Source organism: Rutidosis leptorrhynchoides, chromosome 7, assembly GCF_046630445.1.
Source record: "Rutidosis leptorrhynchoides isolate AG116_Rl617_1_P2 chromosome 7, CSIRO_AGI_Rlap_v1, whole genome shotgun sequence".
In the NCBI taxonomy this organism is placed as follows: Eukaryota; Viridiplantae; Streptophyta; class Magnoliopsida; order Asterales; family Asteraceae; genus Rutidosis; species Rutidosis leptorrhynchoides.
In genome coordinates this window covers 235,926,933-235,999,021 of record NC_092339.1, presented here as the reverse complement: position 1 = coordinate 235,999,021, position 72,089 = coordinate 235,926,933, and positions in this window count along the sequence as shown.

Sequence of the window (72,089 nt, the reverse complement as noted above, 5' to 3'; positions counted from 1 at the left end):
AATACTCCTCTCGAAACTCTAGAACAAGCTCTTCAACGAATGATAACCATCGCCGTGGGTACGGCCGTGGCCGATCACTTTTCTAACAACAACAATCATGGAGCCAGTAATTCAATCGAAGGTTGCTCCTACAAGAACTTCATGAAGTACAATCCTCCCACTTTCGATGGAACCGGGGGACCGGTTACTCTCACCCGATGGTTTGAACAAATGGAGACCGTTTTTAACACAAGCGGTTGTCGAGACCAAGATAAGGTCAAGTTTTCCACCCTCACTTTCACCGGTATTGCTCTCTCATGGTGGAACACATATGTACAATTAGTGGGAAGCGATGAAGCCCACGCACTCTCTTGGACCGAATTAAGAGAAAGAATGATCACCGAATACTTCCCGCGCGACGAGACTCGAAGGCTCGAACAGGGTCTAAGGAATTTAAAAACGGTCGGAAATGACCTCGAAGCTTATAATCAACGGTTTACCGAACTAGTCTCAATGTGTCCAAATCTCATGACTCCCGAATCCCTAAGAGTCGAACTTTACATGGATGGCCTCCCTAAGAGCATTCAACACAAGGTAATGACATCTCAACCCACTAACCTACAAGAGGCTTTAACAATGGCCCGCCAAGCCTTAGAAACGGTGAATGAAATGGAAGCACTGGCACCAATGGTCGAGAACCACCCGAGTAACAACAAAAGAACATGGGAAGCCTCTCAATCAAGCAACCACAACAATAACAACAACCCCGCCAAGAAGCCTTTTACCTCCAACGACAAGAAAGGCTATGCCGGAAAACTACCTTTTTGTAACGAATGCCACAAGCATCACTTTGAAGGATGTGGCAGGTTTCGCCACCGGAGCCAAGGACCCGTCGCTCGAAAGATGCCCAACGCACACAGAACGGGTGCTTTCTTCGAATGTGGCCAACTGGGTCATTTTAGGAATGTGTGCCCAAATAAGAAAATCAACCCCAACGCACGCCGTTGAACCTTCAACATCGACACCTAGGATGCCCGGAACGACGATGGACTAGTAACGGGTACGTTTCTTCACAACAAACCGTATACTTCATACTTATTCGATTCCATTACCGCTAGACGTTTTATAACCAAGTCTTTGACTCGTGCTCTTTGCACTCCACTTTTTCCCTAGACACTACTTAGGCAATTTAAGTGACCAACGGAATATATTGTGTGCCTATAAATTTTATCAGAGGACATACGTTAAGAATTATGACTTGACACCTATAGAACTAAGGAGCTCAAGACCTATTCGTTAAGGAGAAATTTTTTTTTTTTCTTTCTTTCCTACAATTATGTATGGATTTTTGTGAACTAAATAATTTTCGGTTGGAAACCGATACCCACTTCCTCGTATCCATGACCTCATGATTATTTGCGTGAAACTCGTGTGTATTCCAAATCGACCTCCGTTCCGGTTATCACCAATTGGGGGTTGAGGGAGACGATGTCTCCTAAGCCATCTTCCAAACTCATAACGTTAGTTGTAAATCTCTCTTGGTACCATTCGATTTATCCAAGGCACGCCCGTATCCACAAACCTCTCGAACCGCGTATGCAAATTCATATAGACTAATTCGTTATCGTATTTATAGATGATATCTTGACCTATCCAAGTAAAGAAGGAAAACGAACAACATCACCATCTCCCGCTCGAACTTTTGAGAAAAGAGCAACTCTATACCAAAGTCTCTGAGTGAGAATTTCTGTTGAACGAAGTCCAATTTTCTAGACCATGATGTTTATGGTCAGGTCGTTACAATCAATCTCGAAATCAAGCCACATGTAATCAGGAAACTCTCCCAACTCAGACTTGTATTCGTAAAAATCTTAGATCTCACCGGTTGTTACCGAAGATTCATTTCTGACTTTTCTCATGTTACACAACTTTAAACCTCTTCATGTCTGAGCCTTGAACGTGATTCTTCACACCAACCTTCCTAGCTAAATTCGTATAGCACTAGATGGAACTCAAACATGGAAATATTTCTACTTGAACGCTGAAAGGCATACTCTCTCGACTCAAAATCAACGTAACTAAAATTCGTTATTTTGCGCGAAGAATTCGAATACTAAATTGTGGATCCGATCAACTTTCTCGTCATCACGTACCACACTACATACCTATGTTATTTCACCGTTACCGTCTGATATTACTGGAATTTAAGATAACACACAATCCAACGATACTTCACTCTTCTTTGACTTAACGCCCTTGCGTTGCTGATAATCATCCAACCATTATTCAACCCCGAACTATACAATTACGTGTACTATCTCGTTTCTCTTTCAGACTTCATTTTTTTTTTTTACAACTAGAGGCACGTTATGGCAACCTCGAGATGTAAGCTCATCCTATTCTAAGTCCTCGTTTCACTCCTATCTTTATCGCTCGCACTTCCGTTTAAGGGAACTCCTTGTAACATTTCTCCATGGATAGAGAAATTCCTCATATTACCTTAGTATTCGCCACGAGGGTGAATAGTCCTAACGAACATTTTTTTTCGAACCCTAACTGACTTGTTCAAACATATCTTAAGAGATCCTATTCTAACACGGTGTACCATTGCCAATTACCTCGGATCAAAATACTCGTATCGCTTCTAGTTTTGCAAGAAACCTTGGAAACCCACTTGGACATACGTACCGCGTATCTCCTACAACCGACGAACCGAGCAAACGTACGATTCAATCTTGGAAAGACATGTTACAGACTGGTATTGTCACCTTTAGTAGTTCCTTTTACGACGACAGCTATCACTCGTATATTAACGCAGCACTTCCGAAACTCTATATGACCGCTAATGTCATACCCCTGTTCATTTAACCAAAGCATGCGGCAAGCAAATCGCCGAATCTGTACTCCATCAAGAAACAACAATTGAGATCGTTCAAGTCCGAGGAGGGCTAGAGACAACCCATGGTCGCCAGAAGAGTTATACCAAACTTAGATGAAAACCTCACAAATCCCAGTGTGTAATCGCGTAATATTGAGAAACCGCACCTTGGAAAGGTGAAATCCATTTTAGGAAATCGAGAAAGGCTATATCTGCAATATTGAACCTTTTGAAACCTTGGGGCGTATTGGAACCGCTCCCTACCGTTTAGAACTTCCGATGCAATTAAGTTTCCGTTTACCCTACTTTTCGTGTAACAAACTTAGAAACGTGTCCTGCGGAACAGGAACGTGCAATCCTGCTAGATACATCAACTATTGATGACAAACTTCTCTTCATAGGGGAAAACCAGTTGAAACTGGGGATCGTAAAACCAAACCTTAATACAACGTAAAACCCTGACTATCCAAATTCATGAGAACACTCAAGGATGTACTTTCACTTATTCATAGCATTGACAACGTAAAGTCTCGAGTAGGAGATATCGACTACTACTTTCAACTAAATTTCGGGACGAAATTTCTTTTGAGGTGTGGATAATGTAACATCCCGCATTTTTCCGTTAAATTATTTTAACGCCCGTCTTTTTCTTTTTAAATAATACCCTTCGTATCTAAATTCGTATCCTTTGTTATGTAACATTTTAAATATTTTCGTTATCGGATTTTAATATCTCCCGTACTCCCGTGTAACTTAAAATAATTCGTTCGGTTATTTTCCGCACCCGATTCAAAGTTGAGGGACCAAACTTGCCAAAGTATCAAACTTTTGACTAGGTCAAAGAGTCAACCTCCTTCATCCCTTTCATTCATCCTCCCTTTTCCATTTTTGATACTTTCAAACTCTCTCATTTCTCAAACATAAAATCATCATCCAAATCTCACCAAGGAAGTAAACATCAAAACAAACTACATATTCTTGATCCTCTCATCATCCTCTTCGATTTGATGCTAACTACTTCGATTTTGGGTAACATTTCTAAAACACTAGATTTCTTTAAATTCGTGTTCTTGACTTATAAAGTTGTTAATTAGTGTCTATGGCTCATTGTGATGTCGTGTATGTAATTTGTATGCCCGATTCGTTGTTTTTGGTGTAACTAGTTCAATATGAAAATTTCTTGCTAAATCCTTGATTTTGGATGATCAAATGTTGTTAGATTGTTAAAGTGCATGTTTTAAAAGTGTTACTAGTATCTTTAGCTTCGTTTTGATGTATAGGTTGATTAAGGAAACATCAAACTCATGACTATTGATTTTTGTGAATTTTCGTTAGAGTTTGATAGACTTTAAATGAACTTTTGATGATTTGAATGCCATGAAATGTTGTTAGTAAGTATTTAGTTGTATTACATTTTTCATTACCTTCAAAACGGCATATCATATGTATAAATTGGATTCCCGAAACTTAAATTGCAATTGATGAACTTGAAACCTTGATTTGGAACGTTTAACGAACTTTTGACGAGGTTTTTGTTGTCTTAAATGATGATTTTGATTTATGATATGTGGTTAGTTGTATTCCTTGTCAAAATAGCTTTCCGATGATATAAAATACCTGTTCTAATTGTTTGCGGATCATAAATTGTGATTGTTTGAAGTTTGGGTCGTGCACTTGAGAAATTCAGCAAACAGGGCCTGGAAGGCAATTGGGACGCCGTCCTGATATTTGGGACGCCGTCCCACTCTTCATATTGGGACGCCGTCTTGATATTTGGGACGCCGTCCCACTCTTCATATCAGGACACCGTCCTGATTTTTGGGACACCGTCCTGATACACTAAAATGGGCTGTTTGCTTTGATCTTTTGACGTAAAATGTTTACTATGCTACGGACCTCCGATTAACATGAAACTTGGCTAACATGCTCATATATGATTATATAACTTAGAAAAATTGTCGGATACCCAACCCGACCCCGTTGACTTTTCCGTTGACTTTGACCCGACCAAGTTTGACTTTTTGTCAAACTTAACCAAATACTTATGCAACCTTTCTAACATGATTATTTACTTGTATCTTGCATGAAACTTGACTAGTTGATTCACATGTTAATATAATCGAGTCGTAACGAGCCATAGGACTAATTGAACATCTTTGACCGTTTGTGTTTACCGTTATTAATATAACCTATATGTTTAGGTCAAGACTAGCCTTGTCTTTGCACGCGTTTACTTGTTGAAGTACTTTTATAACTCTCGCACTCAAGGTGAGATCATAGTCCCACTTTTACTCTTTTTGAACTTATATTTGGGATGAGAAAACATAAACGATTCTTTTGAACTAAGTGAACACAAGAACGGGAAAACAAACATTCTACATACGAGTTTAGAACAAAAATCCTCAATTCGATTATCATTAGTTACACTTGACGGGTGTAAGCGAGAACTTATGTTATATGGCCATATGGGTTGACAACCCTCATCTCTGACGGTTCGCTACCGTCTACGGATGAAATATATTTTCGAGAATCAGTGTTTGTTCTGGCACTATGGATGGGGTATACAATGGATGGAATGTTAAGCTTTGATAATTGGGTGCTCGTGAATATTAACTTTTAGAATGTACTACTATTATTTCAACTTTGCAAACCTTGTGGTTCGACTTACTTACTTTTACTCACTTACTTACTTAAACCTATGATTTCACCAACGTTTTCGTTGACAGATTTCTATGTTTTTCTCAGGTCTTGCACGATATGTGATACATGCTTCCGCTCATTATTTGATACTTGCATTGGATGTCGAGTATACGTGCATTTCATGGAGCGTCTTTTGACTTTACTTTAAACCGTGTCGCCTAGATTTCATTCGTATTATAACGTTGTAACTTAACTATTGGTTGAACAATTCTTGTAAACTTTGAAACAATCTTTATTTTGAAATGAAGGCGACATATTTTGGTCAAAAGTTATCTAAAAGACTTATAATCAGGTAATGGGGCCCACGTAGCCGACGCCGTCACTTGACGATTTGTCGGGGTCGCTACAAACTGCTTTAGTACTTCGATGTTTATATGTTTGGGGATATTCTAGATGCATTTTGTTAATGTCGGTTACCAGGTGTTCAATCCATATGAATGAATTTTAAATACTTGCGAGTGTATGATTATTGAATAAATGAAATCTTGTGGTCTATTAAAATTATGGAAGATTGATTACGATAAACTAATGAACTCACCAACCTTTTGGTTGACACTTGAAAGCATGTTTATTCTCAGGTTTGAAAGAAATCTTCCGCTGTGTATTTGCTCATTTTAAAGATATTACTTGGTGTCTTTCATGGCATATTTCAAAAGATGTTGCATTCAAGTTGTTAAGTTCGATAAAGATTATTATTAAGTAAATGACAGATTAGGTCATTTATAGATTGGATATTATGAAATGGTATGCATGCCTGTCATCTTTCGATGTAATAAAAGTTGTCTTTTAAAAACGAATGCAATGTTTGTAAAATGTATAATAAAGAGGTCAAATACCTCGCAATGTATCCATATGTTATTGTATTCGTCCTTATAGATTGGGACGGGTCGCTTCAAAAATCCCCTCTCTAAAAACATGAAGAAGTCTTGAGGTAACTTTCCTTTTCATTTTCTTAATTATTTTTATTCATTATATTTATTTCTTCTATTTTGTTTAGCCAATTGTTATTTTAAATTGTTAATAAATATTCACATCAGTAGTATTTGTTTGGAAATTATTTAGAACAGTAGTAGTACTTATAAAAATAATTATGATAAGTTTTGGAATATTATTTGTAATTAATTATGAATTAAGTACTAATTAAACACGAAAACCATATAAAATTAGTAATAAAATATTAAACAGTAATAAAAATAATTATAATTTTTTTTAAGATTATTATACTTTTATAAACAAGCGAAAATTATAAAAATTAAATAAATGGGTTGATTAGTATTTAAATAGCATTTACTTTTGCATTATTCTAAACCGAGAGAAATAATAAAGAAAATACAAAATAAATACAAACGTGTATTAAATCTATTTTTATAAAAAATTTATATGATTAGTAGCATCACTAGATACTGTAAAAAATTTAAATTGTTTTTCCTATTTGATTTAATAATTTTTATAACATTTTTACAGAATATAGAACTTGTAAAAAAATATAAAATTATGTATTTAGGCCGATTTGATATTTATTACCTAATTAATTTTGATTTAATCTAAACCGAGAACATATGCAAAGAAAAATGGAAATAAATATAAAAACTTGGAAAAATTATTTTTGTAAATGTTTTTACTGATTCATATGCCTAACTAGAGTTATAAAAATTATGAACATAATTTTTAGGTGACTAATGGAATTAATCAACAAATTAAATCGTATATGTATATAATTCGGCTAAACTAATTAAATACATATAAATACATTAATATTATATTGTTACTATTATTATAAAACATCAAAATAATACTTATAATAAATAATTAATTCCTTTCCCTATTATACTAAAGAATTAAAAATAAAATAAAAATCAATAATAAAGAATAATACTTATATTATAAGATTATAACATACACGATAATGTGAAATTACTCGAACGTCAACGCTACTCATGACCTAGGGTGATCCTTGGTACCATTATGGGACGCTTGTGGATCTCGAATGCCAAGACTTAGATTCTGGTCAAGAGATCCTGGGCCGAACGGTAACAATAGATCATTCAAGTGACTCGGCAGTGGCATAGATGTTTGGGTATGGTGCACAATATCAAACCCGACTATAGTAATCATACACTCACTAAGTGAACAACACTTAGTCACTTACACACTTAATAAATGGTGAACTTATTAAGAACAACTCACTAGTGTTCAACACTAACTTACTAAATATGGAAACTTACTAAAAATGGAAACTTACTAAGAATGGGAACTTAGTAAAACAAACTACACTTAAACACTTGCATACTTAAACTTAAACTTGAGCAAACATTTAACTACTCTTAAATTTCATTAGGTTGACTTTCTACTCACATTCATCCAACTCTTCTATTCCGAGGAATAACAAACTCTTCTCCTACTTACTAAGGTGAACTTCATAGCCCCACTTACTATTGCGCAATTTATTTAAACTTACTGGGGTGAGACATATGCTACTTTTAATATTTACAATTTAGACACAAGTACCAACTATTAAACTGTGCTATACCTGGCTATGTCCTGCAAGTCCCCACTGTGATATTTTTAATTGCTTTTACATAACGCATTCTTAGTTATTGGGGGTAGGCCTATCGGGAGTAACGTCCCCGATACATTTGACCAAGTCATTGTATTACTTAATAGTGATTTAAACCGACAAGGACATTACAACTTGTCACGGGGTAAACTTCGAAACTGTTTAGTTTAATTATCACAAACTTTTCACTACTTTTAGATCGCTGCGAGATCTACTTTTATAAATAAAAATCTTGTGGTCTAAACAACGGTCAACTATTTTGTTAAACCTATGAACTTCACTCAACCTTTTTGTTTGACACTTTAGTATGTTTTGTCTCAGGTTATGATTGATAAGCTTACTCTTATCTGTGTGATGTTACTTGGACTCTAGGACTTGAAGAAAGAGTCACATTTATTATTTATGCATTTATTTACATTCTTGTAATTTCAATTCTTGTAACGACATTCCATTTCTTTCCGCTGCGTACTCAATAAAGTTTGTTTTTATCATATAGTGTCGTTCTCGTTACATAATATGTTGGTATTTTTGATATTAATTTCACATTCACCCAGGTCCTAACTGGGGGTGTGATACTGGGAGTCCTCCTTCTGCGAACTGGAATGCAATAGGAAGCTCATGAACTTGGCATTTTGCCTGAATACATTCAACAAACTCATAAGTATTAAGTGCAAGTATGGCGCTTAGGGTTAGTGCACAGTAAAGAATATTTTTGTAGGCTAAAAATAATTTGAAATAAAAATTAAGAAAATAAAAAGGATAAGTAAGGGGTGCCTCCCAATAGCGCTTTGTTTATCAAGTCATTACAGCTCTACTTTTCCTGGCATGTCTTCAGAATGGATCAAAGGAGAAGAGATGCTCCTCCTTATCGTAGTCTTCTAGATAAGCTTTTAGTCAGTGGCCGTTGACTTTGAAGTTTCCAGTAGGTCCTTCTAATTCTACGACTCCGTCCAGAAAAGCATGTATTACTTTGTTTGGCCCACTCCATCTTGATCTGAATTTACCAGTGAATTTCTTGAATCGGGAATTAAAGAGTAGAAGTTTATCTCTAGGAGCGAACTTTGTAGGTATCAGTTTTGCATCGTGTGTCAGCTTCGTTTGTTCCTTGTAGATGTATGACGTTTCATAAGCTTATTCTCTTAATTCAGCGAGTTCATTCATCTGCATCTTTTGATGCCTAGCGGTTACCGAAGGATCGAGGTTATAGGTCTTCAATGCCTAGAGAGCTTTGTACTCTAGTTCTAGCGAAAGGTGATAGGCTTTCCCATAGATTATGCGGTAGGGAGTAGTTCCTAGAGGATTCTTGTAAGCAGTCCGAAATGCCCATAGAGCATCGTCTGGTTTCTTAGCCCATTTATTCCCATGATGGCCGACGGTGCGTTCTAAAATTCTCTTGAGTGCTCTGTTAGTCACTTATGGCTGCCCGTTAGTCAACGAATGATAGGTAGTGGACATTTTATGGGTAACTCCGTATTGTTGCATCACCTTCATGAATTGGGTATTGCAGAAGTATGTGCCTCTATCACTTATTATAGCACGGGGAGCTCCGAATCGGCAGAAGAGTCTCTTCAGGAAGTTGGTGACAACCTTGGCATCATTGGTTGGAAATGCTTGGGCTTCGACCCATCTGGAGACGTAATCTACTACAACGAGGATATATTCTTTCCCATTAGACTTGGGAAATGGCCCCATAAAGTCTAATCCCAATATATCAAAGATCTCGCAAGCTTGGATATTAGTCCGAGGCATCTCATTCTTCATGGAGATAATACCTTGTCTCTGGCATGCGTCGCAACGCTTTACAAGCTCTTGCGCATCCCGGAATATAGACGGCCAATTAAATCCTAATTCGTAGACTTTTCTTGCGGTTAAGTTTGCTCCATGATAACCTCCAGTTGGTCCGTGGTGACATTCGTTAAAAATCCCTGTTGCTTGTTTCTCATCTACAGACCTCCTGATTATTTGATTAGGGAAAATTCTGAATAGGTACGGATCTTCCCAGTAGTAGTACTTAGAGTCTGTCACGACCCTACTTTTTCCGTTATCTTTTTCCGTTAATTATTTAACGACCGTTAACTGTTAGTGTGCCACGTCATTTCTATAACCTATATTATTATTTTTGTAATAATATATATATAATAATTATTATGTGTTATGTGAATATATGTATTCATATTTTAATTTATACGTTTCTACGTTCCGCGGATTTCCATCCGGCGAATCTTTTCGGTTTTTAAACCAACGGTCGAGCTTTCGGGATTTTTAAATCCTAAATATTTTAAATATGATATTTTATGATCATATTATTAGTAGGTGTATTTATATTTATTTTTCGTCGCGCGTTCGTTATCTTTCCGATATTTAATCGCGTAAGCGTGTTTTCGCGTTTCGGGCTTCGTTCGGGATTTCGGGCCACAAGGATTTCACCATTTAGAAAAATTGGGCTATGGGGCCCACCCCCATGACCCCCATTCGGCCGAAGTCCACCAAGGGAGGGAGTATACTCCCTTGATTTTTCTTTTTCCACTTCATTTTACAAAATCACAAAACCTAAATCTATTTTTGCTCTCTCCTCCTCCCTTCTCCTTTCTAGGCCGTCGCCACCACCACCATACATCACCATCTTCACCACTTTTTATTGCTTGGATCATCAATTGGCTTGCATAATCGGATTCCTCTCGTCTTTCTCTACGCGATCATATTCTTTGATTCTCGATTAGGGTATAAACCCTAACCCTAGAACTTTTCATATTTATTTATATTTCTGTATTTTGAGTTTATATTATTAGTATGATGTATATTAGTTGTTGTAATGTTGTTTGGATGCGTAGAATTACTCGTTTGCATATGATTTCGGTTTGTAAATTTTGGACAGCAGTTTGATTCGTATATTCTGAGTTTGTAACTGATATTAATGTTAAAATAAAGTACATAAATGAGTTCCTCTCATCAAGACATTAATTTTAGACTCCGGATTCATGTCGTTTCGATTCCCGGAGCCCTAGTTATGCTTAATTTGGTTTTTATTAAAGATTGAAAGGTGTTCTTGGCATGAACAAGGTTGGGTCCGACTTTGTGACCATCCTTGGTGTCTTTAGGGTGTGTCATTTGGTTAGGACTGATGGTGAGATGAATTTTTATGTTCGGGTCACCTAAATCCGAGCCACGGTTCACCCGTTGTGCCCGAATTACCGTTTTGAGTAAATTGATTTCCCAAATGTTGTCATGGCTGATATCCACGACCTAGGGACTGTTCTTGGAGTGTTCTTGAGTTCATATTTGTGTCGGGTGGTTTGAGAAGGTGAAGTTGCATATGTGGCTTGCCCGAAACCGACACCCGGGGCTCAAGATACGACCCGACGAACTTTTAAACTTAAAACTTATGGTTCATGATTAAACTTATGTTAAAATTAATGGATTTCATTATTAATCAATTACTTATGATAAAAGAAGTAATTATTATTATTTAAAACTTATGATATAAATATTTATTATATCATTTAATTATTAATTATAATTTAATTAACATTTTAATTAAACTTATGATTAGTAATACTTTTATTATTAAAGGAAAATACTTATGATAAGTATTAAATTTGTTTTTGAGAAATTATTAAAAGACTTATAATAAATATTAAATAATTATTTAATTATTATAAGACTTAATTATTATTTAATTATGATTTAATTATTAAATACTTATGATTTAATAATTTTAATTAGAAACTTATGATATGATTAATAATTCATTATTAATTAATAATACTTATGATATGATTTAAAATTTATTATAAATTAATAATATTTATATTATGATTAATATTTAATTAATTAATTAAATACTTATGTTATGCTAATTATAACATTTCAACTTATATTAACTTTAATAATTCATTTTATTTAATTAAACTTATGTTAAGACATTATTATACACTTTTGACTTTAAATAACATTATAACCTATGTTATTATTATAACTTACACTTTTAAAATTAATGTTGACTATGTTTGACCAAGGTTGACATTTGAGTTGACTTTCGGTTGACTTTGACTTTCAGTTGACTTCTGTTGACTTTCTAAATAAGGAAACTTTCCTAACTTCAAAACTTTCTAAAAATAGAACTTTCTAAATTTGGAAACTTTCCAAAAATAGAAACTTTCCAAAAATAGAAACTTTCCAAAAATAGAAACTTTCCAAAAATAGAAACTTTCCTAAAATAGAAAACTTTCCAAAAATGGAAACCTGCTAAAAATAGAAACTTTCTAAAAATAGAAAGTGTGTGTCCTTATGTTGTTCCAATCAAACCGATGCTTGCTGAGTAATGTTCTATGCCTACTTGCAACATGTACAATAGCTATCATACTAAGACTTGGCCTAAGTTAGTTATTTATTTCGACCTGCTTTATTTATAGTTCGGCGTTGTGATCTTTCTTGATCACATTACTTTACTTGCTGTTCGCTTGTTTGTGAGATTTCTTCAGTTGCTATTTAAGGTGAGTTATAGTCCCGTTTTTACATACTTTTCAAAGTATATTTTTGGGATGTGATTACATGCAGATTTTTATTTACGTTTAGACACAAGTAACAGTTAAATTTAATTATTCATTGTGAGTTGGACAAAAATATTCCCTAGTCTGGTAACTGTAATCATTGGTTTCTACCGGTGAACGCGAATCCTGCGGATAGATCTATCGGGTTTGACAACCCCATTTCGAGCTAGTCGCGCTAGCAATTTATAATCGGAATGTTTAGTACTTCATAATTTGTTGTAGATACACTGTCCAAGTGTATATTTTTATTGTGTTTGGCAAGGGTAAATAAAGGGTTAAGTGGTTACCAGGTGGCTCATTGATAATGGAATAATGTTTAATGTTTTCTAACATTTTTTTAAATCTTGTGGTCTAAAGTTTACTTATTTATTTAAACCTATAATTCACTCAACCTTTGTGTTGACAGTTTACTTGCATGTTTTCACAGGTACTTGAGTTATTTGATGCTTCCGCTGTCATTAGAAGAGTCTGCATGCATTTGGGCAGATTTTATGAAACTATTTATGAAACTTAAGTTTGCATTCTATTTTGAATAATTTAAATTGTGGGTTTGTTGGCAAGGTTTTGTGTCAACTTTTGGATTATTAATATGTTGGGTTGTTTTAAACTACATATTTTGGTTTGTTTCCTTTTTGGGAAAACTTTTGAAATAAAAGAATGCAACTTTGTTTATTTAATTCATTTAAGTCCGATCAAGCTATGAGACCAACTGACGGATCCGTTAAGTGTTTTGACGGGGTCGTCACATGTGGTATCATAGCTCTGGTTGTAGGGAACTAGGCGGTCTTAATGTGGTCAACCCGTGGTTATTAGGGTGCATTAGAGTCTAGTCTACAGCCCGACCTTTTTGCTATAGCATTATTATGCATTTCATTTCGTATAAGTTATATTATTAGCTTTTATATCTTTTTGGTATGTGGTTTGCAGTTTTGCTGTTTGCAGATGTCGACTTCGAGCGATAACTCTGTTGCTGCTCCTGCTCCACCGTCTCCTGCTAGACGTCGTGCTAATCAACCAGAGATCGATGATCCTGTTCATTACTATTTTTATACCATTACTCATATGAACCGGGCTTATAATGAGGTGACACGTATTAACGCCCTTAGTGATTGTTTGCGCACCTTGCCACATAATGAAGTTATGGACGAGATCCGTGCCGACATGGGTAACTTTATCACTTTCAAGCATAGGGTTGAGGATGCGAACCACAAACGTGATCGAGAAGTTAATGCTAAGTTCGAGGCTCTCGAGAGCACTGTTCGTGTGTTGAAGGAAGAGTTGGATGTTGTGAAAGGGAAGTTGCGTAAGTATGAGGATCCTGCTGAGACTCATGCTGGACCAGCTTATCACACCCGCTCTAAACGAATGTGATGTGATTATTCATATTGATTATCTATTTCATCAGACTTAATGTCCTTTTTATACATACATTTTGGGTTATGTACGGCGTTTTGCCGAGGATTTTATTAAGATTTTGTTATGGGATATTTTTCATTATGTATGGATGGTTATTTTTATGACATCTATTATCATTATCATGTTTTATTTCTGATGTTGTGGCTCTTGGCATGTTATGTTATGCGTAATATATGTTCATGTATGTTAGGTGCTATGTATGTTGTATGATGTTATCATAAAATATGTATGCATGTGATGGTTATTTCTATAACAATCATAACTGTCATGTTATTACTCATAGTGTTAGTTGACTAATATCTTAATGGTTAGTCTTTTCGTGTTTTGATCTATTCCTTATTGACACTAGTATTATTCTTGGTACTAACGGATGTGTTATTCTATTTTGAAGATCATGCCTCCAAGAGAGTCCACTGAAGCGCGTATGCAACGCCTGATCAATGAAGGAATTGCTGCTGCTATGGCAGCAAATGCTAATGTTAACGCCAATGTGAACAACAACGTGGGATGCTCCCACAAAACTTTTATGGCTGGTCGACCTCAAGAATTCAGTGGTACGGAAGGACCAATAGGGCTTACTCGTTGGTTCGAGAAAATCGAATCTATTTTCAGGGTCAGTCGAGTCCGTGAAGAGGACAAAGTTAGTTTCGCTAGTTGCACTCTCAAGGATAGTGCCTTGACATGGTGGAACAATCTGGTTAGTAGTTTGGGAAGCGATGTAGCTTATGGTTTGGCCTGGAATGATTTTAAGGAAAGATTGATCACCCGCTATAGACCTCGGGGTGAGCTCAAGAAGCTAGAGGTTGAGCTCAAGAATTTGAAAATGCATGGCACCGAGTTAGATGCCTATGAACGAAGGTTTTTCGAGTTAACTTTGCTGTGTCCTAGGGTTTATGCGGATGAGGACCGCAAAATTGAGGCTTACATTGATGGTTTGTCCTAGAAGATTGAACACGGGGTTGAGTCCAGTGAACCCCAGACTATTGAGGCAGCTATGTCTATGGCCCACAAACTTAATGACAAGGTGTTGAGAAGAAGCAAGACTACAGTTGTTGAAAGCAGTGAGGAGGTTGTCAAGAAGGCTGATAATGGGAAACGAAAGTGGGATAACAACCGCAATCAAAACCAAAATCAGCAGAAGAAACAGGATACCTCAGGTGCTAACAACAGAAATCAGCGTGTGTGCCCTCGTTGCTATAAAGTTCATGATGGTTACTGCACAGTTACTTGTAAGAGGTGCTCTAAGCAAAGGAACATTGCTAAAGATTGTACAGTGCTTTTGTCGGGGTCTGCTACTCCCGCGACTGGTGGTAATAATAATAATGTTGGTAATAGAGGTGGTAACGGTAACAGTAATGGGAAATCGAATAATGGAGGTAATCCAAGGGTTTGTTATGAGTGTGGGAAGCCGGGGCATTTCCGAGATGCTTGTCCCAACAAGAAGACTGCAGAGACTGCACGCGGCCGAGCGTTCAACATTAATGCTAAGGATGCGGAGGAAGATCCTAAGCTTGTTACTGGTACGTTCTCAGTCAACGATTTATCAGTTTATGTGTTATTTGATTCAGGGGCTGATTTAAGTTTCGTGTCGAGTAAATTAAGTCCGAGAATCAAAACGCCATTAACTCTCTTAGACAATACTTATGTTGTTGAAGTAGCTATTGGTAAGGAACTTACTGCTAAGGCTGTACATCGTAAGTGTAACATTAATCTGGGTGGTAGGGATTTCGAGATAGATTTGATACCGATTGAACTTGGTAGTTTTGATATTGTTATTGGTATGGATTGGTTGTCCGCGAACCGTGCTGAGATCGTCTGTTATGATAAGGCTATTCGTATTACTGATGTGATTGGAGAGCCACTGATGGTCTTTGGAGATAAGAAATGCACACAGTTAAACCTTATTAGCTGTATGAAAGTTCGTAAACATCTCCGCAAAGGCTGTCATGCTATCCTTGCTCATGTTGTTGATCCTAGTAAGGAAGTAAAGAACGTTGATGACGTTCATATTGTTAGGGATTTTCCCGAGGTGTTTCCCGATGACTTACCTGGCCTTCCGCCGCAACGCGCGGTAGAATTCCAAATTGATCTTGTTCCCGGCGCTGCTCCTGTAGCACGTGCTCCCTATCATCTTGCGCCTTCTGAACTTCAAGAATTGTCAAGTCAACTCCGTGAGTTGTTAGACAAGGGTTTTATTCGTCCTAGTTCGTCCCCTTGGGGAGCTCCTGTTCTGTTTGTTAAGAAGAAGGATGGTTCTTTTCGTTTATGCATTGATTATCGTGAACTGAATAAGCTCACTGTTAAAAATCGTTATCCTCTTCCGAGAATTGATGATCTGTTCGATCAGCTTCAGGGTTCTTCTGTTTATTCAAAAATTGATCTTCGTTCTGGCTATCATCAGTTGCGTGTTAAAGAATCTGATGTTTCAAAAACTGCTTTTCGCACCCGTTACGGTCACTTTGAATTTCTTGTTATGCCGTTCGGATTGACAAATGCACCTGCTATGTTCATGGACCTCATGAACCGTGTGTGTAGACCCTATCTGGACAAGTTCGTTATTGTTTTCATCGACGACATCCTTATCTATTCTAAGAGTGATGATGAGCACGAAGAACATTTGAGGTTAGTGCTTGATTTGTTAAAGAAAGAAGAGTTGTACGCTAAGTTCTCTAAGTGTGCTTTTTGGTTAAGAGAAGTTCAGTTCCTTGGTCACATTGTTAGCAAACAAGGAATACAAGTTGATCCTGCTAAAATTGAGGCGATTGAAAAGTGGGAAACCCCGAAAACTCCTACTCAAATTCGTCAGTTCTTAGGATTGGCAGGTTACTATCGAAGGTTCATCCAGGATTTCTCTCGTATAGCGAAACCTCTGACTGCTTTAACGCATAAAGGGAAAAAGTATGAGTGGAAGGATGAACAGGAGAATGCTTTTCAGATTTTGAAGAAGAAACTGACTACCGCTCTGATATTGTCTCTACCGGAGGGTAATGATGATTTTGTTGTTTATTGTGACGCTTCGCGTCGAGGCTTTGGTTGTGTTTTGATGCAACGAAAGAAAGTTATTGCGTACGCATCACGTCAGTTGAAGATTTACGAGCAGAACTATACAACTCATGATTTAGAGTTGGGGGCCGTTATTTTTGCACTTAAGATTTGGAGACATTATTTGTATGGGGTCAAGAGTACTGTGTACACAGATCACAAAAGTCTTCAACATATCCTCGATCAGAAACAGTTGAACATGAGACAACGAAGATGGATTGAGACGTTGAATGATTACGATTGTGACCTTTTGTATCACCCGGGTAAGGCCAATGTTGTGGCTGATGCATTGAGTCGTAAAGAAAGGACTGAACCTCGCAGGGTTAGGGCCTTGAATATGACAATTAGATCAAACCTCGCAAGGCAGATTCTTGAGGCACAACAAGAAGCCTTAAAGGAAGAGAATTTTGTGAAAGAGAACGTAAGAGGTATGGCTAAGAAATTTGAGATTCGAGCAGATGGTACTAGGTACTTTGTAGGACGTCTTTGGGTTCCGAAGTTTGGTGAACTGCGACAACTTGTTTTGGATGAGGCTCATAAGTCTAGGTACTCTATTCATCCTGGTTCAGGAAAGATGTATCATGATCTTAAGGAGCTGTATTGGTGGCCAAATTTGAAAGGTGATGTGGCTACGTATGTGGCTAAGTGTTTGACCTATTCTAAGGTCAAGGCTGAACATCAAAAACCGTCCGGATTGTTGGTACAACCAGAAATTCCCGAGTGGAAGTGGGAAGGTATCACTATGGATTTTATCACTAAGTTACCAAGAGTTTCGGGTGGCTACGATGCTATTTGGGTGATTGTAGATCGACTCACTAAGTCGGCTCACTTTTTTCCGATTAGGGAAACCGATTCCATGGAGAAACTCACCCGTTTGTATTTGAAAGAGATTGTTTCGAGGCATGGTGTTCCCGTTTCTATAATTTCCGACAGAGATAGTCGATTTGTATCGAGATTTTGGCAATCGTTGCAAGAAGCCTTGGGCACTAGATTAGATATGAGCACCGCTTATCATCCTCAAACGGATGGTCAAAGTGAGAGGACCATTCAGACATTAGAAGATATGTTGCGAGCTTGTGTGATTGATTTTGGAAATGGGTGGGATAAGTATTTGCCGTTAGCTGAGTTTTCTTATAACAACAGCTACCACGCAAGTATTAAAGCCGCACCGTTTGAAGCTTTGTACGGTAGGAAATGTAGATCTCCTATTTGTTGGAATGAGGTTGGGGATGCTCAACTTACAGGTCCAGAGATTATTCACGAGACTACTGAGAAGATTGTTCAAATTAAAGAAAGGTTGAGAACTGCTAGAAGTCGGCAAAAGAGTTATGCCGAAAAAGGAAGGAAAGATGTTGAATTTCAAGTTGGTGATCGTGTTATGTTAAAAGTTTCGCCTTGGAAGGGTGTTATTCGTTTTGGTAAAAGAGGGAAGTTAAGTCCTCGTTTCGTGGGACCGTTTGAGATCATTGAAAGAGTTGGACCGGTGGCTTATCGTTTGAAGTTGCCACAAGAACTCAGTGCTGTTCACGATGTTTTCCATATTTCGAACTTAAAGAAGTGTTTGGCTGAATTTGATCAGACTATTCCTTTGGAGGAACTTCAAGTTGACAAGCAATTGCATTTTATTGAGGAGCCAGTTGAGATCATGGACCGAGAGGTTAAGACTCTTAAACAGAGCAGAATTCCTATTGTTCGGGTCCGATGGAACGCTAGACGCGGTCCCGAGTTCACTTGGGAGCGTGAAGACCAAATGAAGCAGAAGTATCCGCATTTGTTCTCAGATGCCGAGTCAACCCCTGCGCCTGCTTAAATTTCGGGACGAAATTTCCGTAACGGGGAGGTACTGTCACGACCCTACTTTTTCCGTTATCTTTTTCCGTTAATTATTTAACGACCGTTAACTGTTAGTGTGCCACGTCATTTCTATAACCTATATTATTATTTTTGTAATAATATATATATAATAATTATTATGTGTTATGTGAATATATGTATTCATATTTTAATTTATACGTTTCTACGTTCCGCGGATTTCCATCCGGCGAATCTTTTCGGTTTTTAAACCAACGGTCGAGCTTTCGGGATTTTTAAATCCTAAATATTTTAAATATGATATTTTATGATCATATTATTAGTAGGTGTATTTATATTTATTTTTCGTCGCGCGTTCGTTATCTTTCCGGATTTTTAATCGCGTAAGCGTGTTTTCGCGTTTCGGGCTTCGTTCGGGATTTCGGGCCACAAGGATTTCACCATTTAGCAAAATTGGGCCATGGGGCCCACCCCCATGACCCCCATTCGGCCGAAGTCCACCAAGGGAGGGAGTATACTCCCTTGATTTTTCTTTTTCCACTTCATTTTACAAAATCACAAAACCTAAATCTATTTTTGCTCTCTCCTCCTCCCTTCTCCTTTCTAGGCCGTCGCCACCACCACCATACATCACCATCTTCACCACTTTTTATTGCTTGGATCATCAATTGGCTTGCATAATCGGATTCCTCTCGTCTTTCTCTACGCGATCATATTCTTTGATTCTCGATTAGGGTATAAACCCTAACCCTAGAACTTTTCATATTTATTTATATTTCTGTATTTTGAGTTTATATTATTAGTATGATGTATATTAGTTGTTGTAATGTTGTTTGGATGCGTAGAATTACTCGTTTGCATATGATTTCGGTTTGTAAATTTTGGACAGCAGTTTGATTCGTATATTCTGACTTTGTAACTGATATGAATGTTAAAATAAAGTACATAAATGAGTTCCTCTCATCAAGACATTAATTTTAGACTCCGGATTCATGTCGTTTCGATTCCCGGAGCCCTAGTTATGCTTAATTTGGTTTTTATTAAAGATTGAAAGGTGTTCTTGGCATGAACAAGGTTGGGTCCGACTTTGTGACCATCCTTGGTGTCTTTAGGGTGTGTCATTTGGTTAGGACTGATGGTGAGATGAATTTTTATGTTCGGGTCACCTAAATCCGAGCCACGGTTCACCCGTTGTGCCCGAATTACCGTTTTGAGTAAATTGATTTCCCAAATGTTGTCATGGCTGATATCCACGACCTAGGGACTGTTCTTGGAGTGTTCTTGAGTTCATATTTGTGTCGGGTGGTTTGAGAAGGTGAAGTTGCATATGTGGCTTGCCCGAAACCGACAACCGGGGCTCAAGATACGACCCGACGAACCTTTAAACTTAAAACTTATGGTTCATGATTAAACTTATGTTAAAATTAATGGATTTCATTATTAATCAATTACTTATGATAAAAGAAGTAATTATTATTATTTAAAACTTATGATATAAATATTTATTATATCATTTAATTATTAATTATAATTTAATTAACATTTTAATTAAACTTATGATTAGTAATATTTTTATTATTAAAGGAAAATACTTATGATAAGTATTAAATTTGTTTTTGAGAAATTATTAAAAGACTTATAATAAATATTAAATAATTATTTAATTATTATAAGACTTAATTATTATTTAATTATGATTTAATTATTAAATACTTATGATTTAATAATTTTAATTAGAAACTTATGATATGATTAATAATTCATTATTAATTAATAATACTTATGATATGATTTAAAATTTATTATAAATTAATAATATTTATATTATGATTAATATTTAATTAATTAATTAAATACTTATGTTATGCTAATTATAACATTTCAACTTATATTAACTTTAATAATTCATTTTATTTAATTAAACTTATGTTAAGACATTATTATACACTTTTGACTTTAAATAACATTATAACCTATGTTATTATTATAACTTACACTTTTAAAATTAATGTTGACTATGTTTGACCAAGGTTGACTTTTGAGTTGACTTTCGGTTGACTTTGACTTTCAGTTGACTTCTGTTGACTTTCTAAATAAGGAAACTTTCCTAACTTCAAAACTTTCTAAAAATAGAACTTTCTAAATTTGGAAACTTTCCAAAAATAGAAACTTTCCAAAAATAGAAACTTTCTAAAAATAGAAACTTTCCAAAAATAGAAACTTTCCTAAAATAGAAAACTTTCCAAAAATGGAAACCTGCTAAAAATAGAAACTTTCTAAAAATAGAAAGTGTGTGTCCTTATGCTGTTCCAATCAAACCGATGCTTGCTGAGTAATGTTCTATGCCTACTTGCAACATGTACAATAGCTATCATACTAAGACTTGGCCTAAGTTAGTTATTTATTTCAACCTGCTTTATTTATAGGTCGGCGTTGTGATCTTTCTTGATCACATTACTTTACTTGCTGTTCGCTTGTTTGTGAGATTTCTTCAGTTGCTATTTAAGGTGAGTTATAGTCCCGTTTTTACATACTTTTCAAAGTATATTTTTGGGATGTGATTACATGCAGATTTTTATTTACGTTTAGACACAAGTAACAGTTAAATTTAATTATTCATTGTGAGTTGGACAAAAATATTCCCTAGTCTGGTAACTGTAATCATTGGTTTCTACCGGTGAATGCGAATCCTACGGATAGATCTATCGGGTTTGACAACCCCATTTTGAGCTAGTCGCGCTAGCAATTTATAATCGGAATGTTTAGTACTTCGTAATTTGTTGTAGATACACTGTCCAAGTGTATATTTTTATTGTGTTTGGCAAGGGTAAATAAAGGGTTAAGTGGTTACCAGGTGGCTCATTGATAATGGAATAATGTTTAATGTTTTCTAACATTTTTTTAAATCTTGTGGTCTAAAGTTTACTTATTTATTTAAACCTATAATTCACTCAACCTTTGTGTTGACAGTTTACTTGCATGTTTTCACAGGTACTTGAGTTATTTGATGCTTCCGCTGTCGTTAGAAGAGTCTGCATGCATTTGGGCAGATTTTATGAAACTATTTATGAAACTTAAGTTTGCATTCTATTTTGAATAATTTAAATTGTGGGTTTGTTGGCAAGGTTTTGTGTCAACTTTTGGATTATTAATATGTTGGGTTGTTTTAAACTACATATTTTGGTTTGTTTCCTTTTTGGGAAAACTTTTGAAATAAAAGAATGCAACTTTGTTTATTTAATTCATTTAAGTCCGATCAAGCTATGGGACCAACTGACGGATCCGTTAAGTGTTTTGACGGGGTCGTCACAGAGTCCCTGAAGAACTTCCTTTTTCGGGATGTGCTCATTCCTTTCTGTACCACTCCAGCAACTAGGTAGTTGGCTATATCAACGTACCAAGGAGTATCAGTGAACTGTGATCCTATATTAGCTTGTCCTAAACTCATAAGCGTTTCTTACAGAAATTTATCTCTGATATCTTGTTCAACAATTCGTTCCATTGCTGGGTTATCCAAAGGACTAAGATGATCTGCTACGACATTTTCTACTCCTTTCTTATCTTTAATCTCAATATCGAATTCATGAAGGAGTAAGATCCATCGTAGGAGTCTTGGTTTATAATCTTTCTTAGTGAATAGATATTTTAGGGCTGCATGATCTGTGTAAACCGTAGTTTTGGACGGGATGAGATAGGAACGGAATTTGTCGAAGGCAAAAACTACTGCTAGTAGCTCCTTTTCCGTGGTGGTGTAATTCTCTTGAGCTCCGGTTAAGGTTTTTCTAGGGTAATAGGTTGGATGAAAATGTTTATCTTTTCGTTTTCCCAGTACAGCTCCAACTGCGAACTCACTCACATCACACATGATTTCGAATGGTAAGCTCCAATTAGGAGCTATCATGATGGGATCATGTGTAAGCAGTTCCTTCAGATAGTTGAATGCTTTAACAAATTCTTCATTAAAGACAAACAGAACTTCCTTTCCGATGAGATGAGTAATAGGTCGTGTGACCTTTGAGAAATCTTTGATAAAATGTGTAGTGACCCGAACTTTTCCATGTTTATATATATATTAAATGAAATTATTATTTACATGATTAAGTGTTTCTAACATGTTAAGCAATCAAACTTGTTAAGACTTGATTAATTGAAATAGGTTTCATATAGACAATTGACCACCCAAGTTGACCGGTGATTCACGAACGTTAAAACTTGTAAAAACTATATGATGACATATATATGGTTATATATATAGTTAACATGATTTTATTATAAGTATGTATCTCATTAGGTATTTTAACAATGAGTTATATACATAAAAATGAGACTATTAATTTAAGAAACTCGAAAACGATATATATAACGATTATCGTTATAACAACGTCTTACTAGGTACATATGAATAATATTAAGATATTGATACACTTGGTTAATTATGTTAAATGATAAGTAAATATATTATTAAGTGTATTAACAATGAAATACATATATAAAAATAAGACTACTAACTTAATGATTTCAAAACGAGACATATATGTAACGATTATCGTTGTAACGACATTTAACTGTATATATATCATACTAAAATATATTATATATATCATAATATCATGATAATATAACAATTTAACATCTCATTTTTTATAATAAATAATGGGTTAACAACATTCAACAAGATCGTTAACCTAAAGGTTTCAAAACAACATTTACATGTAACGACTAACGATGACTTAACGACTCAGTTAAAATGTATATACATGTAGTGTTTTAATATGTATTCATACACTTTTGAAAGACTTCAAGATACTTATCAAAATACTTCTACTTAACAAAAATGCTTACAATTACATCCTCGTTCAGTTTCATCAACAATTCTACTCGTATGCACCCGTATTCGTACTCGTACAATACACATATTTTAGATGTATGTACTATTGGTATATACACTCCAATGATCAGCTCTTAGCAGCCCATGTGAGTCACCTAACACATGTAGGAACCATCATTTGGCAACTAGCATAAAATATCTCATAAAATTACAAAAATATGAGTAATCATTCATGACTTATTTACATGAAAACAAAATTACATATCCTTTATATCTAATCCATACACCAACGACCAAAAACACCTACAAACACTTTCATTCTTCAAATTTCTTCATCTAATTGATCTCTCTCAAGTTCTATCTTCAAGTTCTAAGTGTTATTCATAAATTCCAAAAGTTCTAGTTTCATAAAATCAAGAATACTTCCAAGATTGCAAGTTTACTTCCAAGTTTTCTAAATCCATTCCAAGTAATCATCCAAGATCAAGAAACCTTTGTTACTTATAGTAGGTTATCTTTCTAATACAAGGTAATAATCATATTCAAACTTTAATTCAATTTCTATAACTATAACAATCTTATTTCGAGTGGAAATCTTACTTGAAATTGTTTTCGTGTCATGATTCTGCTTCAAGAACTTTAAAGCCATCCAAGGATCTTTTGAAGCTAGATATATTTTTCTCATTTCCAGTAGGTTTATCCAAGGAACTTGAGGTAGTAATGATGTTCATAACATCATTTTATTCATACATATAAAACTATCTTATTCGAAGGTTTAAACTTGTAATCACTAGAACATAGTTTAGTTAATTCTAAACTTGTTCGCAAATAAAAGTTAATCCTTCGAACTTGACTTTTAAAATCAACTAAACACATGTTCTATATCTATATGATATGCTAACTTAATGATTTAAAACCCGGAAACACGAAAAACACCGTAAAACCGGATTTACGCCGTCGTAGTAACACCGCGGGCTGTTTTGGGTTAGTTAATTAAAAATTATGATAAACTATGATTTAAAAGTTGTTATTCTTCGAAAATGATTTTTATTATGAACATGAAACTATATCCAAAAATTATGGTTAAACTCAAAGTGGAAGTATGTTTTCTAAAATGGTCATCTAGACGTCGTTATTTCGACTGAAATGACTACCTTTACAAAAACGACTTGTAACTTATTTTTCTGACTATAAACCTATAATTTTTTTGTTTTGATTCATAAAATAGAGTTCAATATGAAACCATAGCAATTTGATTCACTCAAAACGGATTTAAAATGAAGAAGTTATGGGTAAAACAAGATTGGATAATTTTTCTCATTTTAGCTATGTGAAAATTGGTAACAAATCTATTCCAACCATAACTTAATCAACTTGTATTGTATATTATGTAATCTTGAGATACCATAGACACGTATACAATGTTTCGACCTATCATGTCGACACATCTATATATATTTCGGAACAACCATAGACACTCTATATGTGAATGTTGGAGTTAGCTATACAGGGTTGAGGTTGATTCCAAAATATATATAGTTTGAGTTGTGATCAATACTGAGATACGTATATACTGGGTCGTGGATTGATTCAAGATAATATTTATCGATTTATTTATGTACATCTAACTGTGAACAACTAGTTGTAGGTTACTAACAAGGACAGCTGACTTAATAAACTTAAAACATCAAAATATATTAAAAGTGTTGTAAATATATTTTGAACATACTTTGATATATATGTATATATTGTTATAGGTTCGTGAATCAATCAGTGGCCAAGTCTTACTTCCCGACGAAGTAAAAATCTGTGAAAGTGAGTTATAGTCCCACTTTTAAAATCTAATATTTTTGGGATGAGAATACATGCAGGTTTTATAAATGATTTACAAAATAGACACAAGTACGTGAAACTACATTCTATGGTTGAATTATCGAAATCGAATACGCCCCTTTTTATTAAGTCTGGTAATCTAAGAATTAGGGAACAGACACCCTAATTGACGCGAATCCTAAAGATATATCTATTGGGCCTAACAAACCCCATCCAAAGTACAGGATGCTTTAGTACTTCGAAATTTATATCATATCCGAAGGGTGTCCCGGAATGATGGGGATATTCTTATATATGCATCTTGTTAATGTCGGTTACCAGGTGTTCACCATATGAATGATTTTTATCTCTATGTATGGGATGTGTATTGAAATATGAAATCTTGTGGTCTATTGTTACGATTTGATATATATAGGTTAAACCTATAACTCACCAACATTTTTGTTGACGTTTAAAGCATGTTTATTCTCAGGTGAATACTAAGAGCTTCCGCTGTTGCATACTAAAATAAGGACAAGATTTGGAGTCCATGTTTGTATAATATTGTGTAAAAACTGCATTCAAGAAACTGATTTCGATGTAACATATTTGTATTGTAAACCATTATGTAATGGTCGTGTGTAAACATGATATTTTAGATTATCATTATTTGATAATCTACGTAAAGCTTTTTAAACCTTTATTTATGAAATAAAGGTTATGGTTTGTTTTAAAAATGAATGCAGTCTTTGAAAAACGTCTCATATAGAGGTCAAAACCTCGCAACGAAATCAATTAATATGGAACGTTTTTAATCAATAAGAACGGGATATTTCAGTTGGTATCCGAGCGTTGGTCTTAGAGAACCAGAAAATTTGCATTAGTGTGTCTTATCGAGTTTGTTAGGATGCACTAGTGAGTCTGGACTTCGACCATGTTTTCTTTAAAAATGATTGCTTAACATTTTTGTTGGAAACTATATATTATTAACATGTATATATTATGTGATATATTAATCTCTTAACATGTTTGATATTGTGTGATAGATGTCTACCTCTAGCACAAATCCCATTGACTCACCTAAAAATAACGAAGATTCGAATATATATTGGACTGATTCACAAGTTTCCGAAGAAGAACCGGAAGAAGAATCAGAACTAGAAAAAGAATCAGAACCGGAAGAGGAGGAACCGGAGGAGGAAATAGAATCGGTGGGGGAAATAATAAAACGGTTAAATAAAAGAAAATCCTCAACCAACCGACCAAGGTTAATTATGGTCAATGGTGTTTCCGCCAAGGAAGCAAAATATTGGGAGGATTACCAATTCTCCGATGAATCGGATTCCGACGAGAATTCCAATGATGTTATAGAAATTACCCCAACTGAATTTAAAAAGGCAAAAGAAAATAATAAGGGAAAGGGCATAAAAATAGAGAAATCTAATTCCAACCCCGATGAACTTTATATGTATCGTCAACCCCCGAAGCCCTTAAGTTGTAACAATGACCCGGGAACCTTTAAACCACCAGGTTTTTCTAAACCGTTGTGGAAAACGACAGCTCGTATTAGGGGAACATCATATATCCCTAGAAACTTGGCAAAACGAACCAAAACCGAAGAAGAAGAAACTAGCGAGTCGGAATAAGATAGTTGTATTCGTGTGGTGTAATATATGTAATATAGTGTGCTTATGCTTTATGATATATGTAAAAATTGCTTGTATTAATAAGTAATTTTTTTTTATGAATCTAACTCTTGTCTATTTTACAGTATAAAAACACAAAATGGATAGATAACCCAATATTTTAAGAGACCTACCCGGAGACATGATTGATGAAATCTTGTCTAGAGTCGGTCAGAATTCTTCGGCACAACTATTTACGGCGAAATCAGTTTGTAAGACATTCGAAGAACGTTCCAAGAATGTCTTGGTTTATAAGAGACTTTCGTTTGAAAGATGGGGGATATCACATTGGGAAACCCATAAGTTACGATGTGTTTACTTTGACGCATATATTGCGGGGAACCCAAATGCTATTTTACGCAATGGGTTAAGAAATTATTTTGACTCAATGTATCCGAATATAGGACTTCATGATTTAGAAAAAGCGGCTAACATGCAACATAAAGAAGCATGCTATGCTTACGGGTTAGTAATGTTCGCTTCTCACCAAAGTGAGAAAAAGAACATCGGGCTACAACTATTAAACAAAATGTTCCCACAAGTGACGGAGTCGGTAATTGGGGTAAGAAATGAGGTTTTTAGGTTATTACGAGACTGTTGGTCATTACGTAACCCTCGTCCCTTTGACGACGTTACAACACGCTGTCTTATCAACAGCCATAACGGTTATGTTCCACAAGACTAAGGATGGGAAGTAGTATTAGTAAAACCAGAATGCATGACTTGTTTCTGGACGTATGAATTACGTGTCTTTATTGCCTTTGCTGAACGACTTGTGTACTAGCTAGAATTATCTTCACAACTATCTTGTATCAAAGTTATTGTGTGCTATATTTCATGCTTTATGTAAAATAAGCGGTATTGTAAGTTTGTAAAATATTGTATAAAAGTTTGAACGCGAAATATTATTATAATCAGTTTTTCATATAGAATTGTAGTAGTTGAATTGTATATTAGCTACTAAGTATGAACTTAACGGGTAAGTACTACCCGAATTTAAACTTATAAAACGCTAATATGAAGAAAAAGCTTTTATAAATGAGTTCATATTATGCTACGAAATACTATTAACTACTCTTAATATTCTGTATGATTAACTTGTTCCATTTGACTATTTTGAAGGAAATGGCACCGACTACTCGACACACTGTGAATATGAATGAAGAGGAATTCCGTACTTTTCTAGCTTCAAACATAGCCGCAGTACAGGCTGCGCTACATACCAATAATAACCTTAGATCTAGCAGTACAGGAAATCGTGTAGGATGTACCTACAAAGAATTCACTGCCTGCAAACCTTTAGAATTTGATGGAACCGAAGGACCGATCGGATTGAAACGGTGGACCGAGAAGGTCGAATCGGTGTTTGCCATAAGTAAGTGTACTGAAGAGGACAAATTGAAGTACGCTACGCATACCTTCACAGGTTCTGCGTTAACATGGTGGAATACCTATCTAGAGCAAGTGGGACAAGATGATGCGTACGCACTACCGTGGTCAGCATTCAAGCACTTGATGAACCGAGGTCAATAAGCTCAAGACAGAACTTAGAGGGTTACGAACCCAAGGATTTGATATTACCACGTACGAAAGACGATTCACAGAATTGTGCCTATTGTGTCCGGGAGCGTTCGAAGATGAGGAAGAGAATATCGACGCGTTTGTGAAAGGATTACCGGAAAGAATCCAAGAAGATATAAGTTCACACGAGCCCGCCTCCATACAACAGGCATGTAGAATGGCTCATAAACTAGTGAACCAGATTGAGGAAAGAATTAAAGAACAGACGGCTGAAGAGGCCAATGTGAAGCAAGTCAAAAGAAAGTGGGAGGAAAACGGTGATAAGAATCACCAATACAACAACAACAATAATTACAATAATAATCGCAACAATTATCCCAACAATCGCAACATCAATCGCAACTACAACAAACGGCCCAACAACAACAACAACAACAACAACAACAACAACAACAACAACAACAACAAGAACAACAACAACAACAACAACAACAACAACAACAACAGCAGCAACAGCAACTACAACAATAATCCCAATAACAATAACAACCGCAACAACAACAACAATCAGAAGCAGCTATGCCAAAGGTGTGAAAAGTATCACTCGGGGTTCTGCACCAAATTTTGCAACAAGTGTAAAAGAAATGGTCATAGCGCGGCGAAGTGTGAGGTCTACGGACCAGGGGTTAACAGAACGAAAGGAACAAATGGTGTCGGAACGAGTAATGGTGGAGCAAGTAGTGTCGGAGCAAGTTATGCCAATGTAGTTTGTTATAAATGTGGAAAACCGGGCCACATTATTAGAAATTGCCCGAACCAGTAGACCATGAATGGACAAGGCCGCGGAAGAGTTTTCAATATTAATGCGGCAGAGGCACAGGAAGACCCGGAGCTTGTTACGGGTACGTTTCTTTTTGACAATAAATCTGCTTACGTTTTATTTGATTCGGGTGCGGATAGAAGTTATATGAGTAGAGATTTTTGTGCTAAATTAAGTTGTCCATTGACGCCATTGGATAGTAAATTTTTACTCGAATTAGCAAATGGTAAATTAATTTCAGCAGATAATATATGCCGGAATCGAGAAATTAAACTGGGTAGCAAAATATTTAAGATTGATTTGATACCAGTAGAGTTAGGGAGTTTTGATGTAATAGTTGGCATGGACTGGCTGAAGAAGGTGAAAGCAGAGATCGTATGTTATAAAAATGCAATTCGCATTGTACTAGAAGAAGGAGAACCCTTAATGGTGTACGGAGAAAAGGGCAACATGAAGCTACATCTTATTAGTAATTTGAAGGCACAAAAACTAATAAGAAAAGGTTGATATACTGTTCTAGCACACGTCGAGAAAGTACAAACTGAAGAAAAGAGCATCAATGATGTTCCCGTCACAAAAGAATTTCCCGATGTATTTCTGAAAGAATTACCGGGACTACCTCCACATCGATCTGTTGAATTTCAAATAGATCTTATACCAGGAGCTGTACCAATAGCTCGTGCTCCTTATAGACTCGTACCCAGCGAGATGAAATAACTGCAAAGCCAACTGCAAGAACTAATAGAACGTGGTTTCATTCGACCAAGCACATCACCATGGGGAGCTCCTGTTTTGTTTGTCAAGAAGAAGGATGGTACATTTAGGTTGTGTATTGACTACAGAGAGTTGAACAAACTTACCATCAAAAACCGTTATCCACTGCCGAGAATTGACGACTTATTTGATCAACTACAAGGCTCGTCGGTTTATTCGAAGATCGATTTACGTTCTGGATATCATCAAATGCGAGTAAAGGAGGATGATATTCCAAAAACTGCTTTTAGGACGCGTTATGGTCATTACGAGTTTATGGTTATGCCGTTTGGATTGACTAACGCACCAGCTGTGTTCATGGACCTTATGAACCGAGTGTGTGGGCCATATCTTGACAAGTTTGTCATTGTTTTCATCGATGACATACTTATTTACTCAAAGAATGATCAAGAGCACAAAGAATATTTGAGAAAAGTGCTAGAAGTATTGAGGAAAGAAAAACTGTACGCTAAGTTTTCAAAGTGTGCATTTTGGTTGGAAGAAGTTCAATTCCTCGGTCACATAGTGAACAAAGAAGGTATCCAGGTGGACCCGGCAAAGATCGAAACCGTTGAAAAGTGGGAAACCCCAAAAACTCCAAAGCATATACGTCAATTTTTAGGATTGGCTGGTTACTACAGAAGATTCATCCAAGATTTCTCCAAAATAGCAAAACCCTTGACTGCATTAACGCATAAAGGGAAGCAATTTGAATGGAAGGATGAACAAGAGAAGGCGTTTCAATTATTGAAGAAAAAGCTAACTACGACACCTATATTGTCATTGCCTGAAGGGAATGATGATTTTGTGATTTATTGTGACGCATCAAAGCAAGGTCTCGGTTGTGTATTAATGCAACGGACGAAGGTGATTACTTATGCGTCTAGACAATTGAAGATTCACGAGCAAAATTATACGACACATGATTTGGAATTAGGCGCGGTTGTTTTTGCATTAAAGACTTGGAGGCACTACTTATATGGGGTCAAAAGTATTATATATACCGACCACAAAAGTCTTCAACACATATTTAATCAGAAACAACTGAATATGAGGCAGCGTAGGTGGATTGAATTGTTGAATGATTACGACTTTGAGATTCGTTACCAAATGGGGAAGGCAAATGTGGTAGCCGACGTCTTGAGCAGAAAGGACAGAGAACCCATTCGAGTAAAATCTATGAATATAATGATTCACACTAACCTTACTACTCAAATAAAGGAGGCGCAACAAGGAGTTTTAAAAGAGGGAAATTTGAAGGATGAAATACCCAAAGGATTGGAGAAGCATCTTAATATTCGGGAAGACGGAAGCCGATATAGGTCTGAAAGAATTTGGGTACCAAAATTTGGAGATATGAGAGAAATGGTACTTAGAGAAGCTCATAAAACCAGATATTCAATACATCCTGGAACGGGGAAGATGTACAAGGATCTTAAGAAACATTTTTGGTGGCCAGGTATGAAAGCCGATATTGCTAAATATGTAGGAGAATGTTTGACGTGTTCTAAGGTCAAAGCTGAACATCAGAAACCATCAGGTCTACTACAACAACCTGAAATCCCGGAATAGAAATGGGAAAACATTACCATGGATTTCATTACTAAATTGCCAAGGACTGCAAGTGGTTATGATACTATTTGGGTAATAGTTGATTGTCTCACCAAGTCAGCACACTTCCTGCCAATAAGAGAAGATGACAAGATGGAGAAGTTAGCACGACTGTATTTGAAGGAAGTCGTCTCCAGACATGGAATACCAATCTCTATTATCTCTGATAGGGATGGCAGATTTATTTCAAGATTCTGGCAGACATTACAGCAAGCATTGGGAACTCATCTAGATATGAGTACTGCCTATCATCCACAAACTGATGGGCATAGCGAAAGGACGATACAAACGCTTGAAGACATGCTACAAGCTTGTGTTATTGATTTCGGAAACAGTTGGGATCGACATCTACCGTTAGCAGGATTTTCCTACAACAACAGCTACCATTCAAGCATTGAGATGGCACCGTTTGAAGCACTTTATGGTAGAAAGTGCAGGTCTCCAATTTGTTGGAGTGAAGTGGGGGATAGACAAATTACGGGTCCAGAGATAATACAAGAAACTACCGAGAAAATCATCCAAATTCAACAAAGATTGAAAATCGCCCAGAGTCGACAAAAGAGCTACGCGGACAGTAAAAGAAAAGATATAGAGTTTGAAATTGTAGAAATGGTCATGCTTAAGGTTTCACCTTGGAAAGGCGTTGTTCGATTTGGTAAACGGGGGAAACTAAATACAAGGTACATTGGACCATTCAAGATTATAGATCGTGTCGGACCAGTAGCTTACCAACTGGAGCTACCTCAACAACTCGCGGCTGTACATAACACTTTCCACGTCTCATATTTGAAGAAATGTTTTGCTAAAGAAGATCTCACTATTTCGTTGGACGAAATCCAAATCAATAAAAAACTTCAATTCATTGAAGAACCCGTCGAAATAATGGATCGTGAGGTTAAGAGACTTAAACAAAACAAGATACCGATTGTTAAGGTTCAATGGAATGCTCGTAGAGGACCCGAGTTCACCTGGGAGTGTGAAGATCAGATGAAGAAGAAATACCAGCATTTATTTCCAGAAGATACGTCAACACCTCCAACTGCTTAAAATTTCGGGACGAAATTTATTTAACGGGTAGGTACTGTAGTGACCCGAACTTTTCCATGTTTATATATATATATTAAATGAAATTGTTATTTACATGATTAAGTGTTTTCAACATGTTAAGCAATCAAACTTGTTAAGACTTGATTAATTGAAATAGGTTTCATATAGACAATTGACCACCCAAGTTGACCGGTGATTCACGAACGTTAAAACTTGTAAAAACTATACAATGACATATATATGGTTATATATATAGTTAACATGATTTTATTATAAGTATGTATCTCATTAGGTATTTTAACAATGAGCTATATACATAAAAATGAGACTATTAATTTAAGAAACTCGAAAACGATATATATAACGATTATCGTTATAACAACGTCTTACTAGGTACATATGAATCATATTAAGATATTGATACACTTGGTTAATTATGTTCAATTATAAGTAAATATATTATTAAGTGTATTAACAATGAAATACATATGTAAAAATAAGACTACTAACTTAATGATTTCAAAACGAGACATATATGTAACGATTATCGTTGTAACGACATTTAACTGTATATATATCATACTAAAATATATTATATATCATAATATCATGATAATATAATAATTTAACATCTCATTTGTTATAATAAATAATGGGTTAACAACATTCAACAAGATTAATAACCTAAAGGTTTCAAAACAACATTTACATGTAACGACTAACGATGACTTAACGACTCAGTTAAAATGTATATACATGTAGGGTTTTAATATGTATTCATACACTTTTGAAAGACTTCAAGACACTTATCAAAATACTTCTACTTAACAAAAATGCTTACAATTACATCCTCGTTCAGTTTCTTCAACAATTCTACTCATATGCACCCGTATTCGTACTCGTACAATACACAGTTTTTAGATGTATGTACTATTGGTATATACACTCCAATGATCAGATCTTAGCAGCCCATGTGAGTCACCTAACACATGTGGGAACCATCATTTGGCAACTAGCATAAAATATCTCATAAAATTATAAAAATATGAGTAATCATTCATGACTTATTTACATGAAAACAAAATTACATATCCTTTATATCTAATCCATACACCAACGACCAAAAACACCTACAAACACTTTCATTCTTCATTTTTCTTCATATAATTGATCTGTCTCAAGTTCTATCTTCAAGTTCTAAGTGTTCTTCATAAATTCCAAAAGTTCTAGTTTCATAAAATCAAGAATACTTCCAAGATTGCAAGTTTACTTCCAAGTTTTCTAAATCCATTCCAAGTAATCATCCAAGATCAAGAAACCTTTGTTAATTACAGTAGGTTATCTTTCTAATACAAGGTAATAATCATATTCAAACTTTAATTCAATTTCTATAACTATAACAATCTTATTTCGAGTGGAAATCTTACTTGAAATTGTTTTCGTGTCATGATTCTGCTTCAAGAACTTTCAAGCCATCCAAGGATCCTTTGAAGCTAGAACTATTTTTCTCATTTCCAGTAGGTTTATCCAAGGAACTTGAGGTAGTAATGATGTTCATAACATCATTCGATTCATACATATAAAGCTATCTTATTCGAAGGTTTAAACTTGTAATCACTAGAACATAGTTTAGTTAATTCTAAACTTGTTCGCAAATAAAAGTTAATCCTTCTAACTTGACTTTTAAAATCAATTAAACACATGTTCTATATCTATATGATATGCTAACTTAATGATTTAAAACCTGGAAACACGAAAAACACCGTAAAATCGGATTTACGCCGTCGTAGTAACACCGCGGGCTGTTTTGGGTTAGTTAATTAAAAACTATGATAAACTTTGACTTAAAAGTTGTTATTCTGAGAAAATGATTTTTATTATGAACATGAAACTATATCCAAAAATTATGGTTAAACTCAAAGTGGAAGTATGTTTTCTAAAATGGTCATCTAGACGTCGTTCTTTCGACTGAAATGACTACCTTTACAAAAACGACTTGTAACTTATTTTTCCCACTATAAACCTATAATTTTTCTGTTTAGATTCATAAAATAGAGTTCAATATGAAACCATAGCAATTTGATTCACTCAAAACGGATTTAAAATGAAGAAGTTATGGGTAAAACAAGATTGGATAACTTTTCTCATTTTAGCTACGTGAAAATTGGTAACAAATCTATTCCAACCATAACTTAATCAACTTGTATTTTATATTATGTAATCTTGAGATACCATAGACACGTATACAATGTTTCGACCTATCATGTCGACACATCTATATATATTTCGGAACAACCATAGACACTCTATATGTAAATGTTGGAGTTAGCTATACAGGGTTGAGGTTGATTCCAAAATATATATAGTTTGAGTTGTGATCAATACTGAGATACGTATACACTGGGTCGTGGATTGATTCAAGATAATATTTATCGATTTATTTATGTACATCTAACTGTGGACAACTAGTTGTAGGTTACTAATAAGGACAGCTGACTTAATAAACTTAAAATATCAAAATATATTAAAAGTGTTGTAAATATATTTTGAACATACTTTGATATATATGTATATATTGTTATAGGTTTGTGAATCAACCAGTGGCCAAGTCTTACTTCCCGACGAAGTAAAAATCTGTGAAAGTGAGTTATAGTCCCACTTTTGAAATCTAACATTTTTGGGATGAGAATACATGTAGGTTTTATAAATGATTTACAAAATAGACACAAGTACGTGAAACTACAGTCTATGGTTGAATTATCGAAATCGAATATGCCCCTTTTTATTAAGTCTGGTAATCTAAGAATTAGGGAACAGACACCCTAATTGACGCGAATCCTTAAGATAGATCTATTGGGCCTAACAAACCCCATCCAAAGTACCGGATGCTTTAGTACTTCAAAATTTATATCATATCCAAAGGGTGTCCCGGAATGATGGGTATATTCTTATATATGCATCTTGTTAATGTCGGTTACCAGGTGTTCACCATATGAATGATTTTTATCTCTATGTATGGGATGTGTATTTAAATATGAAATCTTGTGGTCTATTGTTACGATTTGATATATATAGGTTAAACCTATAACTCACCAACATTTTTGTTGACGTTTAAAGCATGTTTATTCTCAGGTGAATAAGGACAAGATTTGGAGTCCATGTTTGTATGATATTGTGTAAAAACTGCATTCAAGAAACTGATTTCGATGTAACATATTTGTATTGTAAACCATTATGTAAGGGTCGTGTGTAAACATGATATTTTAGATTATCATTATTTGATAATCTACGTAAAGCTTTTTAAACCTTTATTTATGAAATAAAGGTTATGGTTTGTTTTAAAAATGAATGCAGTCTTTGAAAAACGTCTCATATAGAGGTCAAAACCTCGCAACGAAATCAATTAATATGGAACCTTTTTAATCAATAAGAACGGGACATTTCAAAATGTCGGTAGAAACTGGCGTGTCCAAGGAAACTCCTCACAGCTTTTACCGCGGTAGCTTCTGGAAGTTTAGCTATGGTTTCAATCTTAGCCTTATCGACTTCTATTCTTGACTTTGAAATCTTATGTCCTAAAACTATACCTTCTTTCACCATGAAGTCACATTTCTCCCAATTAAGAACTAAATTCGAATCTTCACACCGGGTGAGCATCTTGTCATGGTTAGAAAGGCATGAATCAAAGGTACTACCAAAGACTGAGAAGTCATACATGAAGACTTAAATACAACGTTCAACCATGTCATGGAATATTGCTACCATGCATCTCTGAAATGTAGCTGGTGCATTGCACAACCCAAAGGGCATGCGTCGATAGGCAAATGTTCTATAAGGACAGGTGAAGGTTGTCTTTTCTTGGTCCTTTGGATCGAGGGGAATTTGAAAGTAGCCAGAAAAACCATCAAAGAAACTATAGAAATCATTTCATGATAGACGATCCAACATTTGATCAATTAATGGTAATGCAAAATGATCTTTTTGGGTTGCATCATTAATTTTACGATAATCTATCCTCCAACGGTTGACCTCCCATGTTGAAATAAGTTCATTATTCTCATTTTGGATTACGGTCATTCCTTCCTTCTTGGGTACCACTTGAACAGGACTAACCCATGGCGAATAGAAAATAGGATAGATCAGACCGGCATCCAGAAGTTTGATTACTTCTTTCTTGACGACTTCTTGAATCATAGGATTGACCATTCTTTGCCTCTGAACTGATGGTTTGAAATCATTTTTCATGAAGATCTTGTGGGTGCAATAGTTGGGACTGATTCCTTTTATGTCATAAATCTTCCAAGCAATTGTTTTCTTATGTGATTTCAGGACCTGAATCAATTTCGTCTTCTCGTGTGGCGTGAGGTCATTCGAAATGATTACAAGGATTTGCGATTCTCCTTCTAAGAATCATTACTCCAATTCCGGAGGTTCCTCGATAGATGGCTTCATTCTAGCTATTTCTGCTCTGTCTAACGAGTCATACCTCTCCTGGAATTGTGATTCGTCTTCCTTAATAGCGGTCACTGATGTGACGACCCGAGATTTCTGACCAAATTTAAACTTATTCTTTATATGATTTCGACACGATAAGCAAAGTCTGTAATGTTGAGTCTCGAAAACTTTGGAACAGTTACATGAATGCATTTTCCCTTTTGACCATTCCCGACGATTCACGAACAATTAATCGTAAATAGCTATGTGTGTATATATATATATATATATAAATAATAATTCGAAATATAATTTGAAGTATTATATGTTGTTGTTAGTAAAATTAATAAAATAAAAATAGGATATTATAATAATTATTATTTAAAATATATCAATATATATAAATAAAGTATATTAAATATATATTTTGTGTTTTCAAATCTATTAGTAAACGACAGTAACACTCAATTGTCATTCGATCGATATTAAGCGATTTAAATTCAAACTTATGTGATTTAAAAATAAATGGTGATTCCAAATGAGATATATAATTTATAGGCTTATTCATTATGTGTTTAGGAACTATTTGTTAAGTTTTAAAATTTTCTTATCTTTTATCTATGATCGGGAGTGGACAGTGAGCTAATTTTTGTTTAATAATTTTAAATAGTTAATGATCGAATTTTATACCATAATGACCAAAATAAATAAATATAGTTAATTTAAAAATATGAGATTTTTCTGAATACTTTTTATCCGCCACTGAATTAACAACGGAACGTGATATTTCACCTCGTACAAACTGTCGGCAACTTAATTACGAAGATGAATTCATTTTTGCACGTTCTTTTTACTCTTTAATATAAAATTACTATATTAAATTATATAAGTACATATATATGCAAAGATAGGATCCACCAGTTTATATTATTACTTCATAATTCATCTATCATCTCTATCTCCCATCTCAACCTTCAACACCACATGAAACCCATCACCCACCTCACTTCCTTTTGATTTTTAAACCGACGGCCAAGACAACCGTCACCTTTCACCTTAGAACCACCATGATCAAATCAACGGCCACCTTCACAATGATCAACCCACCATGTACCATCTAAACTTATTTCCATAAATCATCTTGATTCTTTACTATTTTCCCTAACTCGATCACCAATTTACAAACACCATTAGGCTTAACAAAAACACTTATATAGTGCATATTATTACCCATATTGTATCCTATAGAAACTGAAAGGACCCGTTCATATACATTATAAACAATTCACAATAGTTGATTTCATTGCGAGTTACTTGACCTCTATATGATACATTTTACAAACATTGCATTCGTTTTTAAAAGACAAATTTCATTTACATCAAAAGTTGACGGCATGCATACCCTTTCATAATATATCCATATATAATTGACTTAATAATAATCTTGATGAACTCGACGACTTGAATGCAACGTCTTTTGAAATATGTCATGAATGACTCCAAGTAATGTCTCTAATATGAGCTAATGCACAGCGGAAGATTTCTTTCATACCTGAGAATAAACATGCTTTCAAGTGTCAACCAAAAGGTTGGTGAGTTCATAGGTTTATTATAAAACAATAAAATTCATTATTTTGATATACCACAAGATTTAAATCCTGCATGGTACAAATGGGCCTGAATCCTATACCCACCTGTAATGTACATGCGATATCTTTTAAATACAATACACCTTTCTTGTGTACGAAATCATCTTTCATAAATCTTAGTAACCGTACACATATCTCGTGCACAAAAATAACATACACATAACCTGTGTATAAAATCATTCTCTTGATACATAACATTCACGTTACTCTCATTGCTTGGCTTGGTAACCGACCTTAACATATAATGCACATAATAATATCCCCAAAACAGAACATCTCGTCTGTATAATAATCATATAAACTTTGAAGTACTAAACACCACGCCCGCTAGCCCTTCCGTCTAGTGAACATTCTGGGTGGGGGTGTTAAACCCGGTAGCTACCTTTAGGATTCGCGTCAATTAGGCGTGCACTAATTCTCAAAATTAGTGATGTTCCCTAATTCTTAGGTTACCAAGCAATAATAATCAGGGGAAAAATATTCATATCAATTGTGGCAATTATCACGTCCACATAATTCAATGGTGGCAATTATCACGTCCACATAATTCATTCGAGGAATGTTTTGCTTGTGTCTATCTCGTCAAACATTTATAAAAGCATTTCATGTATTCGCAGTTCAAAATATATTTCAAAAACATTTAATAAAGCAATTGTAAAAGTAGCAAATGTATTCTCAGTCCCAAAAATGTAAAGAGTAAAAGGGAATCAAATGAACTCACTATACAATATTTTGTAGTAAAAATATGCATACGACGGAACTGAACAATGTAAGGTTGGCCTCGGATTCACGAACCTATATCATTTATATATACATTAACACATATACTCATAATCAAACAAGTTATATATTATTTCAATTGGTTATATTTTTATATATGTTTTATATAAGTATTTTAATAACAATTTTTATTGTAATAATATTAATAAAAGTAATAATAATACTGATAACAATAATAATAATAATAATAATAATAATAATAATAATAATAATAATAATAATAATAATAATAATAATAATAATAATAATAACTATAAATTCTACCTTAAAACGAAAAAGGATTAAAATAATTCCCCAGCCTAGGCTCGAACCCGCAACCTTCCGTTCACACAAACAAGCTACTAACCACTGAACCATTGATCATTTTTGTGTTATAATTCACAACTTAATTTATTTATCATAGATAAAACTGCTTTTTCCATCTTCATCACATCAATCTTTATCATTTATCAAGTATTATCATTTCATCTTATGATTATCTTAATACCTCATCATCCTCACGAACTCATCATCATTTTCATCATTCCAAACGCCATCATCCTTTTCATCTCATTGCTTGTTATTGTACATTGCTGGTACAGCTGCAAAGCAGCCATTTCTTTCTAGCAGACAGAAGGGAAAAACAGTAACAATGGCCCAGCTTAACTTTGGCCCAAAAGGATGATTCTAAGCCCAACAAATTTCTATTCAAGCAGCCCGTTAACAATTAAATAAACCCATTTAAATAACCTCATAATTTACGGCCCAAGCAATTTGATAAAGATTGAAAGTGTCCTGGTAGTCCCAAAGCAGAAGTCGACAAACCCTAAAAGGGTTTTGGTGTTTGTCTCTTTTTATTTTTTTTATATCCGAACTTTACACATAGACAATTCACTAAAGGGCACTCACATCTTCATCATTATGTTTATATCATTATCCTAATCATTCTTGTCATTATAATTGAAAACAGAAACAGAAGAAGCGTAACAGGAGCCAACGAAAGAATATATATATAACGATGGAGATTCTTTTATGAATGTGACGATTGCTTGTGTGTGGTTCTCGTTTCCAACACAGAAAGAAAAGGCAGAGCAGGTGTGGGTTTGTGACCACCCAAAAAATTTTGACTAATTTTAAATCAAACTCTCGATACGATTTAGTATTTTTGACATGATAAGAAAAGTCTGTAAGGTTAAGTCTCAAATTTTTTGAACTGTTTTCATATATTAATTTACCCAGTGACTATTTCTGATGATTCACGAATCGTTAATCGTAAATAGAAACGTATATATAAATAACTATACATGTAAATAATTATATATTATAAATTAAATATATTAATGAACTATTATATGATTTAGAAAGAAAACTTAAACTTGTTATTTAAAACTGATTATTTAAATATATTTAATTTAAAAATATGAGATTTTATCGAAGACCTTTATCCGTCACTGATTATCAACGGAGTACGAAATCCGGTGAAATAGAAATTTAATCAATAATCGATGGCGGCTAACTGTTAAACCCACTATCTCTAGATATTTATGAGATTGCTATGCCTTTGTTATTAACCATAATCTAAAATGTAACATAAAATAATATATATATGTACATCTATCCACCCACTTGTACCAATAAATTTCATCCGTAAATTGAGATAGTAATATGATGGTTACTGTGTTCATTTAATATTGACTATATATACATGTCATTTAATATTGACTATATTATTATTATTATATAATCATAATTATTATTGTTATTAAATAAATTTAAACTTAACTTTATATATATATATATATATATATATATATATATATATATATATATATATATATATATATATATATATATATATGTTTATTAATGGTTTGTATATAGAAGTATGCATAATTTATTTATTTTATTGATACATAGAAAAGTACGTAGTATATTATTTTCGTTTAATTTGTATGTTCACAAGTCACCTTTTAAAAGTTATTCGTATATGGTTACACTAATTTAGATGTGTACTATTTTCTTGTTCAAATGCATAACTCCCACTCCAAGATAACACTCAAAAAGGGATCATTTGATAATTTGGATCCCACATCGCTCGGAACAAAATTTGCAATTGAGGATAACACTTATAAAATGGATAAAGCCTTTTTAATGGATTCTACATGTAATTTTTTTTCTTCTCATTAATCAATATCCACTACAACTTGTAAGACTTTTTCTTTACAATTACAATAATAAACCACCTACTATATACTATATTATATTACAAAGATATATATATATATTTTATCTACATATAACGACATACATACAATCATATTGAGTGGAGATTTTTTGTCATTCTTGTTTCCTATCAACATCACCACCATCCCACTCACTTAAGATATATATTATGCTACATATGCATATATGCAAGAAAACATACACGAAAACCACCTGCTACACCCTTCCATCCATGGTTGCAGCTGCTGATCGATCCTATTTTCTGTTATGGCCTAAACAAACTTTGAAAACCCATTAAACCTCTACCGAAGGACACCTGTTGTAAACCAAAGACCTCACTTCCACCATACAACACCACCTCCATTATTTATTACCACGGTTGTTATAACCACAAACCATCGAAGAACACCACCTGTAACCACCGGTATGGTACTGCCACTGTATATTTTTTTTGAAACAACACAACACTATCATCATCTTCAAGCACCAACCTTTCCATCACTCACATCCGATATCTCTTGTTAAGACCTGCTGAAAATCCTTCCTTGCTACCATTACACGCTACTGTTGTTGCCATAAAACACCTATCACCACTATAACCATGACCATAAACCACCACCCACATCACCGAATTTTTGTATGAAACCTATCACCTTATTAATGGACATCACGAACCCATCATCATCAACAATCGAAACCCAAACAAACACTTAAGCATGTTGCCTATATTTTTTTTTCTCTGTCATCAAGATCCACTACGAAGCCATCTTATCTAACCATCACAATCTTCATTATTATTACTAATGATTTGCCTAAACTAATTCTGTCCCAAACAATGATGATAAAGAATGATGACTGGTGACGAGATGCACATATGAACATGATGATGAGTACGATAACATGATCATGATGTTGAATACGATAGATGGTGTATGATGATGGGAAACGATGTCACAGTAGCGATAGTAACAAGTTATATAGATGAGGAATATTATATAGTTGAGGAAGAAGGTTGAAGATAATGTTGTGATAATGGCTGCGTACTATTTTTGTTTCTAATCCCACTGCCGATCGAATATTACCAAACCAAAACCCTTCGTAAATGTTACTGGATCAGTTATGTTTAAATCTATGACTTGGGCCATATTATTTTCATTGGATTTTCTGTCGGGCCATGCTTCTTTAAGTTGTTGGGCTGGAGTACTTTTAGGTCTAACAATAAGTTTCTTAATTTTAAGCAAGTTGGGCCGAGACCCAATTAATTTTTCTGCTGGGCCGTTGATGGGACAAAGACGATAAATGATTTAAATAGATTGAGGCTGCATATATGATAAGAAAAAAAGCAGATACATGAGTGGTTTGGAGTGTGTCTGGTTAACTGAAGGTCGTGGGTTCAATCCTAGTTCATGTCATTTTTTTTAGGAAAAGCTTTGAAGGTAGTTATATCATTATTATTATTATTATTATTATTATCAATATTATAACTATTATTATCATTAATACTATTTTTATTATTAACATTAACTACTATCAAGTATTATTATTATTAAAAGTTAATATTAAAAATTGTAATTTTTATGGTAAAAATAATACAACTTTTTATTTTATTATCATTATTGTTAAAATTATCAGTTTTACTAAAACTATATTTTTAATAAAAAAAAATATTATTAATAACAATTCTCATTCTTATTATTATTTGAATTGACATTATTGATATCATTATTATTATTATCATTATAAAGAGATTACACATTTTTAATTATTAGTATTAGTATTATTTTACCAAATAACAAATAGTACATAACACTATATTTAATACATGTAATATAAAAAAATTAATATTTTTATTTATTTTAAATATATAAAATGAATATATGAAACATATAGGTTATTAATATAAAAATGGTATAACTAATAAATTTATATATAAATTTGCTCGATTACAATTATGTGTGTTAATATATATATATAAATGATATAGGTTCGTGAATCCAAGGTCCACCCTGCATTTCCGTCGTATGAATATTTTTACTACAAAATATTGGATAGTGAGTTCATTTGAATCCCTTTTACTCTTTACATTTTTGGGCTGAGAATACATGCAAATGCTTTATTAACTGTTTTACAATATTTATATGCGTGAGTTCATTTGAATCCCTTTTACTCTTTACATTTTTAAGACTGAGAATACATGCGCTGATTTTATAACTGCTTTATTAAATGCTTTTGAATTATATTTTTAAATGCGAATACATGAAATGCTTTTATAAATGTTTGACGAGATAGACACAAGCAAAACATTCCTCGAATGAATTATGTGGACGTGATAATTGCCACCATTGAATTGTGTAGACGTGATAATTGCCACAATTGATATGAATATTTTTCCCCTGATTATTATTGCTTGGTAATCTAAGAATTAGGGAACATCACTAATTTTGAGAATTAGTGCACGCCTAATTGACGCGAATCCTAAAGGTAGCTACCGGGTTTAACACCCTCACCCAGAATGTTCACTAGACGGAAGGGCTAGTGGGCATGGTGTTTAGTACTTCGAAGTTTATATGATTATTATACAGATGAGATGTTCTATTTTGGGCCACCATTGAATTATCGAGATAATGATTTTATACACAGGTTATGTGTATGTTATTTTTGTACACAAGATATGTGTACGGTTACTAAGATTTATGAAAGATGATTTCGTACACGAGAAAGGTGTACTGTATTTAAAAGATATCGCATGTACATTAGAGGTGGGTATAGGATTCTGGTCCATTTGTAAAATGCAGCATTTAAATCTTGTGGTCTATCAAAATGATGAATTTTATTGTTTACAATAAACCTATGAACTCACCAACCTTTTGATTGACATTTTAAAGCATGTTTATTCTCAGGTATGAAAGAAATATTCCGCTGTGCATTTGCTCATATTAGAGATATTACTTGGAGTCATTCATGACATATTTCAAAAGACGTTGCATTCGAGTCATCGAGTTCATCAAGATTATTATTAAGTCAATTATAGTTGGAGGTATTATGAAATAGTATGCTTGCCGTCAACTTTCAATGTAAAGAAAATTTGTCTTTTAAAAAACGAATGCAATATTGGTAAAATGTATCATATAGAGGTCAATTACCTCGCAATGTGTCATAACCCGACCTTAACCATAAGGACGAATACAATAACATATGATTTCATCGCGAGGTATTGACCTCTATATGCGACATTTTTCAAAAACTGCATTCGTTTTTACAATACAAACCATAGCTTTTATTACAAATACAAGGTTTAAACAACTTAATAATGATTATCGTTTAGCGATAATCTTAGACTTACAAACTTTACATGTGATAATAACAATACGACCTCCAACATATTTTACATTACAAATCCTCCGATATGCAGTTTTATTTTTGACACAAATATGCATACTCAAGATCTTGCTTAAATTCAACATGTTGCAGCGGAAGCTTCTAATTATCACCTGAGAATGAACATGCTTAAAACGTCAACATAAAGTTGGTGAGATATAGGTTTAATGCCGGCAGCAATATATATATATATATATATAGACCACAAGATTTCATATATAATCATTTTAATAAAAATATTCTAAGTGGTTGAGCACTTGGTAACCATACTTAACATTTAATCACGTCGCATATTCCCTTTATTATGAAATCTTACTACACCATACCAAGTGTAGTCACGAAACGAAGTACTGTGCAACCGTTGAATACTGGTCGTCCAGTCCGGTTGGGGTTGTCAGGCCCGATAGATCTATCAACAGGATTCGCGTTTACAATACCGTTGTAAATAGTAGTTACCAAGCTACAGGGAAGTATGAAAGTGGTACAACTCAACGTAGAATATATTTTTCAGTTACTTGTGTCCATAACGTAAAACATAAAATGCATGTATTCTCATCCCGAAATATTTAGAGTTTAAAAGTGGGACTATATACTCACTTTTGCCTTGAAGATATATATATTTTGACTTGGTCTCCGGTTGATATCACGAACCTATCCATATATAATATATCAATATATTTTCATTTTAAACAATCGTCACATATATATACTTATAATACTTTTAATGTCTTCTTAGTCCGTAGTTAGCAATTCAATTTTAATGGTTCATATTTAGGTGTTTAATAAATAAATAAAACCCCCATCGAAATAAATAAAACCCCCATTGTAATAAATAAAACCCCCATCGTAATTGTATTGGTCGGGATTAATCTTGACCCATGGTACCTATATTGTCAAGAAGACGTATTGCGTACAATCATGGGATCTTATGATTAATCTTCTCGTATTGTTTATGGGTGATCCTGAAATATATAAAATTAAATTATGAGTACATATATATAAAATATCATGTTATTTTAGAAAGATGTGATTTATTTAATTTTTCTCCAATTATTTTCGTGGCTAAACTAGTTTTGGATATCCGATCTTGTTTTAGTCATAGTTTCTTCGTTACAACTCCGTTTTCGTTGGTTCAACTTGCCACTTCCTTGGATCGAGTCCTTCTTTAAGAATATGAACTGTAAATACCTTAGTTTGTATTCGAAATTACAGGTCATAGGTCAAACTTTAGTGAAACTCATGAAGTTGATCATTTTCCATCATGTAAACAACCTTAAATGATTATTTTTCTAAAAATACTTATACTTTGAGTTAAATCATGAAATTTTTATGTGTTAACATATTCATAGTAAATATCAATTTTCCATAAAATAAGCCTCCAATTCAAAGTTCAAAATAGTTTTTAATTATCCAACCCAAAACAGCCCCCGGTTGCACTCCGACGTCGTAAATTCAGTTTTTAAGGTGTTCTTTGAAAAACCAAGTTATACCTTGTTAAATTAGCATATATTTATGATATATTACAGGTCTTGAAGTATTTTAAAAGTTAAGTTAGAAGGATCTATTTAGTTTGCAAACAAGTTTGAAAACATTCAAACTATGTTCTTGTTGTTAAAATTTTATACCATAAAATAAGATAACTATATATATATGAATCGAATAAGGTTATGAAAAAAGTTACTACCTCAAGTTACTTGGACAAGGTTGCTGTAAAAGAGAAGTAAAAACCTAGAATCAAAAGAGTGGTGGAGTTGGATGAAAGATTGGAAGTAAACTTGTGTTCTTGGAAGGATTCTTGAAGTGTTTTTGTAAGGGTTTTCTTATGGTGATTAAGTGATGTTTTTGAAGCTAGATCTTCATGGTTGTGGGCTGAGATGGTTAAGGGTTTTAAGGCTCTTGAAAGTGTGTTCCTAACTAGCAAAATGATGTAGCAAAATTGAAAATGGATGGAGTATATATGGTGGTGATGGTGGCGTGAATGATGAAGATCATGGACAAAATTTATGTTGTAACTTTGTGTAATTAGTCATACTATCATACAAAAGTAATTACCTTATACTTAAGGCATTCACAAGAGAGTTACCTTATACATAAGGCATGAACAAGGGCTGGTTGGTGGTGATTTGATGTGTATATACCAATAGTAAATATGTATAGAAGCTAGGTATGATACGAGTACATATACTCTAAATATACGTATAGAAATCTTGTGAAAACGGAACGAGGATTCAAATATAGTTATCTTTTGTGAATATACTTATATTGTTTTATGTATTTAAGTCCTTAAAAAGTGATTAAATACATTACATATACGATATATGTATAGACATTATAGGTTATAAGTATTTATATCAAAAAACGTTACTTAAAGTTATCGTTTTGAAAACTTAAGTTAGTAGTTTCAAAATATACTTATAACTTATTGTTATTAATACAAAATGAGATATTAAAACATCCTTATATCATGTTAAATATGTATATATACATATATATACACAAACGTATAATTATCATATGTTATATAGTTCGTGATATCATCGGTCAAACTAGACGGTCAAACGTTGTGTAAATCTCTTTTCAAAAACATAAGTCTCAACAATTTGGGTTGCTTATCATGTTGGTAAGGTTTAATTTATGTAAATATTAATCTTATAAGTATAGATCGATCGAAAAAGTCCGGGTCATTACAGTACCTACCCGTTAAATAAATTTCGTCCCGAAATTTTAAAATCGTACCTATTTTGCGTCATCGGGAAACAAATGCGGGTATTTTTGTTTCATTTGATCCTCTCGCTCCCAAGTAAACTCGGGACCTCTTCGTGCATTCCAACGAACTTTAACGATCGGTATGTTGCTCTACTTGAGCCGTTTAACTTCACGGTCCATGATCTCGATTGGTTCTTCTATGAATTGTAGTTTCTCGTCAACTTGAATTTCTTCAAGAGGAATGGTGAGGTCTTCCTTTGCAAGACACTTTTTAAGGTTCGAGACGTGAAATGTATTATGTACTCCGGCGAGTTGTTGCGGTAACTCGAGTCAATAAGCTACCGGTCCGATGCGTTCGATAATTTTGAACGGGCCTACATACCTTGGGTTTAGTTTACCCCTTTTTCCAAAACGTATTACACCTTTCCAAGGTGACACCTTTAGCATAACCATGTCACTGATCTGAAACTCTAATGGTTTCCTTCGGACATCGGCGTAGCTCTTTTGGCGACTACGGGCCGTTCTCAATCTCTCCTTGATTTGTACTATCTTCTCAGTCGTTTCGTGTATGATCTCGGGACCAGTTAATTGTCGATCTCCTACTTCATTCCAATAAATAGGAGATCTACACTTCCTTCCGTACAATGCTTCGAATGGCGCAGCTTTAATGCTCGCATGATAACTATTATTATACGAGAATTCTGCTAATGGTAGATATTTATCCCATCCGTTTCCAAAATCGATCACACATGCCCTGAGCATGTCTGAATTGTTCTATTCACTCTGCCCGTCGGTTTGCGGATGATATGCGGTACTCATATCCAAACGAGTTCCTAGTGCCTCCTGTAGTGATTTCTCAGAACTTTGAGGTAAATCTACTATCACGATCATATATAATAGAAATAGGTATTCCATGCCTTGAAACTATTTCCTTTATATATAATCGTAATAATTTCTCCATTATATCTGTTTCCTTTATAGGCAAGAAATGTGCAGATTTGGTAAGACGATCAACAATTACCCAAATGGTGTCGTATCCCCAGGCAGTCTTTGGTAACTTCGTGATGAAATCCATGGTAATACCATCCCATTTCCATTCTGGGATTTCTGGTTGTTGAAGTAACCCTGACGGCTTCTGGTGTTCTGCTTTGACTTTGGAACAAGTTAAATACTCCCCAACATATGTTGCAACGTCTGTCTTTAAATTAGGCCACCAATAATGTGTCTTAAGATCTTGGTACATCTTTCCAACTCCAGGATGTATCGAATATCTTGTCTTATGTGCCTCGTTCAATATCAACTTCCTTAATCCACCCAACTTTGGTACCCAAATACGATTTGCAAAATATCGAATTCCATCTTCCCGCATAACGAGTTGCTTCTCATACTTCTTCATTATTTAATTTCCTATATTTTCTTTAGTAAGTGCTTCTCGTTGAACTTCTTTGATTTGTGAGTTGAGATTCATGTGAATTTTTATGTTCATCGCTCGTACTCGAATTGGTTCTCGTTCCTTTCTGCTTAGTGCGTCAGCCACCACATTCGCTTTCCCGGGATGATAAAGAATTTCACAATCATAGTCGTTTATTAACTCGACCCACCTACGTTGCCTCATGTTCAGCTGTTTCTGATCAAAAATATGTTGAAGGCTTTTATGATCAGTAAACACAGTGCATTTAACCCCATACAAGTAGTGTCTCCATATCTTCAATGCAAACACGACTGCTCCCAGTTCTAGATCATGCGTCGTATAATTCCGCTCGTGAATCTTCAATTGTCGGGATGCGTATGCAATAACTTTCTTCCGTTGCATAAGAACGCAACCAAAACCTTGTCGCGAAGCGTCACAATATATTTCAAAATCATCGTTCCCTTCTGGTAACGATAAAATAGGCGCCGTAGTTAACTTCTTCTTTAGTAATTGAAATGCGTTCTCCTGCTCTGAGGTCCATTCGTATTTCTTCCCTTTTTGCGTTAACGCTGTCAACGGCTTAGCTATTCGAGAAAAATCTTGAATAAACCTTCTATAATAACCGGCTAAACCCAAAAATTGGCGTATCTGCATTGGTGTTTTAGGAGTCTCCCATTTTTCAATGGCCTCAATTTTAGCTGGATCAACCTGAATTCCTTTGCTACTAACAACGTGGCCAAGAAATTGCACTTCTTTCAACCAAAAAGCACACTTAGAAAATTTAGCATATAGCTATTCTTTTCTCAACAACTCTAATATCAACCTTAAATGCTGTTCATGCTCTTGCTCACTCTTGGAATAGATAAGAATATCATCAATGAAAACGATAACAAACTTATCTAAATACGGACTACAAACTCGATTCATGAGGTCCATGAATACAGCTGGCGCATTTGTCAACCCAAACGGCATGACCAAAAATTCATAATGACCATAACGTGTCTGAAAAGCAGTTTTCGGAATGTCCTCTTCTTTGACACGTAATTGATGATAGCCCGATCTTAGGTCAATTTTCGAATAAACACATGATCCTTGCAGTTGATCAAATAAGTCATCAATTCTCGATAGTGGATACCGATTTTTGATAGTTAACTTATTTAATTCACGATAATCTATACACATGCTAAAAGATCCATCTTTCTTCTTAACAAACAAAATTGGAGCTCCCCATGGTGAAGTGCTTGGTCGTATGAATCCACGGTCCAGTAATTCTTTTAACTGATCTTGAAGTTCTTTTAATTCGGACTGTGCAAGTCTATATGGAGCACGAGCCACTTGTGCAGCTCCTGGTACTAAATCTATTTGAAATTCTACAGATCTAAATGGAGGTAATCCCGGCAACTCTTCCGGAAAAACTTCAGGAAAATCTCTTGCCACAGGCACGTCGTTGATGCACTTCTCTTTTTCTTTCTTTTCGACTTTATTAACATGTGCTAGAATAGCATAACATCCCTTTCTTAAACACTTCTTGGCTTTCAAACAACTAATGAGTTTTAGCTTTGAATTACCCTTCTCTCCATAAATCATCACCGGCATTTTATCCTTATAAGGAATGCGAATTGCCTTCTTGGCACACACAACTTCAGCTCCTACTTTGGACATCCAGTCCATCCCAACTATTACATCAAAACTTCCTAATTCTACGGGTATCAAGTCAATTTTAAACATTTCTCCGGCTAAATTTATTTTACAATCACGACAAATTTTATCGGCTTTAATTAGTTTACCATTAGCTAACTCAATCATGTACTTAGCATCTAAGGTAATGATGAACAATTCAATTTAGTGTAAAAATTTCTACACACGTAACTTCTATCGGCACCAGTATCAAATATAATAGATACTGATAAGTTATTAATGGTAAACGTACCCGTAACAAGCTTCGGGTCTTCACATGCCTCTCTAGCATTAATAATAAATGCTCTCCCACGTGCAGGTCCGATATTCTTCTCAGGATTCGGGCACTGGCTCTTATAGTGACCTTGTTTTCCACACCCATAACAAGTAATGGTAGCCAAAGCAGTTCTATTTGCATTGGTGGCAGGAGTCTTGGTACCATTTGTATTTGTAACGAGAGCCCTACAATCTTCAGCAAGATGACCCTTTCGATTACATTTGTTACATACCACATTACAGTAGCCAGAGTGATGTTTGTGGCATCGGTTACATAAAGGATTTTGTCCTTTGTAACCAAAGCTTAAACCACTACCCGCACCTTGCGTGATTTCTTGTTTCTTAAAAGATTGTTGTTGGTTACCTCGATCATAATTTCCATTCCACTTTCTTTTGTTACCTGATACCTTCACATCAGTATTGGATACTTTCTTATCCATGATGACCTGATCCATTAGCTCGTTTGCCATGGTTATAGCTTCATGAATTGTCTTAGGTTTCGATGCTGTAACATTTGCCTTGACCTTTTTGGGCAAACCATCTTTGTACATTTCAATCTTCCGTTCTTCGGTTGGAACCAATTCAGGACATAGCAAAACTAATTCCATGAATCGCTGATTGTAGTTGGTAATTTCAGTACCAACAACCTTCAGGCTTCGTAATTCATCTTCCAACTTCCTAACCTCGTTCCTTGGACAATACTCGTTGATTAACATTATTTTGAATTCTTCCCATGGAGTATCATAAGCTACATCTCCTCCTACAGCCTTCACATAATTTTTCCACCACGTGAGTGCACTATCTTGTAAAGTGCACGATGCATACTTGGTCATGTCCTTTTCAACACAACCACTGATTTTAAACACAGTCTCCATCTTTTCTATCCACCGGGTTAAACCGATCGGTCCTTCTGTTCCACTGAATGATGAGGGCTTGCAAGCTTGAAAAGTTTTGTAGGTGCATCCTACACGAGGATTTGGGTTAACTGCAGCAGCTCTTGCAGCCTCGACCCATAACATTCTGTCGTTCACTTGCTGGTTGATGAATTCCTTGACTTCTTGTTCCGTCATTCGATTCAATCGCGCCATATTCTTCTATAAGAATGAAAAGAAAATAATTATTCACATGGAATATTATAGATGTAGTGTATATTTACAGTACATTATAGCTTATTAATAATATGAACCAGGTATTATTATAAAAGCCTTTTCTTCTTATTAGCGTTTTAGAATTATATATAGGGTAGTACCTACCCGTTAATGTCCATACTTAATAGCTTAGTACAGAACCAATTACTACCATCTAAATAATACTTAACCATGGAAAATTATTGCATTTCATACTTCACTATTTTACATATGCTTATCTTACATCGAACATTAAGCAAACCACACTAATAATATTATACAAAACATTATATGATCCCATAGTTTAATACGGCAGCGCATCGTTTGGTCTATTTTCTAGGACGTTTAGGTTCAAAGAATCGCTTAACGCTTATCCTGGCTGTCTGCCTATATTTTGGCGGTGTCTCCCTATATTTTGGCTGTGGGGCTGAAGAACTGGATGCCGGGATAGAACGAATAGGAATAGCGGGAATAGGGGTGGTAGTGTCTAGTGGAGTTGGTGCCACATCATCCTCACTAAACTCGGGATTTGAATTTTCTAATTCATTAGCCTTTCGTTTCTTTCCTAGTTCGAACTTGTCTTTCGTAATTTCCTGTATTTCTTCCTCGGGTTCACTTTCCTCCTCGGGTTCACTTTCCTCCTCGGGTTCACTTTCCGGGTTCTCCATAGTTGGTTCATCCGGAATTTGTGAGTCTTCCCCAAAGATATTATTTTCGTCATCGGATAGGTTAATGACTGGAACACCATCTGAAGATTCTGGTTCGGAGTCGCTGAATGTGATAACAAGTTTTGAGCTCGACATCTATCACACAACAACTAACCCATTAGTACTACATAATATTTACATATAAATTTTAACCAACAATGATAAGCAATGGTTTTTGAAATCAGACCCGGTCAAAGTCCAGACTTACTAATGTATCCTAACGACTTATCGGTTAGACACACTAATGCAAACCTGGTTCGCTAAGACCACCGCTCTGATACCACATGTCATAACCCGACCTTAACCATAAGGACGAATACAATAACATATGATTTCATCGCGAGGTATTGACCTCTATATGCGACATTTTTCAAAAACTGCATTCGTTTTTACAATACAAACCATAGCTTTTATTACAAATACAAGGTTTAAACAACTTAATAATGATTATCGTTTAGCGATAATCTTAGACTTACAAACTTTACATGTGATAATAACAATACAACCTCCAACATATTTTACATTACAAATCCTCCGATATGCAGTTTTATTTTTGACACAAATATGCATACTCAAGATCTTGCTTAAATTCAACATGTTGCAGCGGAAGCTTCTAATTATCACCTGAGAATGAACATGCTTAAAACGTCAACATAAAGTTGGTGAGATATAGGTTTAATGCCGGCAGCAATATATATATATATATATATATATATATATATATATATATATATATATATATATATATATATATATATATAGACCACAAGATTTCATATATAAGCATTTTAATAAAAATATTCTAAGTGGTTGAGCACTTGGTAACCATACTTAACATTTAATCACGTCGCATATTCCCTTTATTATGAAATCTTACTACACCGTACCAAGTGTAGTCACGAAACGAAGTACTGTGCAACCGTTGAATACTGGTCGTCCAGTCCGGTTGGGGTTGTCAGGCCCGATAGATCTATCAACAGGATTCGCGTTTACAATACCGCTGTAAATAGTAGTTACCAAGCTACAGGGAAGTATGCCAGTGGTACAACTCAACGTAGAATATATTTTTAAGTTACTTGTGTCCATAACGTAAAACATAAAATGCATGTATTCTCATCCCGAAATATTTAGAGTTTAAAAGTGGGACTATATACTCACTTTTGCCTTGAAGATATATATATTTTGACTTGGTCTCTGGTTGATATCACGAACCTATCCATATATAATATATCAATATATTTTCATTTTAAACAATCGTCACATATATATACTTATAATACTTTTAATGTCTTCTTAGTCCGTAGTTAGAAATTCAATTTTAATGGTTCATATTTATTTGTTTAATAAATAAATAAAACCCCCATCGAAATAAATAAAACCCCCATCGTAATAAATAAAACCCCCATCGTAATTGTATTGGTCGGGATTAATCTTGACCCATGGTACCTATATTGTCAAGAAGACGTATTGCGTACAATCATGGGATCTTATGATTAATCTTCTCGTATTGTTTATGGGTGATCCTGAAATATATAAAATTAAATTATGAGTACATATATATAAAATATCATGTTATTTTAGAAAGATGTGATTTATTTAATTTTTCTCCAATTATTTTCGTGGCTAAACTAGTTTTGGATATCCGATCTTGTTTTAGTCATAGTTTCTTCGTTACAACTCCGTTTTCGTTGGTTCAACTTGCCACTTCCTTGGATCAAGTCCTTCTTTAAGAATATGAACTGTAAATACCTTAGTTTGTATTCGAAATCACAGGTCATAGGTCAAACTTTAGTGAAACTCATGAAGTTGATCATTTTCCATCATGTAAACAACCTTAAATGATTATTTTTCTAAAAATACTTATACTTTGAGTTAAATCATGAAATTTTTATGTGTTAACATATTCATAGTAAATATCAATTTTCCAGAAAATAAGCCTCCAATTCAAAGTTCAAAATAGTTTTTAATTATCCAACCCAAAACAGCCCCCGGTTGCACTCCGACGTCGTAAATTCAGTTTTTAAGGTGTTCTTTGAAAAACCAAGTTATACCTTGTTAAATTAGCATATATTTATGATATATTACAGGTCTTGAAGTGTTTTAAAAGTTAAGTTAGAAGGATCTATTTAGTTTGCAAACAAGTTTGAAAATATTCAAACTATGTTCTTGTTGTTAAAATTTTATACCATAAAATAAGATAACTATATATATATGAATCGAATAAGGTTATGAACAAATTTACTACCTCAAGTTACTTGGACAAGGTTGCTGTAAAAGAGAAGTAAAAACCTAGAATCAAAAGAGTGGTGGAGTTGGATGAAAGATTGGAAGTAAACTTGTGTTCTTGGAAGGATTCTTGAAGTGTTTTTGTAAGGGTTTTCTTATGGTGATTAAGTGATGTTTTTGAAGCTAGATCTTCATGGTTGTGGGCTGAGATGGTTAAGGGTTTTAAGGCTCTTGAAAGTGTGTTCCTAACTAGCAAAATGATGTAGCAAAAGTGAAAATGGATGGAGTATATATGGTGGTGATGGTGGCGTGAATGATGAAGATCATGGACAAAATTTAAGTTGTAATTTTGTGTAATTAGTGATACTATCATACAAAAGTAATTACCTTATACATAAGGCATGAACAAGAGAGTTACCTTATACATAAGGCATCAACAAGGGCTGGTTGGTGGTGATTTGATGTGTATATACCAATAGTAAATACGTATAGAAGCTAGGTATGATACGAGTACATATACTCTAAATATACGTATAGAAATCTTGTGAAAATGGAACGAGGATTCAAATATAGTTATCTTTTGTGAATATACTTATATTTTTTTATGTATTTAAGTCCTTAAAAAGTGATTAAATACATTACATATACGATATATGTATAAACATTATAGGTTATAAGTATTTATATCAAAAAACGTTACTTAAAGTTATCGTTTTGAAAACTTAAGTTAGTAGTTTCAAAATATACTTATAACTTATTGTTATTAATACAAAATGAGATATTAAAACATCCTTAGATCATGTTAAATATGTATATATACATATATATACACAAACGTATAATTATCATATGTTATATAGTTCGTGATATCATCGGTCAAACTAGACGGTCAAACGTTGTGTAAATCTCTTTTCAAAAACATAAGTCTCAACAATTTGGGTTGCTTATCATGTTGGTAAGGTTTAATTTATGTAAATATTAATCTTATAAGTATAGATCGATCGAAAAAGTCCGGGTCATTACACAATGTAATCAACTATTGTGAATCGTTTATATTGTATATGAACGGGGCATTTCAGGGTTCATTATAGCAGCAGCAACACAGGAAGATTAATTTACTTTCGATGAAAATGAGCATGGTGGAATTTGTGGTGGTGTTTGGAATGATGGTGGGTTGTGCAAGGGTTTGAAACAGAAGCAGATAGTGGCAAAGGTGGTTTGGGTCTGTGTCCAGCGATTTGAAAACGATAGGTTTAAAATTTGTGGTCAAAAGAATAATAAAAGAAAAGCTAAACGTCTCATTTAGTATCCACTGGTCGGCCATAACATTTCCATTATTATGTTTACCACTTGCAAAACTTTTTGCAATGCATATTAATATTCACTATATATCCAATATCATTGATCATAACTCACCTATATTTTATTATCATTTGTTCATCTATATCTCATCGTGGGTAAGAAACAGAAGCAGCAGAAGATACTTTTGAAAATATCAAAACAAAAGAGCAGTAGTACATGTAGCTGCAGCAGTGTCTGGTGTTCTTGGTTTAGTTTTAGAATCGGAAAGAAATAGCAAAAAGGAATGGCAGTAACAGTAGCATTCATGGTTGAGTAGAAACAGAAAAATAAAGCAACGGTATATGGTGGTCTGTTGTTGTGGATGGCGGTTGGAGTTGTGATGAAGTTCGTTTGTGAAGGTTATAGGTGAAGTGGTTGATGGTTCGATCATTCTTGCATTAAATAATCATGGTGATTGTTTCTTGACTAGCTAACACGATGATTAGTGGTGTTTATGATTCAAGAAGAAATAGGAAACGAAAAAGAGCAAAAGAAAATACCAAGTTGATGATGGTGGGTGTTCCGGATACAATTGGTGATGTTTCGGTTGTGAGAGTGATGATCAAGATGCATTTCCTATGTATACATAATATGTGTGTAAGTAATATATGCCTATGTATATGTATCTTAATATTCCTATTTGATTTTTAAATTTACTGTGAGGTTTTGGGTTTTTTTGAGTAATGAATGAATGCTAATACTTATAATCGATCAATTTTATTGTGTAGTGTTTATTAAGGTCGACGGGTAACAATACTCTGACAGGGTTATACAGTAACAAGATTTAAAGGACGATTGTGAAGTCGACGTGTAACAGAAGGTTCTTCAAACAAGAAGAAGAGAACAAGAATGTATAAGTCAGATGTAACAAATTCGTACAATTTATTATTTTGATATCTGACACATTTTTGCTTTGTATATCCGAATGGAGATCAATATGATTTAGATGTAGTACAATTCATGAGCAGAAGATGAAGAATTTTATCAAAGTTGATTGTGATGGAAACAGAATACATAACTATGTATTTACTTATGTATGACTGTATTTATCTATAACTATATTTATATATTTATATATAACTGTATATTGTATATGTATTTATATATATATATATATATATATATATATATATATATATATATATATATATGTTTAGGTTTAGCTAATATTAATAATTATCATTGTATTAATGATAATAAAATTATTTACACTGATAATAATATAAATATTAATGTTAATAACCATAATAATAGAAATAATAATAGTAATATTATTACTTATCACCCTAAATATAAAAATTTATATATTTCAATTAAATAATACAAATAATATTTTTTAATAATACTGATATTAATATTAATAATAATACTAATTATACTAATTCTAATATTATTAATGATAATAATAATATTAGTAATAACAATATATATATATATATATATATATATATATATATATATATATATATATATATATATATATATATATATATATATATATATTGTATATAATAATATTAATGATACACTATTAATATTAATATTAACAATAATAATAATAAAAGTAATGAATATATTATTAGTATAACATTTATATTCAAACTCGTAATACAATTTATTAATTATATCCTATTTAGTAATTAATATATTGAATCTTTAATTTTTATTGATTACAATATAAAATATTATTTATGTATAGAATATATATATATATATATATATATATATATATATATATATATATATATATATATATATATATATATATACACACACACATTTATTTAAAAATAATTGTTCGTGAATCATCGGGAATAGTCAAAGGTTAACTGAATCCATATAAATAGTTCAAAAATTTTGAGACTCAATATTACAGACTTTGCTTATCGTGTCGAAATTATTTAAAGATTAAGTTTAAATTTGGTCAAAAATTTTCGGGTCGTCACAGAAACCACCTTTGATCGACTACAAGCCACTGTTGCGTAAGTTTTCTTGCATCTGTTCGAATAACAACCCACCACCATAACCCACCATGAGAACTACCACTTATTGTTGTCACCACTACTGCACTTCATACTGTTTTCTGTTGAACAACACAACCCACCTACAAACACTCACTTATTCTCTGTATTATTTATATATATACAATAAACATGCATATAAGATATAGAAATGATATATGCTCGATCACCTCTTCCATTCTCGAACCAACAAACCGGCCACCATCTTCACCACCACTTCTGGTTACCCATTTAACTACCATTTAACCACCGAACTTCGGTCACCATCACCATTATAACCGTCACCACCTTGATAACCATCAACCACCCTCACAACATTCAATTTAAACCATCCCCCAAATCATCACCTCCTTTAACCACTCTTTATTGATGTTATTTGTTATTGATAAAAAAAAAACCAGCTACTCGACACCACCCATCGTTGCTTCTAAACCTGTGATATGAAAATTATATTCTTTTGTAAACCTTCACCCAAGAAACCACTGTAGTGACCCGAACTTTTCCATGTTTATATATATTAATTGAGATTGATATTTATATGATTAAATGTGTCCAATATGTTAAGCAATCAAACTTGTTAAGACTTGATTAATTGAAATATGTTTCATATAGACAATTGACCACCCAAGTTGACCGGTGATTCACGAACGTTAAAACTTGTAAAAACTATATGATGACATATATATGGATATATATATATATATATATATATATATAGTTAACATGATACTATGATAAGTAAACATATCATAAAGTATATTAACAATGAACTACATATGTAAAAACAAGACTACTAAATTAATGATTTTTAAACGAGACATATATGTAACGATTATCGTTGTAAAGACATTTAATGTATATATATCATATTAAGAGATATTCATACATGATAAAATCATGATAATATAATAATTTAAAATCTCATTTGATATTATAAACATTGGGTTAACAACATTTAACAAGATCTTTAACCTAAAAGTTTCAAAACAACACTTACATGTAACGACTAACGATGACTTAACGACTCAGTTAAAATGTATATACATGTAGTATTTTAATATGTATTTATACACTTTTGAAAGACTTCAATACACTTATTAAAATACTTCTACTTAACAAAAATGCTTACAATTACATCCTCGTTCAGTTTCATCAACAATTCTACTCGTATGCACCCGTATTCGTACTCGTACAATACACAGCTTTTAGATGTATGTACTATTGGTATATACACTCCAATGATCAGCTCTTAGCAGCCCATGTGAGTCACCTAACACATGTGGGAACTATCATTTGGCAACTAGCATGAAATATCTCATAAAATTACAAAAATATGAGTAATCATTCATGACTTATTTACATGAAAATAAAATTACATATCCTTTATATCTAATCCATACACCAACGACCAAAAACACCTACAAACACTTTCATTCTTCAATTTTCTTCATCTAATTGATCTCTCTCAAGTTATATCTTTAAGTTCTAAGTGTTCTTCATATATTCTACAAGTTCTAGTTACATAAAATCAAGAATACTTTCAAGTTTGCTAGCTCACTTCCAATCTTGTAAGGTGATCATCCAACCTCAAGAAATCTTTATTTCTTACAGTAGGTTATCATTCCAATACAAGGTAATAATCATATTCAAACTTTGGTTCAATTTCTATAACTATAACAATCTTATTTCAAGTGATGATCTTACTTGAACTTGTTTTCGTGTCATGATTCTGCTTCAAGAACTTCGAGCCATCCAAGGATCCGTTGAAGCTAGATCCATTTTTTACTTTTCCAGTAGGTTTATCCAAGGAACTTAAGGTAGTAATGATGTTCATAACATCATTCGATTCATACATATAAAGCTATCTTATTCGAAGGTTTAAACTTGTAATCACTAGAACATAGTTTAGTTAATTCTAAACTTGTTCGCAAACAAAAGTTAATCCTTCTAACTTGACTTTTAAAATCAACTAAACACATGTTCTATATCTATATGATATGCTAACTTAATGATTTAAAACCTGGAAACACGAAAAATACCGTAAAACCGGATTTACGCCGTCGTAGTAACACCGCGGGCTGTTTTGGGTTAGTTAATTAAAAACTATGATAAACTTTGATTTAAAAGTTGTCATTCTGAGAAAATGATTTTTATTATGAACATGAAACTATATCCAAAAATTAAGGTTAAACTCAAAGTGGAAGTATGTTTTCTAGAATGGTCATCTAGACGTCGTTCTTTCGACTAAAATGACTACCTTTACAAAAACGAATTGTAACTTATTTTTCCGACTATAAACCTATACTTTTTCTGTTTAAATTCATAAAATAGAGTTCAATTTGAAACCATAGCAATTTAATTCACTCAAAACGGATTTAAAATGAAGAAGTTATGGCTAAAACAAGATTGGATAATTTTTCTCATTTTAGCTACGTGAAAATTGGTAACAAATCTATTCCAACCATAACTTAATCAACTTGTATTGTATATTATGTAATCTTGAGATACCATAGACACGTATACAATGTTTCGACCTATCATGTCGACACATCTATATATATATTGGAACAACCATAGACACTCTATATGTGAATGTTGGAGTTAGCTATACAGGGTTGAGGTTGATTCCAAAATATATATAGTTTGAGTTGTGATCAATACTGAGATACGTATACACTGGGTCGTGGATTGATTCAAGATAATATTTATCGATTTATTTCTGTACATCTAACTGTGGACAACTAGTTGTAGGTTACTAACGAGGACGGCTGACTTAATAAACTTAAAACATCAAAATATATTAAAAGTGTTGTAAATATATTTTGAACATACTTTGATATATATGTATATATTGTTATAGGTTCGTGAATCAACCAGTGGCCAAGTGTTACTTCCCGACGAAGTAAAAATCTGTGAAAGTCAGTTATAGTCCCACTTTTAAAATCTAATATTTTTGGGATGAGAATACATGCAGGTTTTATAAATGATTTACAAAATAGACACAAGTACGTGAAACTACATTCTATGGTTGAATTATCGAAATCGAATATGCCCCTTTTTATTAAGTCTGGTAATCTAAGAATTAGGGAACAGACACCCTAATTGACGCGAATCCTAAAGATAGATCTATTGGTCCTAACAAACCCCATCCAAAGTACCGGATGCTTTAGTACTTCGAAATTTATATCATATCCGAAGGGTGTCCCGGAATGATGGGGATATTCTTATATATGTATCTTGTTAATGTCGGTTACCAGGTGTTCACCATATGAATGATTTTTATCTCTATGTATGGGATGTGTATTGAAATATGAAATCTTGTGGTCTATTATTATGATTTGATATATATAGGTTAAACCTATAACTCACCAACATTTTTGTTGACGTTTTAAGCATGTTTATTCTCAGGTGATTATTAAGAGCTTCCGCTGTCGCATACTTAAATAAGGACGAGATTTGGAGTCCATGCTTGTATGATATTGTGTAAAAACTGCATTCAAGAAACTTATTTTGTTGTAACATATTTGTAATGTAAACCATTATGTAATGGTTGTGTGTAAACAGAATATTTTAGATTATCATTATTTGATAATCTACGTAAAGCTTTTTAAACCTTTATTGATGAAATAAAGCTTATGGTTTGTTTTGAAATGAATGCAGTCTTTGAAAAACGTCTCATATAGAGGTCAAAACCTCGCAACGAAATCAATTAATATGGAACGTTTTTAATCAATAAGAACGGGACATTTCAACCACCACCATCGACTACCATCATCCACCATCTTTTAAACACCACCTGCTACACCATTAAATTACTGCTGTGTTGCTATGCTGATATTTTTGTTCAAGTTTCCCCATCGTGAATTGCTCAGCAACTGCCTCCTGATCTTCTGTTTAGTCATACGCTAAAACAATCACATTCATTAATCACTATTAAAATTCCCTGTTGCTACTTTGCGAGATTATTGTTTTCCTTCTTTTCCTTTATGGCAGACAAAGTAGCAAAAAGAAAACCCCACTTATGGTCGATTTTCTGTTTAAAAATCTAGGTTGCCACGTACAGCAACAGTGATTTGTAATTGAATAACCACAAAACCAAACAACTTTTTGTTACTAGTTGGGCCGAGTTATTTTTATTTTCTAATTGGGTTGCCATATGATATTGGGCCATTAGCATGTTTGCTGATCACAGGTTCCAACTTTCTGTTCCATAAACGAAATCAAACACACCCTTTTTACCAACTTTTTCTTCATTCTTAAAACCAAGCAATATTGATTCATTGATGATGATATGATTTAATGACGATATGTGATGATAGTGATAGTTAGATGAAGGTGATACTATGCTACGTTTAATTATGTTTTCGAACAATTGATGTTGAAAATCGAGTTTGATGATGAGATGAGATACACGAATTGAAGATAAGGATGATGATAGTTAATGAATAAGTAATAATGATATAATTATGATGATGATGGTATCAATTAATGATGATGTTAGGAAGAATAGACAGACGAGGATAAGAGTTATATAACTTAGATTGTGATATAAAATCAGACAAATGGAATGGTTCAGCTGGTTTGAGTGTTTGTTGGATTAACGAGAGGTCTCGGGTTCGAGCCCGGTTCTTGGCATTTTTTTTAGAAAAGCTTTACAAGGTAGTATTCTTTCTTACAACTATTATTATTATTATCATTATTATTATTATTATTATTATTATTATTATTATTATTATTATTATTATTATTATTATTATTATTATTATTATTATTATTATTATTATTATTATCATTATTATTATTATTATTATCATTTTTATTGAAGACTATCATTTTTGTTAAAAGTATCATTTTTATTATTATAATCATTATTAGAAAAATTATCATTTTTATCAAAATTATTATTATTATTATCACTATTATTATTTGGATATTAATGTTATTATTTTTATATTATCAATATTATTATCATAATAACTATTATTACTATTATTGTAAAATAAAACAAGTTTTTATTATTATCAATATTATTTTATCAAATAACAATTATTTATATAAAATCATATTTATTACATATAACATAACTATATTAATACTTTTATAATAAATATTAATAAATATAATTAATTAGGTTATTAATGAAACACCTAATTAAAATAACAATTAAATCACTAATAATATATAAATTTGTTCGATTACCATTATATGTGTTAATATATATGAATGATATAGGTTCGTGAATCCGAGGCCAACCCTGCATTGTTCAGTTTCGTCGTATGCATATTTTTACTACAAAATATCGTATCGTGAGTTTCATTTGCTCCCTTTTTAAATGCTTTTGCAATATATATTTTTGGGACTGAGAATACATGCGCTGCTTTTATAAATGTTTTACGAAATAGACACAAGTAATCAAAACTACATTCTATGGTTGGATTATCGAATCGAATATGCCCCTTTTTAGCTTGGTAGCCTAAGAATTAAGGAAATGGTCCCTAATTGACGCGAATCCTAAAGATAGATCTATGGACCTTGACACATCCCATTCGGGTTACGAATGCTTTAGTACTTCGATTATAATGTCCGATGAGAGTCCCGGAATGATGGGGATATTCTATATGCATCCTGTTAGTTCGGTTATCAAGCGTTCACCATATGAATAATTTTTATCTCTATGCAGTTTGCGAAATGCCTGATATTAGATGATGTTTATGAGAATTGAAATGAAAATCTTGTGGTCTATTAAATTATGGAAATGATTGATGACGATAAACTAATGAACTCACCAACCTTTTGGTTAACACTTTTAAGCATGTTTATTCTCAGGTATGAAAGAAATCCTCCACTGTGCATTTGCTCATTTTGGAGATATTACTTGGAGTCATTCATGATATATTTCAAAAGACGTTGCATTTAAGTCGTTGATTTCAATAAAGATTATTATGACAGATTAGGTCAATTATTGTTGGATATATATTATGAAATGGTATGCATGCCGTCAACTTTCGATGTAATGAAAGTTTGTCTTTTAAAAATGAATGCAATGTTTGAAAAATGTATCATATAGAGGTCAAGTACCTCGCGATGTAACCAAATGTAATGTATTCGTCCAGATGGATTAGGACGGGTCCTTTCAGTTGGTATCAGAGCTGCGGTCTTAGCGAACCAGGTCTTGCATTAGTGTGTCTAACTGATAGTTGTTTAGATGCATTAGTGACTCTGGACTTCGACCGTGTCTGCATGTTAAAAGTTTTGCTTATCATTTCATGTCGATAATTATTTACTTATCATTCTTAGTCTAGACACATCTTACTTCATTGATTGCATGAATAGTGTATAGACAAAATTCATATCTTAGCGTATCTGTTACTGTAGACTTTATCTGACGTTCCCGTAATTCCCTCCGTAATCTACGGGATCTTTTGTACTATGTATAGGTATTCTATGTAATTAGAATATCATCCGATATCCAAAAATCATTTTATATTGAAAAACCCTTTACTCAATTGTACGAAATGGAACTCGCCACTAGTTCAAGTCCCTCGAATTTTGACAGCTATTACGATATGGAGTTTTACTCGAGCTCTGAAAGCAGTGTGACCAGAATGAGTCAACCAATCGGTCATCCTCAATTCATCTGATAGATTCGTAGTCAACTTAATCAATGGAGATGCGAAGAAGGCAATCCCTTCCACCAACAGAATTCACCTCTTGGCGAAGAATCTGAATGTGACGACCCGAAAATTTTCGACCAAATTTAAATTTACATCTCATATGGTTTTGACATGATAAGTAAAGTTTGTAATGTTAAGTCTCAAAATTTTTGAACTGATTTCATGAATTCAATTTGACCTTTGACTATTCCTGATGATTCATGAATAATTGTTTGTAAATAAATATATCTATATATATATAAAAATATAAATATAAGTATATATATATATAGTAATAATTTGAAGTAATATATGATTAATTGTAAGAGCTAAATTGTAAAATTATAAATGATATGATAATTACGTTGTTATTAATTTATACATATAACACATGATTTCTGTACATATTTATCAGTAGGTGTATATTATAAAATATATAAAAGGTAAAAATATTCAATTATATATATTATATAACAATTATTAAACTAACACATAAATAATGAATTGTAATAGTAATATATGAAATTATAATTTGAAATATGGTTATTATATTAATATTACTATTAATACTTCCATTAAAATAAATATTAAGATTAATATCAATATCTGTAATATTAATATTATTAAAATTTTAATATATTGATATAAAAAGTTGTTACATGTAATTTGTTACATTATTATTAGTATTATTTTTAGTAATACTATTATTATTATTATTATTAATATCATTATTATTCTTAAAGTTATTATTAATAAAAGATGATACAATGTATTATTATTATTATCATTAATAATATTATTCTTATCATTTGTAGTATCATGATTGTGTATTATTACAAATTATTATTATTATTATTTCTATTATTATTAATCTGTATTATTAATATAATTATTATTAAATTAGTATTATTATTATTAGGATATTTAATAATTATAATTATTTATATTAAATATACGAGATAAGGATAGACATATATACGCGTTTGTACATATAAGTCACAATCAGATTTATTTTTTTCTGCTTCTCTGCTCACTTTTGAAGAACTGTCGAGCCAAAATTCCACAACAAAACACAAATCATCTCATGTTGGTTGAGGAAAATAATTTGATCTTCCACAATCCTTATCAATACAGATACTATTATCCTTGCTGCAAATTGAAAAAGAAAATCACAGAAACACATTTTATTTTTCTGTTCGTAAGCCATTTAAACCCATAATCCATTCTCGTATCAAACTTCAAAATCTAAAAATAACGAGTGTTAGGAATCGTCCAACTGATTTATCTGTAAGTTTTTCAAACGCTAATTCCTTCAATTGAGCCTAAATTTCTGAGTCAAAGTTCAAGTTAAAGAAAGTCAACAAATGTGTTTATCGTAAAATTGGAATCTGTTTTAATGTTTCCGGTAAAAATTATCATTTCATAAGTTTCTGAGAGTGATTTATAACATATCTCATGAAGCAAACATCATCCATAAATGTCTTAATCTTGAAATCAATATTTAAGTTTATTTATTCATTTTTTTTTGAACAAACAGCGGTAGCTGTTCTATATATATTTTTTTATTTATTTAATTTCACACTTTATTAGTTGTTCTGATTCAAATTAACACCTTAATTCCGGTCGTAATTAGTTGATAGGATTAATGGGTATTTTTGTCAAATTGAAATTGGTGAAGTGAAGAAGAAGATGGAAACAAGGAGTAAACGGGTTAAATTTAATTCGGTTAGGAATTTAAAACAGAAAGGAATAAGCAGAGGAGTGGTATAGGTTGTTAGCAGGTGTCAAGGAGGTCGTGGGTTCGAGCCCAGTTTGGGGCTTTTATTTTTAGGAACTCCTTTAAAGGTAGTTTTTATTACCATTTTATTATTATTATTATTATTATTATTATTATTATTATTATTATTATTATTATTATTATTATTATTATTATTATTATTATTATTGTTATTAGTGTTATTATTACTATTAGTAGTATTATAATTATTTTTATATGTATCAAAATTATTATCATTACTATTATTGTCATAATTATAAATATTGTATCTATTATCGTTATTAGTATTATTATAAGTAGTGTAAACATTATTATTATTATTATTATTATTATTATTATTATTATTATTATTATTATTATTATTATTATTATTAATCTCATAAGAATTATTAATGTAATTATTATTGTTAAGGTTATCTTTTAAGTAGTATTATTATAGTTATTTTAGTAAGATTAATAAAAGTGGTATTAATAAAAGTCATAGAATTATTATTGTTATCATTAACATAGGTATTAATATTATCATTGTTAATATTGTTGATATGATTATGATTAGTAGTAAATTTTTTTATTATAAAGTATTATTATTATCATTATTACTAAAAGTATCATTATTTTAAACCTATAATTGTATTAAAACTTGTATAATCATTATTATTATTGTTAAAATTATTAAGTATTGATAAGGCTAAAAAGGAACATATATTTCATAGCAATATCCCTTCTAAATAATAGGTTTTCATATGTAATTGTATTATATTTTCATTGTAATTGTTTAAATAAATAAGTGCGAAGATAAAAGGCGAAAACGAAGATTTGAAGACACAAACGTCCAAAAAGCTCAAATGTACAAGATACAATTCAAAAGGTTCAATTTATTGATGAGAAACGTCTAAAAATGACAAGAGTACAAGTTACAAAACGCAAAGTACAAGATATTAAATTATACGAAAGGACGTTCGAAAATCCGGAACCGGTACCCGAGCCAACTATCAACGCTCGACGAAACGGAGCAGAAAGTACAAGTCAACTATGCACAAGAATATAATATAATATTTAAATAATTCATAATAAGAATAATAATAAATAATAAAAAGTTGTTAATTGAGCATAGTTAAGGGGTCATAAGTGAAAATTTCAAATCAACATTTGCCTATAAAATGGAATTCACGTAGTAATGAAAAAGAACACCTTCACTTCATTTTTCTTTCTTTCCCTCTGTAAGAATATATATATTTATATTTATAATATTAAGTTTAATAATAATTGGGTTATTGTAAGAAATATTTTACGGGTTTTAAAGTCGAAACTCTGCCCGTGTAACGCTACGCGATTAATCACCACTGTAAGCTATGTTCTTCCTTTTTAAATTAATGTCTCGTAACTAAGTTATTATTATGCTTATTTGAGCCGAAGTAATCGTGATGTTGGGCTAAAATATTAAGAAGGGGTTATTGAACTTTGGACCATAATTAAGGTTTGGGCAAAAGACCGACACTTGTGGAAATTGAACTATTGACTATTAATAGATGGGGGGTATTGTCTAATTGAGTGACAACTCATTGGAGTCTGTCGAACCTATCTTCAAATTAATTAACCTAATAATTAATAATGATTATGGTTGTCCTATTTAGTGACGTTCATATGGAATCCGTTATAATCATTTAATTAATCAATTGGGTTGGGTAATTGATTATTCATTCTGATCAAGTGGATGAATTAATATTCATAAACTAATTAAAACAGGGGTGGATTACATACAGTGATAACTGGTGTAATTGTTGACAGAAGTGATAGCTGCGTCACAGTTTAAATCCTTAATCAGTTGGAATATTTGACTTCGGGTATAAGGGTAATTTGACGAGGATACTCGCACTTTATATTTATGACCGATGGACTATTATGGACAAAAACAAAATAGACGTATCAAATAAACCAGGACAAAGGACAATTAACCCATGGTAATAAATTAAAATCAACACGTCAAACATCATGATTACGGAAGTTTAAATAAGCATAATTCTTTTATTATATTTCTCATCGTATCTTTATTTACTGTCATTTTATTACTCGCAATTTTATTTACTGTCATTTTATTTATTGTCATTATTTTACGCACTTTAATTATCGTCATTTATCTTTACGCTTAAAATATAGAATCGACAAACCGGTCATTAAACGGTAAAACCCCCCTTTTATAATAATATTACTACTTATATAATTATATATATTTTGTATAAATATAGTTAAAAATATAGTAAGTATCACCAGCTCCCTGTGGAACGAACCGGACTTACTAAAAACTACACTACTCTACGATTAGGTACACTGCCTATAGTGTTGTAGCAAGGTTTAGGTATATCCCATCCGTAAATTAATAAAACTTGTGTCATATTTTGTAGTATTTTGTATTAAAAATAATACTATTTCGTACCCTCACGCTACATCATCAAGTTTTTGGCGCCGCTGCCGGGGAGCGCTAAAACGCTATATTTTTAATTATAATAATATTGAAATAAAATATAATAATATAATAATATTGAAATAGAATATAATAATATAATAATATTGAAATAGAATATAATAATATAATAATATTTTAGAATCAAATACGTAAAGTTTTAAAAAGTCGTATTTATTAAATACTTCAGGGGTATATTATGTAACTTGTAATTAATAATTTCTATCATATCGCTTTCATGTGAATAGTAAATTAATTAATTTCTTTTCATTTACTATTCATGAATAGTAAATGAATTAAAAAAAAAAGTTTTGAAAAAAAAATAATAATTATAAAAAAATTATTAATTTGTAAAAAAAAATCGTTTTAAAAAAAAAAAAACCTAAAAAAAAAACGTAAAAAAAAAAGAAAAAAAAAATTTATTAAAAAAAATATATTTTTTTAAGATTTTGTCTATAAAAAAAAAATATTTTTTTTAGTTTTATTACCTTTAGATTTTTAGACTATAGTCGCAACTTTTAGTATTAAGTTTAGTTTTGCCATAGTTATTTTTACTTCTAGAATTTTTAGGCTTTGCCGTAAAATCCCTTAAGTGCTTATTCCTTAGACTAAGTTTTAGGTGCTTTAGAATTTTACGACGCCGTATTTCGCACTACTTTCTTATTTTTATTTTTCGACGCCTATTTTTCGACCTTTTATTTTTCGACCTTTTTCGACGAACTCTTTTTCTTTCTTATTTCTCGCTATTCTAGTTTTAGGACATAGATTTTTATTCTACTTCTTATCTAAATTTCTTAAAATTACGAAAATTTATTTTAAGTGGTTAAATTAATAGACATCAAAATTTTCTGGTTCGTAGTAATAGTTGGATTTGTACGTGGACCGGGTTATTGGAGCCAAACAGTACTCAATTATATTGAGACCAAACGAATCCTGCCCCTCTGCTGCATCTTTTGGCTATTCGAAACGTGGGCAAAATCAGAAAAGTCTATTAATTGGATAACTTATATAATTTTTCTTTCCTTTTAAAAACTAATAGGATATTCAGTGAATGCACCGAGTAAAACGTTCACCACCTTTCATAAGTTCACCACCTATAACTCGATCAAGACATCTAGCCAATATTGTCGCCGTTGATTTTTCTTTAGAATCATCATCCAGTCGACCAAGAACTCCAACTCAAATTTCCGATAATCCATCTTTTGAACCCGACCTCACAATTGAGAATCCGGAGAATATTCAGGGACAATTCCAAGATCCAGAACCACTAATCATTCCTCCTGAACCACAAACCATTAAATCAGAATCTTCTACTGATTCGTATTCAACAAATTCAATTATGGAAAATCTGGAACCTCTAAGTATGGAAGATCGAATGAGAGCCACACGCACGGGCCAAGGTCATGCCATTATTAAGCCAGAAGTTAATGCGCCAGATTATGAAATCAAAGGACAAATTCTACACATGGTAACTAACCAATGCCAATTCAGTGGTGCACCGAATGAAGATCCTAACGAACACCTTCGTACGTTTAAAAGAATTTGTACACTATTCAAAATCCGAGAAGTGGAAGATGAGCAGATCTATCTCATGTTGTTTCCCTGGACTTTAAAGGGAGAAGCCAAAGATTGGTTAGAATCGTTACCTGAAGGGGCGATTGACACATGGGATGTTTTAGTTGAAAAATTTCTTAAACAATTCTTTCCGGCATCTAAAGCCGTGAGACTTCAAGGAGAAATTGTTACGTTCGCGCAAAAGCCAAATGAAACATTATATGAGGCGTGGACAAGATTCGGAAGGATGTTGAGAGGATGTCCTCAACACAGTTTAGACACTTACCAAATAGTACAAATATTCTACCAAGGTGTCAACGTTGCTACACGAAAAGACATCGACATAACAGCTGGTGGTTCCATTATGAAGAAAACCGCAACTGAAGCTTACAAAATTATTGATAACACAGCCTCCCACTCTCATGAGTGGCACCAAGAGAAAGATATATATCGTTCATCTAAAGCGGCTAGAGCCGATTCTAGCCATAACTTTGATTCCGTTTCCGCAAAAATAGATGCTTTCGAGAGACGAATGGAAAAGATGAATAAAGATATTCACGCAATACGAATTAGTTGTGAGCAATGCGGTGGACCACACTTAATGAAAGACTGTCACATTGAACAAACGATGGAACAACGTGAGAATGTTGTCTACATGAACCAAAGGCTGGAAAATAGTTATCAGAATAATTATCAAC